The 72,089-nt window shown below is 39.4% G+C and overlaps 1 long non-coding RNA gene and 1 other non-coding gene across 4 annotated transcripts; both read left to right on the top strand.

Moving 5' to 3' along the window:
* Nucleotides 1-29,611: 29,611 nt before the first annotated feature.
* On the top strand, nucleotides 29,612-29,718 carry LOC145564806 (small nucleolar RNA R71). Its single transcript, XR_014094908.1, has one exon. It is a non-coding gene; the product is annotated as a small nucleolar RNA R71 (small nucleolar RNA).
* A 29,636-nt stretch (nucleotides 29,719-59,354) lies between these two features.
* LOC145584034 (uncharacterized) lies at nucleotides 59,355-62,438 on the top strand. 3 transcript variants are annotated; one of them, XR_014100329.1, is made up of 5 exons: nucleotides 59,355-59,734; nucleotides 59,835-61,130; nucleotides 61,369-61,506; nucleotides 61,991-62,157; nucleotides 62,259-62,438. It is a non-coding gene; the product is annotated as an uncharacterized LOC145584034 (long non-coding RNA). The 3 variants fall into 3 exon arrangements; XR_014100328.1 differs by having other exon boundaries at nucleotides 59,835-61,506; XR_014100335.1 differs by having other exon boundaries at nucleotides 59,355-59,709; nucleotides 59,835-61,506.
* Nucleotides 62,439-72,089: the final 9,651 nt, after the last annotated feature.

The following is a 72,089-nucleotide window of genomic DNA, read 5'->3' on the forward strand; positions in this document are numbered from 1 at the left end:
TTGTTAGTTTTTATTTTTAATATTTTCTCTTTTTATCTCGTTTTCTTGTTTATTTTAGTTTCGTATTTTATTTTATTTTACTTCGTTTTATTTTATTATTTTAGTCTTTGTCCCTATTCTCCCTCGTGTTTGTTTTTGGTTGTAGGTGTGTTCGGGTCGATAATCAAGTTTCAAGTTTGGATCAAGTTCGGAATCTCAAATTGAGCCAAACAACATTCTTACAAGCTGCTGCCCCTAACCTCATGTTGCTGCCACTCTAACCTACACCACACCCATCTCCTATCCTACACCACCCCAAACAACACACACAACATTATTCCCCTGCTCCCTGCCTTCTCAACACCACCACGCAACACCAACAGCAACAACAAACACAACACCAGCCACCTACCAGCACTAACCTTCACCCCGCAACAAACCCAACACCAACGGCAGCGACAACAACCATCAACAACACCAACATCGCAACACTCCCCTGCTTTCCCTCTCTTTTACGCAACCCCACATCGCACCACCACAATCACACCCACAAACCAAACTCCCAATCGCACCGAAATCACCCAACATCACCAAACCGCCACCAATTTCTACCACCAGCCTTCGCAACCCACTCAATTTCAGCCACCTCCAATCAACCTCCGCCAAAACCGCCAATCGCCTATCAATCACCCATAAACCGCCTCCAATCGCACCTCCCCTGCTCCCTCAGCAACCTTCAACCACCACGCGATTCTCACACCACCAGCCACAACAATAACAGCAACCCATATCATCGCGGCCGCGCACCCCCTGTCAGAAAGCGCACACGATTGGAGTCCAAATTCAGAGTCGAGGCAGAAGCTATGCGCGACCTCTGCGCGGTGTCTTCGCGGGCGCGCATTCGTGGGTCAATCACGAGCTTTTCACGTGATTTTTAATGAGAATTGGATGGCCGCGATTTGGAGATGCTAGATGATTGTGGTTGATGAGCGGTGGTGATTGAGTGGTAATCGCTGATGATGATGGAGAATGAACGAAGATGATGATGCGTGATGTTGGATGAAGGTTCAGAGCAGCGAAATGAAAGAGAAGATCGTGGGTCTGAGGGAATTTGGGGGAATTATGGGTTTTTAATTTCTTTTATTTTATTTTTATTTCCCTTTTTTTATTTCCCTTTTCTTTTCTCTTGTTTTATTTTATTTTCTTTATTTGTTTTCTTTTATTTATTTTATTCTATTTAGCCTTGTATATAAATACCCTTTTGGGGTTATTTTCTCTCAACTTTTCACTCAACAATTAATTTGAGATTAGATTAGATTAGTTTAGCATTTTTTTTCTCTCTCTTAGGGTTAGGAGTAGTTTAGAGAGAGAAAGATGGGATTTTTCATGGAGTTTTTGGGATTTTGAAGAAGCAAATTTGTGGATTTTTCCTCTCATAAATTCAATGAGTTTTCCTAACTTTCTCTCACCTTTATTGCTTTCATTTATTATTGTTTTTGCTTATTTATTTGTTTATTTGAGTAGATTAATTAGTTTAGTTGTTGATTCTTGCTTTTATTATTATTTTACCTTGTTTTCCATATTTTTGTTCATTATGTTAGTTTAGGTTTTGTTCTAGGGAAATGGATGAAGGTTATGTTAATTAATTTAATGATTGATTGTGGTTAGTATGAAATTGTTTCTTGATTATTGTGTATGGATGATGCTTTTATGGATTAGAATCTTTCTAGCTAATTGATTCTATGCTTTTAATTGTGTTTTCAATCAATTGTGCGAAAGTGAGTTGTTTGAGAACCCTAATTTCCTCCATATCTTTGCTAGGCTAGTTGCACGAGAGTGAATTAGTTTAGTAGGATTATTAACATGTTTAATTGCGCGAGAGTGAGTTAAATGTGTAAATCGTCCTAATTGAGGTCATTTTCATCTAATTGTTTGATGTTGTTGAATGCATTGATGTACTTGGATTCCACTTTCCCTAGTTTTAGTTATTTGCTCTTAGTAGTGTTTAATTGAACCTCTCTTACCTCACAAGCTTTCCTAGTAGTCTAATTAGCATAGATTGATACACTTAGTCCTTTTGGGTTCGACCCTTTACTTACCCCTATACTCGTATTAGGGTAGTTTAGGTATTATAAATTGTTAATTTGATTAGGGTTAGTAGACTAACGACACTATTCTAACCCTCGATCAGGCGTAGGGGTGTTACTCATAAGTCCAGAGGGAGCACATACTCCAATCTATGTCCAATTAGACTTTGAGGTAACTAATAATGCCGCGGAATGTGAAGCGTGCATTATTGGATTAGAACCAACCGCTAGCATAGGTGTGCAAAAATTAGAGGTATATGGAGATTCTAGTTTGATTATAAATCATATAATGAAAAAATGGAAAATAAAGAACTCCACAATGATATAATACCAAGCACACCTACAGCAACTCATCGAGCATTTTGAATATATTGATTATAAATATTTCCCAAGGGATGATAATCAATTTGCCGATGCGCTAGCAAAATTATCCACAATGATCAACATTCCAGATCACTTATATATGATGCCATTATGCGTTGATAGAATAGAAGAACCACCGTATTGCAACACAATAGAGGAAATAAATGACATAGATGGAGATAGTCCTTGGTATGATCATATCCTCCAATATATTACCCATGGCACATACCCTGAAAATACTTCACCGAAAGACCAAAGAGACTTAAGAACACTTGCGGCACAATACGGTCTAGTAAACAGTCAACTATGCAAAAAAGGACCTAATGGTCAAAGCTTATTATGTATAGACCAACCCGAATCCACACGTCTTATGGAAGATACTCACAAAGTTGTTTGTGTTCCTCACATGAATAGTAAAATTCTTGCAAAAATAATTTCACGACAAGGGTACTATTGGTCCACTATGGATTATGATTGCATACAATAAGTTAAAAAATGTCCAGAGTGCCAAATGTTCGCTAATTAACAACACCTTTCACCATCAGAACTATACAACCTCGTTTCCCATTAGCCTTTTTCAACTAGGGAATTGACATAATTGGTAAAATTTCTCCCACAGGAGTAGGAGGGCACGAGTACGTATTAGTAGCAATCGATTACTTTACCAAGTGGGTAGAGGCCGCTTCTTACGTGAATATAAATTCTAAACATGTCACAAAGTTTCTTGAACGAAACATATTTTGTAGATATGGAGTTCCACATGAACTAATTAGTGATCAGGGATCTCAATTCAAAGCTGAAGTCGAGACCCTCTTAACTCGTTATAAAGTAAAACATCATCACTCATCTCCATACAGACCTCAACTGAATGGAGTTGTAGAATCGACAAACAAAAACATAACATTCATCGTTATGAAAAAGGCAGAAAATTATAAAGACTGGCCGAATAAACTACACTTCGCATTATGGGGTTATAGAACGTCCATACGAACATCAATAGGGGTAACTCCATACTCTTTAGTTTTCGGAATGGACGCAGTTCAACCAATCGAACGGGAAATACCATCCATTCACATCGTACTCGAAAGTAAGCTACCGGAAACTGAATGGGTAAGAGCAAGGTATGAAGAGCTTCTATTCCTCGATGAACGACGGTTAAGAGCTTTGCATCATGTACAAGTCTACCAACGGCGCATTGGGCGTCATTTTAATAAAAGAGTAAAACCCAGAAATATCAAAGAAGGTGATTTTGTAATAAAGGCGGTTATGGGTCCACCAACCGATCTAAGGGGGAAATTCAAGCCTAATTGGATAGGTCCCTACCGTGTAAATGAAATCCTATAAGGAGGAGCAGTCAGATTAATGGATATTGGAGGAGATGAAATTTTCCAATTAATAAACATTCATTGACTTAAAAAATGTTACATATGAAAACCGGATAAACTCGTTCATTCATTAAATAAATCATTTTTAGCATTGAATTGAAAAATTCTAAGTTTTATGCACTTTACAAATAACACGGCAAAGCACATAACACTTGGGGGGGGGGGGTAATGTAAATTAAAAAGATCATTCTAAGTGTTCAGATTTTTTCGAGCATCACAAAAAAAGGTAATAATGCAAAAAATTTTAAATTTTTTTATAACGCTCGTAGCACAGGTGTCGCGCGCAACTGGAATTGTAACGCGCGGATGTCACGCGCAACAAATTTCGTTGCGCGGGACAGGCTCTTGCAACCTCGGATGTTGCGCACGCCACCTGACGATGAACTACGAACCCGGATTTTTATGCTTGAAAAAAGTTTTGACTTTTACTTGCGACAAAAAGAGGGTGTTTCTTAAAAATAACATATACTCGGAAAATGAAAATTAAACTTTGATTTGAATGTTAATCAAAGATTGATTAATTTTTTCATTTAATTTCTATTCAAGATATTAAAGAAAAAAAATACAATAAATAATAATAAAAAAAAGAACTACGCAAGACCTGATTTCGTATTACGAATACGTAGGCAATCTCTATAATTCAGTCATATCAAAATTAAAAAAATATATATTTAATAAAGCTCATTTTTATTTTATTCAAAATCCAAAAGAGAGAGAGACATTATTGAATTAGGTAGTAAAAAAAAAACAAAAAAAAACAAAGTAGTGATTACAGTTTATTTGAATTAAACTAATGAAAGAATTGTGTAACACTCCAAGGTTTTACTATGACCTCTATTGTCACAGATTATGGAGGAGTAGTTTCCATCGCAGTGTTTTCAGAAGCCTTGGAGCTCTCCCCTACACTTTTTTTTTTCACCCAAACATTGTTTTTCAATTTAGGGATTAGGGCCTTTGCAACCTGTTTTCCTTTCCCTTTGACGATTAGAGCTTTCTTGCAAGTGTTTGGTGAAGGTTAATTGATTTTCACACCTTGTTGCGCGGGTTTTAAGGGAGCATTCCTTTTTGTTTCCTTCGAACGACCCTTAGGGGATGAGAAGTCTAATTTTTTTCTCACTCCTTTGTTTTGGAAACTAGGAGGAGTAGTAATGGTTGAATGCATCAAAGGCTTAGTTGGATTGCGAGTTGTGGCAGCTTGAAGTTGAGATCGAGCCTACTTTAATTCGCTCTTATCCGCCACATTCATCAAAGCTTTGTAAAAGAAAGATAATACAACACTCGCTGTAGGACTTTGTACCACCCACCTAGGAGTACCACATTCATCTTGTATTGTCTCATTACCCTACAAGGAAAAATATAAGTGGTACTAGATAGGCCTAGAAGCCTAATATAAGGGCAATAAAAACTATTTCCCACCATACTACTTATGTTCCAGCAAGGAATCACAAAGCGTATGTTGGGAACCCCGTGACAGAAAAACGACGTGCATTCTTCTTCATTCTTATGCTTGTAAAGAATTCGACGTCCAGGGCATGTCCTTACTCCGTTAACTTAAAGATTTTGTGGTTGATCAACAATTCGCAAACACTCTATGAACCAAATCTAAAAAAAAAAAATTTGCGATTCACAAAAGTAGGTGGCGCATGCATAAAAAACAGTTGCGCGCGCCAACCGCGCGCATCACAGAAGATTGCGATGGTCGTACCACCGCAACTTCATCACTTGCGCTGGAATACGAAGAAAAAAAAACGTACGTGTAATAGGAGTGGACATCCCATGAAACTGTTTTCGTTAGGGTCTCCTCTAAGGCGATTCAAGCATAGAACGGTTTCCGCCAAAACCAAAGGAGCGGGTGAATGACATCCCTCTATTTGCTCTACTATGGACACCATGGAATAATCTCCGTACTCTTTGCCTGTCTAAAGTAAACAATTAACAACAAGACCATAACATAAAGCACGAATTTAAAAACGTTGTTTAGTCATGTTGTCACGAGGGGCGACAAAGTGTTTAATAAATTGGATCAAATTCACGCGTTCTTCTTTTCCAATGTTAGTCATATCATTGTCAAATAAACCAAAAAATCTTTGGAATATAGGTTTGGAATCCTACAAGATAGGCGCATAGGTCATAGGGAGAGTGTTTGTAGGGAAGCCTAGCAAAGCCTCAAACTCACTAGGAAGTGGGACAATCTCGTCCCCTTTAAACAAGAAAAGATGATGGTTAGAGTCCCAATGGTCGACGGCAACATGAAGAAAATTAAAATTGATAAGTAGTTGAATATAGTTCAATAAAGGGTCTAGGTGGTAAATTTTAAAAGCTAGTTTATCCTCGGTTGAGAGGGAGGTGACCCATTGCTTCAAGCATTGTTCAAAGGTATTCACCATTGTTCAAATAAAAAAAAAAGAGAGAGAGAATTTAGAGAGATTAATTCTTTTTAGGTTCTTATTACTAAGCGAATGAATGCGAGATACTCAAAAGCGTTCACAAAATTGCGTTTAAATAAACCCAAAAGGGGAAAAAATTTGGCAATTTTTACGTGAAGGAAAGTTCACCAGCAGGTGTCGCACGCAACTCTTAAGTTGCGCGTGACGTATCGCAACCAATTCACATGTGAGTAAGGATTATTACCGTATTTTGGACAACATAATGACGGAATCCCATGAGATCTTAAGACAAGTCACATGCTTACCTTTTTACTAACCTTTGTGTCATTTTTCTTAATATTTTCTTATTTTTTCATACTCTATTTTTTATTTTCCTTTACTTTATTTTTTTTTTTCCTTTTTTCCTTTCTTTTTTCTATTCCCTTGTTTCCTTTTTATTTTTTTTCGAGGGGGGTAAGTCGAGAACCTTTCCATCCCTCAGAATATTTTTGCATATTTTTTTTATAAAATGACATATATACAAAAAACGTGTCATTTGTACAACAAAAAAAGGATATACATTTGTTTCCTAATATAAAAAATGTGTGTACAAAGGAAGTCAGGATGGTCGGCGACTCCCAGACGGCTGCACATCCTACAAAATCCGAACGAAGATTAATACATAAAACGGGTGATAACTTCGTTAAAAGAAAATTAATTAAATAAACTTACCGCGACCATCCGATGATCACAGCATGACAAAGTAAGGAGAGCTCTCCGATAAGCATCTCGGAAAATGCGCCAAGTCCTCACCATGCCGTTCACGGTATCTCGCGGAACCTGTTCCAAAAGACAAGGACAATTAGCAAAAATGTATATGAAAATATATACATATGCATAAGGAACATACCCACTCAACCGTCTTAGGAACAAACGGTATCCCCTCCTCATCCTCCGCTGCTGGAAGGATCTCACGAATTACCGACCTAACGACATCGGTATACGTGATCTCCGGTGCAGGAGGCACCTAACCACCTAGCTCAACCCGCTGAAAAATAATTAAAAGGGTCAAAGTTCCGAAAAAATAAATATAAAAAAAAAGAGAGTTAAAGTACAAACCGGAACAAAAGCTTGGAAATAGTCAGCCTGGATGCAATAAAAGTCGGATACGATGCATCCGGCAGCACCAGCTGCTCCACTAGATAACCAAGGATCGCCTGAGCTCGATCCTCGGTAGACAACAAGTCCGGACGTAACATCTGGATTTGAGGATCCACGGGAACCATGGGCTCCTCGAATGCAGACTGCCAGAGAACACGCTTGCCTAAAAATCAAGCGTATGTCCTCTAAAGGACTGGAAGTTCCTAGTAAAGTGCCCGAAAACGGCAACAAATCATGCTGGACTGGACAGCCTCAGGGACTCCGACGATCAAACATTTAGGACAGAGATCGATCTACAAACACAACCACATAAAAAATCGTCAGAAAACAAATAAAATCAAATGATGCACATGTAGTTGGAATAATCACCGACGCATGAGTCGGCGAAAGGGTCCTCATGCGAAAGTCACTGCCAGAAGTGGCTCATCTCTTCTTAATCGTGACCAATCGATGGATGATAAAAAAACGAGCAGCCCCAAGCATCCTGGGGGCTAAGAAAGGCAGGTACGAGTATCCCCAAGCCTGAAACTGTAAAAGGATAAGCCGAAAGGAGAAAAGCAAAAATAATAATCGAAAGAAGCTTAAAGTACGTACCTCAAGGATACAATCGTGCCACGTAAGAGAGATCCGAGGCACCTTAGTTGCTGCCGCGGAATCCATCACCCGGGTTGCCATACCCAGAGCTGTAAGCATACGGGCATACGACACCTCCGCCCAACTCAGGTTACTTACTTGCCCCAAATCACTTAGGCAAATAAGTAACCTAATAGAAAAACGTTCCCCTCGATCACTCAAGATAGTGATGGAAAGAACGTGAGCAATGTATATCCGAGCTAGTTGCTCAGGTGTACACTGTCAATCAAGCTCGTTAGCAGACAACTCGTCGGCAAGAACCGAGTACGGACAGGACTGCGCGTGCACATGAAGGGCTGACCCAAGATAGTCCGTTACAAGGTCGCGCAGTCTCTCGTCTGACCCCTTAACGAACTCTATGGCTTTGGGCTCGCCTCCAAATATAAACCCGTAATCATAGAGAAATCGAAAGGGGTAACTATCATCTCTCCCCATGGAAAGTGGTAAGTGTTGGTGGAATCCCACCAAAACCTCAACAATCCACGGAGGAAAGCTGACGACGTAGACTGACTTGATAAGTTTCGAAGAGCCGTCAGCTGGGAGTCAATCCCTGAAAGCGCCACAACCTCCTTTGCCATCTCGAGCAAACTATCAAAACGGGCTCGCAGGTCACCAGAACCGTATAAACGCATGCTAGGCTCACTCTAAGGAAAATAAAAAAAAATATAATAATAAAAAAAAAGTTATGGTTTAAAAAGGAGAAGAAACAAGGGAAAAGAGAAAGAAACAAAGGCGCAAAGAACTCACGATGCCGCGCCACCCTCTAATTGAGACATGATGGTCTGGGTCCCACTTAAGGACCCTAGGGTCCCAGTTGGGAGGAGCCTCCCAAACCACATCCTCCTTGCGACGTCGATTGGCTTCGACACGCTCAAACTTCCTCTCGTGGACGGGTCACCCTCTTTCGAGGGCGAACCGCCTCGTCAGGACCCCCTAGAATCTCCTTATCATTGATGAATGGAGGCGAGTCCATGCTATGATGAATAAAGTTTCTTTATTAGTTTACTTTATTTCCTAAACTAAACTAATATACGTATTCTAGACTCATTTCGGCAGCATAAAAGCTGACGATAGGGCAAAACACGAAAATCGAACGCAACCCATACTTGGGGGCTACGATACCTGCAGTTAAACTTAGTAAATGGGAGCTTCTAACACCCACAAAGCCATCCTATACACGTTTCAACTAAGTATTTAAGGGATTGTATTTCAAAATCTCAAAGAATCAACTACTCTTAGACGAATAACAGTAATATAAACATGATTATCGTCTACCAAATAATTTTTAGGTTTAAACATGGCAAATATAAGCTAAGAGTATGTTTCGCGCCATTTTTCAACAATTCAAAATTTGCAAAAATTAATTATGAATGTAATATTTGTTCCATCACTATAATCTACTTTATAATCAGTAAGTGTAACCAAAATGAGCAAGAAACGACAATAAAATCGAGTAAAATTAAAAAAAATAATTCAAGAACGAACTTGGACAAAGTAATGTTCATATACGGTTGAATACAAAACCATTTTTCATGAAATTTGTTGCAAAACACTCCTTAATCATAGTATCATAATATGGAACAAACAATTTCAAGAATAATGGACCAAATCGAAAACCCCCAAATTCAAAATTTAGGGTTCAACGGTTCGAAAATTGTCCCAATTAAGCCTAAATCAAACAAAATATAACAAAAAAATTACATTAGATTATGGAAAATATGAATAAGGGATGAGATCTACTTCCTTTAGTTTCAAAAAACAAGAAAATCTGAGCTTTCTAGAGAGAGAAAGGGGCAAAAATGGCGAAGGAAGGAGAAAGAAAATGCGAAATGAAAATCGTGCTCAGCAATTTAATTTTGCAGACATAAATGTCGCGCGCAACTGAATCTCCTACGCGTGACATACCAGCGCAACTCTGAACGATGCGCGCGCCTGGCCAGCGCGACCCACTGAGTTGCGAGCGGATACTGCTCACTAAAATGATCGGAATTTTAATTTTGATCTGTTCGATCATTTTTCAACGGTTTTTGCTCGTTATCAAAATCTTTTAAATTGCTTTGCATATTCTAGTTTATTTTCTTCTTTGTTAGTTTTTTGCATCATTCTTGCATGCACACCGTGCTTTGTGACTTCCCTAAGCATACGTTTTGAACGTTTTTCGTAAGAGTGTCTTAAGACGTTTCGTGGTGGTGCTTTATGTAAAAGCACCCATGGACAAGTTTGTCATTTTAGTGTACTGACGTTACAAATGTCTGGCTTTTCTTCTTTTTTCACGTCCGAAACAAAAAGGAAGGCGTTGTCATGCAGCGTAAAAATGCAAAAGGCGTATCGTACGGCGCATAATTGTACGACGTAGGTGTTGCGTAAAATTTCACTTCAGCTCAGACTTTGCGAGATCCATCTCTCGGAACTAAAATGTGGAGGATTACTTTAGGCGTTAGCTCACGAGTCGACAGGCGCGCCGAACCATCAGGAAAAAACACTTCTTGATTGGAAGCAAATACGGTAGTTAGTGGGGTTACTAGCTTACCGGACAGTTAGGGTGTCCGTCCACCCCCAGTATAACGAAGCGACGAGATGATGTCGCGCCTATGTAGTCACGTTCCCCTAGTCCTGAGACACGTGTACTCATCTTGTGGAAAAAACTGCTGAGAGAGTTGCTCACTTTCTTTCCTCTCACTGGATTTGGATATATGCCTCCAACCCTGAGACATGTATTTCTATCTTATAGACATCGAGCTCGAATATCGGACCATTTCGGCTCGATTACCGAAACCCCTTTTTCATATTTTTACTTTGTTAAAGTTAAGCTAAAGTTTCAATGAAATATCGAGGGACTTTTGACCAACGATGACATGATTGAGAGGTAATCATCCCTTTTATTCTTTTAAAACCGATCTCTTCTCATGACTTGACATCACCCAGAACACCATTACTTGTAAAAGCGTTCTACAATTGCAAAGGGTCAATCTAGATTCTTTAGTGCGGTAAGACTAGGGAAAAAATTTTCTAGCCTTAATAGCTACTTGTTTCGAACACTTAGCGAACCAAGGATCGTTTTCGCATCCTTAAACATTTTTTAAAGATTCTCTTTTCTTTGAGAACTTTTCATAATGAATCTCGGATTTATTTCCTTGACTATTTTGATCATTGTTTATTCTAGACTCGATCAAAGTGGGGGCTAACTGTAGACATCTACTTTTGGCCTCCCGTCCCGACAGGAAGTGCAATGACGATAAATAAAACCATCTTCGTGTTAGATTGAAGTGGAGAATGCTTATGGATAACTGGTTAAGCCACAAACACAAAAACTAGCCTAAACTAAATAAACAAAGCTAAAACGAGATCTAATGAACTAAATTCGATCAATATTAATGATGTCGCAGGAAAAACCGCACCCATCTCAATAATGACGGATTTAGAAGCGCCTAGGTTAAATTTTAATGATGCCGTAGGAAAAACCGCGCCTATCTCAACAATGACGCGCTGGGCAGGCGTGCGCAACTAATTCAGTTGCGCGCGACACTTAGCGCAACCTTTAGAGATGCGCTCGCGGAAGATTAAAAATTTTATAAAAATATAAAATCGAATCTTAACATAATGTCGCGCGCAAGAAAATCTGTTGCGCTGCCCATAGCAGCGCAACCAAATCACTAACACTGGGATGCCGCGCGCAACTAATCTTGTTACGCGCGACACCTGCTACGACAGAATGTTCAAAACCCTAAACCTACTCATTCCTTATAAATAGAGGCTTAATGTGAGGCTTAAACACATAGAAAGTAACCTAAAAACTCTGGCGAAATACTTGTGAATTTGTGCTACCTAATCCCTCTTGTCCTAAACACTCGCCCCTTGATCTTTGGTTAGTACGGTGGAGATTCCCCAACAAGAAAGTGTCTATAAGTGTTCTAAACGGATATCTAGCAAATTGAAGTGGTAAATTCCCGAGCACTTAGATAAATCACATTTATTTTCTTGTTTAAAGGAACCATAATTAATTAATTAGTGTTGTTTGATCATCTTTAAAGGACTAATTAATTAGTGTTGGATTCTCAGGCTGGGGATTTGAACCTCCACTAGAACTATTGCGTCTGCCCCGTAAGCTAGGGTGAATTGACTTTACCCAGTAGACTCCTTCTGTGTTGTCTTGTTTGCCCAAAATACCTCTGGGGTAGGTCAACCTAGAGGCCTTTATGGTCCTCCAACTGTTTTTGTAAGGCTATTAGGATCAACTTGTTTAATTCCTCTGTCTGGCCGTTGCTCTGGAGGTGACAGACTGAGGAGCTTGCATACTTGGTACCCATCTTTTCTAAGTAATCCTTGATGGTGTTATAGTCGAACTGACACCCATCATCAAAGACTATGCACTGTGGCACCCCAAATCTTGTAATGATGTTCTTCCATATGAACGTCCTTACTTGGGAGGTTTTTATGGACTTGGTGGGCTCAACTTCTATCTACTTGGTGAAATAGTCTACTTCCACTATGAGATATTTCATGCTCGCTGAGCTAGCGTTGAAAGGTCCTAATATGTCTATTCCCCACGGAGCAAACGAGATCAGGCAGAGAATTGGGATCAGATCCTTTTGGCACTTTATAATTGGATCGTACTTTTGGCACTTCTCACCTTTTTTTTTACCTTTGCTAAAGCATATTGCGTCAGGGTTAGCCAGTATGCTCCTCTTCTTAGCATTTTAACACCCAGGGCCTTTCCGACAATGTGGTTGGCGTAGATTCCTGAGTGCGCTTCTTCCATAATTTTCTCTTGCTCCTATTCTTGAATACACCTCATCAGTGGCTTGGAGAAGCCCTTTTTTTGTTGAGCTCCCCATTCATCACCACGTACCAATTGGCATCTTTTTTACTTTTTTCTCTTGTGCCTCGTCACTAAGAAGCAAGCCATGTTCCTTATGGGCCAGTATGTCTGAGAACCATACTCATTACTTCCTAGTGTCGTTCACTTACTTACTTTCTACAATGCTTCTCTCTTCCAGGAGTTCCACCATGACCGTCCTTGTGAGGCTTTGGAGAGTGGAGCTGGCCAATTTTGACAATGCATCAGCTTGGAAATTTTCTGCTCTAGGTACCAAATCTATATGAAAATGCATTAATTAAGCTACCAGCTCTTTCACTTTGGTTGTCTACTTCAGCATTGTAGGCTCTCTATCCTCATACTCCTTTTTCATCTTTTAGGCTACCATGTGAGAGTCAGTCTACAAGTGCACCATTTTAGCTCCTGCTGCAATACTAATCCTCAGACCTGCCTGAGTTGCTTCACACTCTGCCTCGTTGTTTAATGCCTTGAACTTGAACTTAATGGCATACACGAATACATTGCCTTTTTGAGATGTTACGATTATTCCTACTCCGCTTCCTGTTTGAGCTAAAGATCCATCCATTTTAACCTTCCATACTCCGACCTCATCCTCCTTCTCTATATAAGAGGCTTCCACTATGAAGTTACCTAGGGCTTGAGCTTTGATGGTTGGCCTAGGTTAAACCTCGAATTCATATTCAGAGAAATCTATCTCCCACTTTAGGAGTCTGCCCGAAGCGTCCATTTTCTACAGGGCTTTTTCTAGTGGGTGATTTGTAAGGATTTGAATTGTGTGTTCATCAAAATAGGGTTTTAGCTTTCTTGTTGTCTTTACCACTACAAAAATATACTAGTTTTTATTATCTCTACCATTCAACTAGGAGGACTTAACCAATTGATTGCACTGAGGCGGATATGTATAGCAAGATCTTTTCACTCTATTCTAGGTTGATCATGGTTGGGATCTTGGTCAAGTGCTCAATAATCCCCTAAAAAGCTTCTTTTTCTACTTCACCCAACTTAAATTCTTTGTTTCCCTTTAACAACTGGTAGAATGCTTTTGCTTTGTCAGCTGACTTACTAATGAATCGATTCAGCGCTGCCATTCTCCTTATCATCCGCGTAATATCTTTGGTGTATTTGGGATTTGGGAGGCTTAGGGCCGCCTCTGCCTTCTATGGGTTAGAATCAATTCCCCTCTTACTGACCAAGAATCATATAAACTTCCCAAGGCTCACCCTGACAACGCATTTCTTAAGGTTGAGCTTCATATGATATTTGTTCAATGTGGCAAATGTCTCCGCTAAATCCATGATGTGCCCTGCCTGCGTGACGTACTTGACAATTGAGTCGTTAACGTATACCTCCATAATCTGCCTATTCTCATGCATAAACACCCTGTTCATTATTATCTGGAACGTAGCCTCTGCGTTCTTTAGCCCGAAGGGCATGGCTAGGTAATTGTACACCCCCTTTCATTATTGAATGCAATATTCTACATGTCTTGTTTCTATAGGCTGATCTAGTGATACCCCGAGAAGGCATCTATGATGATCAGTAGGGCATGACCGCTGGTTTAGTCTACCAACTAATCAATTTGCGGCAGCGGGTAGCAGTCATTTGGACATGTTTTGTTGAGATTTGTGAAATCAACGCACATCCTTCACTAGCCATTTGCCTTTTTTACCATGACCATGTTTGCTAACCACTTTGGGTAGTCACAGGGTTCAATAAATTTAGCTTCTAGTAGCTTTTCCACCTCTTCCTGGGTGGCCTGGTTTTTTCTCTGTGGAGAAACTTTGCTTTTTTGTTCGACCGGCATGTTGTCTTCTTTTAATATTCAGCCAATAAAACATAACCTCTAGGTCAATTCCTGGCATTTCATCCGCTAAAAATGCAAAGATGTCCTTATTTGCTCTTAGCAATTCTACGAGGTGTACCTCTACTCCAGGGTCAATGTCTTTTCCAATTTTCACTGTTCATGAGCTATCGCCCTCTATAAGCTCAACTGCTATGTGCTCCCTATGGGTAACGGCCTGACTAACTCTTCTTTAACGGGCTCAAAATTCGCCATTGCAAGCTTCTGCTTGTCTTTCTCTTTATGGTATTCTTCTCGCTTCCTTTTTCTTGATTTCCTCTCAGTCTGATCCTTAGACCCTTTCTCTAGGCGTGGTTGTTGCCTAGTCCTGGCTGGCTGCTTTAAGGTTGTGATATAGCATTGCTGGGCTATTTTTTTAGTTTCCTCTAAGTTTTGCAGACCTTCCGTCGTTGGTCGTATATGCCATAGGAAGGTGATAAGTGAAGACCATTCCAGCTATCTTATGGATGAGTGGCCTCCCCACGATCACATTGTAGGGTGACGGTGAGTCTATCACTAAAAATTTAGCTTGGACATCACGCTGTCTTGACCCTTCTCCAACACGGACTGACAGCTCTATTAAGTGCTAAAGGACCAATCTGGATCCATTGAACCCAGTGACTTCGTAGCTTACTCTTTTCAGGTCTCTCTTATCTAGCTTTAGTTCTATGAATGCGCTGATGTATATTATGTTGGCTGAGTTCCCACTGTCGATTAGGACTCTATCCACGTCCATGTTTGCAATTCTCATTGTGACTACAAGGAGGTCATCATGAGGATAGATTATGCCTTTTTGGTCATGTTCTTCGAATATGGCTCGCGGCTATAGGGGAAGTGGTGGCCATCTGCGCCTTTCATTATAACCTATTTGAAGGATCATTGCACGTAAGTCGGCTCTTGCCCTATTTACGGTTCCTTGATGCACCAGCCCATCATTGATTATATGCACCCTGCCCTCTAGCCTGCTGTATCGATCTCTACCCTCAGCTGGGCCTCAATGATCTCCTCTGCGGTCATAACCAGACTTATCCTCCTCCCTTTTGCTATAGGAGTCAGGATGTTGCTTGAATTGGTCCAGGTACCCTCTCTGAACAAAGTCCTCAATGTTATCATTTAAATGTGACACTCATCGGTGTTGTTCCCATGGTCCTTATAAAAGTCCCACCACTTGTTGGGGTTGCGATTTTTGTTCGCCATCTTAGGTGGCCTCTTCCATTTACCATCAGCTTTGTTCACGCTGAAGATTTGGGATCTCGAATGAGTGAACAGATTACATTGATCAAACCTTCCAACCTTGGCTCTATGCTTCTAGTCTTATCTTCTTACTCCACTCTCCTGTCGACAGCCCTACGACCTTGCACAACTCTGTTGGGATTATCCACCCTGGCTACGTTTTCTGCCCGGGTGGCCTCATCCCACTTAATTGGGTCACTTGGTGCTTTCTTGCTCAGCATGGCTCTATTAGTTTCGTTCGCTTTTATGAATTCATGCGCTTTGCCTAGCGCTTTGGCCAGTGTTTTGAAGCTCTTTTGCCCCATGTACGCTCTGAATGGTGAGCCGGTAGCAAGCCGCTTTCCATTTCTAGGAACGCTACCTCTTGACTTATATTAGGGATGGTGGTTGCTTCTTTGTTTGACCTATCTCGCAGGGGCTCATCCTTTTCTTGAACAAACAACATCAGCTCAGTGGTAACTTTTTTACGATCCACCAGCGTGACAAAATGTTCCATGAACATTCTCTTCAACTGATTATAGGAATACTTTGGGATGGCTCAATACCATTCAACAGCCAGCCCTTCTAAGGTCGGTGGGAACGCTTTATACCAGATTTAGTTTGTCATAGTGTATAATACCATGTGATTCTAAGGCATGATTCTTAAGTGTGGTGGTAGCGTTGTACTTACAACTAGGAATCTTGATCTTCTCCATCGGCTCTTGTTAAGGGTTGAGACTAGGTCGTTGGACTAATCTTCCTTAGGCCAAACTAAATTTGTAACCACTCAACACACCCTTATAACTAGCATAGGAGTAAGTTAAGGGTCGAACCACTAAGAATGGGAGGTGAATGCTAATGCTAAGGCTAAGCTATTTCGAAGGAGTAAAGTAAGGGGTGTATATTCTAAATCAATCAAACAATTGAAATGAAATCAAATATATCAAAAACTAGGGTTTAGGATCCACATATAATTGCAATGAATACAACTAATTGGGATTGGAATTGACTAAGTCAAGTGTTGCGAGGGAAAATCAATTAAGAAATCAAGAGAGTACGGTAGGCTAATCTCCTAGAGATCAAACTAGCGCCAACTACGAGAGACTCTAGATAGGAACTTCACAAATCAACTGAATCGACAAATGCAAGCCACAAATCAATTGTCTGTATCAATGTGAACTTACAATGCAATGTAGTGCGAGTAACTAGGTTGACCACTCCTAAATTAAACACACACATGAAAATAATCCATCAACCAATTTAATCAAAACATTAACTGAATCAATATCCCCCAATTAGCATAAATCTATTACTCATATATGCTTCACCATTCCCCTAGCAAGAAAAATACTCACAATTCATGGAAATCAATCTCAAAACTAAGCTAAACAACAAATTCATCATCATATTATTAATAAAGCTAAAATCAACAAAAAAATCAATCCACTTGAAGAATAAACAAAGTAATTGAAATCAAAAGCTAAAGATTTCATTAAAGTAAAATAAATCCTTACAAACGTGCTTCAAATCAATGGAGAAAATACTTAGAATCATCAATCTTCAATCATCAATCAAGAACTTTTCTCTACAAACTAGAGTTTCTCTCTCTACAAAATCTAACCTAATTCTATTCTAATTCTAAAAGAAGTCTCCTTTCTAAGAATAAAGGGAAAATCTAAATATATTAAAACTAGCAAAGAGAAATTAGTTAGACCCGTACAGGCGCGACCAAAAACAAGGGGGAGCGCGACTGCAAAAAACTGGGTACGAAACAGAGACCCAAAGAGGCGCGCCCGTGCCCGAGAGAGGCGCGCTCGCGCCACCAGGCTGCGCGGCCGCGCCATGGTCGCTCGCGCCCACACCTGGGAGTAGGGCAACGCCCTTCAGCATCATTTTGATGCTCATCGTGCGCTCCACTCGACGCTCTTGATAAACACGGGACATGGCAGATCCAAAACCCCATGATTGTGGGTTCAACACAAGAATTCGTGCCCCCAAGGCTTGAATGCACGACCTAAGGTCTAAAAGAACTTGCGCTTCTCCATGCTTGAGCTTCAAATGGAGAACATTAGGCATCCTTATCAATGCTAAACTTGGGAAGGGGTCTCTGGAATCTTTGGAGAACGTCCTTAACCTGAAAAATAGAAGAAAACAAGAAAATAAAAGAAAAAATAACAAAATAAACCATGAAATGATTAAAAATAGAAATTCAACTAAGAAAATGCAAACTAAAGAAATAAAGAGTAAAACTAAGGAAAAGCTAAAGAAAAGAGCTATAAAATATCATGAAATCCACCTTAAAGAGAACCAAATGAGTGCCATAAATTACAATCATCAAATTCCCCCAAGCTAAACTTTTGTTTGTACTCGAGCAAAACAAAGCAAGAAAGAATAAGGATGAAAGACTTATTCAAAAAAGAAAAAGAAAGACATGAGACAGGAATATACATGAATACTCACTAACGTAGGAATCATGGTTGTTTTTAGCTACAACAAGCCCTTTAAACCCCAAAGTCACCTATGAGGACGGGTGAGGTCTCGTTAAGGTTTCCTAAGAGTTAACCTATAACTCTCCACCAACATACATGAGGCAAACCACAAAAAGTAAAAGAAAAAGAAAGAAAAGAAAAATTAAAACCTATACTAATTGGACTTTACAAAATAACTACACTTCAAATGAATAAATATTTTTCTTCAGAAAATAGGAGTATGCATGTTCCAAGATATCCGAGGTTGATTGAAATATAGAATATGCTAAGCGTAGAGAACTAGTTATCACAATCCACCTTCATCCCATTCGATCTTACCACGTTCTCCCTATAGTCTCAAATCTCCCTCTAATGAGCATTTCAATAGCTCTTGAAGGAGCAGGAAAATAATACTTTTTGGCTACTTGATGTCTTGACTTTGCATCCCCTCTATTTTAGCTTTAACTCATAATGTCGTCCCTCGATATGTGACTCAACCTCTATAACGAAAGGTCTTTCCTAATGGTTGTAACGTAAGTAAAAAAGGGTGAGGGTAGGCTAAAATTTAAAAATTTGGTGCTATCCTTAATAGTGAAGCAAAGAAGGCGCCTTTCTTAGAATCACAATCAAGTAGTCAACAAACAAAAACAAACTAACACCCCCAAGCTTATTCAAAGCAATAACCACAATCATATATACAAAAAGCGTAAACGCTTCTCCCCCAAGCTTAAATAAAGCATTGTCCTCAATGCTTAGAAAGGGGGAATAATTCACATCAAAATATTTTTCAATTTTCTAATTTTTACTTGTTTTTTACTTTTTTTTTAGTTTTCATATTTTCAAAGAAATTGTCCTTGCCTTTTAACTATGGACAACTTTTTCAACTTTGCATTTGAATGTCCTTGCCTTTTTTGAATTTGGACGGCTTTTTCATTTATTCACTTGCCATTATTCACAAGATATACACAACATAAGCTTGCTTTAAAAAAGAATCAATATCCAAACTCATTTACCACAATCTCCAAAAACATGATCATTTGCTTCACAAAAACCAAAAATGGAACAAAAATAAACAAAAGGATCAAAGTTCTAAAGATATGGCCTGAAAAGAAGGGAAAAGGCTCAAATGGTTAGCACGTAGGCAAATGTGAAACCAATAACTAGAAATAAAGAAGATTTCCTAGAAAAGAAAAATTACCACCCCAAAAAGATTCCTTTGTCTTACCTAGATGGTTCAGTCTTCTGTTTGAGAATTATGAGTCAATATTCAAGATCAGGTCCGTAATAGTCAAGGATCCATGCCGCTCATGCAAATAAATGTTGAAGGCTTGAAAAATGATGAACCTTACATGGATGTAGCAAAAACTCACTATAGGTGTGAAATCGACTATAGGAAGCAACTAGAAACATGCCACAAACAAGTAAAATCCGGTTTCATGATCCCCTAGTTCTTTGACATGCTACCTTATCATACACCTATCCTGGAGTCAGCCAAGGATACTCTCAAACCGTACATACCATTACCACTTAGGAAGATGTTATTTCAAAAGAAAAACTCGATTTTATGTAGTCCAATTCAAAAGAAAGACAAAAAGTGAAAAATAAAGGCTCAAAACATGACATAAACAAAAATCAAGAAGAAAGAAAAATAAAAGAAAAGAAAAGAGAAAAGGAAAACTATAGATAAAGGAAGATTAGGAAAGGAAAGAAAGGAACAAAGAAGCAAGCGTAACACATAATTTCCAATCAACAAACAAGTGACCAATTGACAACATTGCCAATGATCCCAAACACTCTAGGTGTTACAAGCATCCATCCTCGAACCATTCAACTTCTCCTAAAACTAATCCTAAACTATGCATCAAAGAAAATAAAAGGAATAAAAGATAGAAAATAAGAAGGATCTCACCGGGCTTCCAATTAATGCTAAAATAGTAAGGTAAAGAACCAACCACCTCATGAAGCTCCAAGAAACAAAGCATCACCATGAAAGCCATGTGAGAACAAAAATAGAAAATAGAACTATAGACAAAGAAAACGGTTAGTAAATTCAAAACAGAATAAAATAAAGGAAAGTGAAAAGGAAAGAAACTAATAAGCAAAAATAAGCTAAACTAAACTATCAAGAAAGGAGGAGAAGTAAACTAATAAGAAATATACTACAAACCAAATATTCTAAAGGAAACTACTTATTAATCTCGTAATTAACACTAAGCTACAAAATTTGGATTCAATGGGATTTGGATTCAAGGGTTTTGGTTTTGTGGGAGCAACAACATGCATCATCATCAAGGAAAAATTATCACAACAACAATATCAAGAATGAGAGAAATAGGCATGAAAAGCAAACACCATCAAAGAGAGATCAAGATAGAGACCATCATACAAAGAGGCAAAAGGAAAAAAAAAAGGTAAGCTTCAACAACAAATTGGCCACCGAGACAAACCCCTAAGAAAAGTAAAGTTCCCCCAAGCTAATAATAAATACATCTCAACATCCCATCAATACAAAGAAATCAGACATAAGATAAGGGATGGAGGCAAACAACACAAAAATGAGGGAACTAGCTACCACTACCACTCGGCCTGGAGCCATCTTGGCCATCCCCATCATAGGAAAACCCGGATGGGGGACCATAAGGATCCCATCCCCCGATGTAACCGAGTGGCCAACCATAGTTCCGCCTAAAGTTATCTTGCTGCAAAAGGGCAAGGGGAGTAAATTGCTCGGGCAACGCAAGCGGTAGTGGGTGCTCAAGCTGTACATAAGGGTAGTTAGGATCACCCCTATAGTCGCTCCTACCGGGAACTCGGTAATCATAGTTACCGTGCTCATTTGGGAATGAGCGAGTCTCAGTGTTGGACCCCGGGGGTCCTTGACAATATGGTTGTAGGACCATGTTGGGGTGGAAAGTAAGGGTAGTTAACCAGGGGAGTTATGTCTCCCTGGTTAACACCCGCATCATATAATTGTTATTGTTGGAGAAACATACCTTGTTGCATCTCTGAAATTCCCCTCATTTGAGTGTAGAGGGCCTCAAAATCTTGATTGTACATGCCCTCCAAACGGATTTGCATACCCTTCATTTTACCACTAAGGGCATTTAATTCGGAGCTAGCATATTTGTGTTGTTGTTCTTGATGATGTTTTTGTTGTTGTTGTACTGTTGTTGTTGTTGTTGTTGTGGAATTTAATGTTGATGATGTTGTTGCAGCGGCTTTTCTTCTTATTCTTCTTCACCCATCTCTTCATCATCATCATAGTAGGGAGGGCGGTGACTCAAGGGGACATGCCAAATATTCACCACATTTTCGCGGTGGAGAGAAGTCAAGGAGGGGTTAGGGAGATAGCACCAATGTGTGTTATCCCTAAGCCAATCAAACACCTCGTCATCATCGTTCTTTGCCAAAAACTGAATTATCTTTAATTGCTTGATGTCGAGGTAGAGAGAATCAACATCTCCCACCGGAGTACAAGACGGCAAATAGTGACCAAGCTCAAGGATGGTCACTAGCCTTGTGACCATGCTACCACATGGAATCTCGCCGGATTCCCTATCTTGCAAACCTTGGAAATACTTCACAAATGTGTACCCCAAATGTAAGCGACCTCGGTACTCCTCACGAGTAGCCACTCTAAGGATCCTAAGCTCCAACAAACTCATTTTGCCCAGCTCTTGCTTCAGGAATACCGAATACCTCAAAAGCCGATGCAGAGCTCAGAGACATGGTTGGAACACCTTACTAATCTTAGCATACCGGGTCACAAAGTAACCAGACCCTGAAATGACATCCCACCATGATTTTTGATCATACTCATTGTTGAAAAAGAGCTCGGGATCACAAATATCCGAATTCGGATTGAAGTCAAGAGCCGCATTGAACTCTTCAAGAGATTGATCAAAATGGATGTTGAAGAGTTGAAATCGAACTCAGTAGTATCCTCCCTCAACTACAACAAGATCCACTGTAGCCAAAAACTCCAAAGTAGGTTGAACACAAGTACAGAAGCTACGGCTCACGAATGATCCCATACGGAGGTTGTTGAGCAATTCTCTTAGATCTTCATCAATTCCCAACTTGATCATATCCGGTTGGAAGTAATGTCGGGAAGGTTTAAGGAAATGATTATTTTTTAGTTTTGTGAACCTTGCTTTTTGTATTGGGTCGGTGATTCGTAATTTAGGAATAGAGGTAGGTTGGCGAGGTTGTGAGGTAGAAGGGGGTAGGAGTGGGCTCTTCAATGGTTACGTTGGTCTTTTGTTTCTTAAGAAGGTATTTTGTGTGTTTAGACATGGTGATCTCCTGAATATATTAGCTCAAAAATCCGATCACAATAGGAGTAGTTACTGCCAAAATAAAAAAATCTCAAATTTATACAATAACCACCAATTCAAATCAACAATTGATTCCCAATCAATCACCAATCATAATGAAACCAATAACCAATGCTCAATAAACCAATATCATACTACCAAACTACCAAAAATCCGACTTCACCAATTCTCAACAAACATGCTGAAATTAGCTATAAAAACATCAAACAACACAATGTAAGGCAATAATAATCAACAAACAACATAAATAATCATCTAAAATTCAATATCAATCATCAAAATCACCAAAAATCGTACTACTACCATTCACGACCATGAACAATCTAATATCTGCAACTATATGATATAATAAAGCAATTAAGAGTAAAATAAGATGATTACACCATACAAGGAGCAAGATTGAACAAGTTTTGGCCACCAATTCCCTCAATAACGAAAAAGCCCCAATTTGCTTCAACAATGGATGAGAGAGATTGGAGATTAAAATGGATGGAAGTAGTGTATTCTTTGTAGAAAATGAAGAAAATGTAAGAAGAATTGATGATTTTTGGTGAAAATTTGGTTGATTATGTGATGAAATTTGATGAGAGGGGGTAAGGGTTTGTGCGGTTGTGTGAGCGGGTACATGTTGCATTCGAGTGGATAGGAAAGAAGGAGAAATAAGGAAAAGAAAGGGGAAAGAAGAAGATAAAGCACGGGTGTTGCAGGGGTGCGCGCCCGCGCGGGCAAATTGCGCGCCCATGCCCGTGTCGCGCGCGGCTGCGCCTTCCCCTAGAGCGCCCGCGCCAGGCAAAGCACCAATCTTCTTGCTTCTTTGGTGCGTTCATCTGTGGGATTTTCGTTCAATATCATCCCGGGGCTATTGAACCCAACGAAATATGGCAGTTTCTAAACATGTTGATTGTGGGTTCAACATCTCTAAAATAATGATAGCACCAGAAGGAAAAGAGGCAGCAGTCGAGCAACTAAAAAAATCCCGCGAGATTGAACAAGTTTTGGCCACCAATTCCCTCAATAACGAAAAAGCCCTAATTTGCTTCAACAATAGATGAGAGAGATTGGAGATTAAAATGGATGGAAGTAGTGTATTCTTTGTAGAAAATGTAAGAAGATATGATGATTTTTGGTGAAAATTTGGTTGATTATGTGATGAAATTTGATGAGAGGGGGTAAGGGTTTATGCGGTTGTGTGAGCGGGCACAGGTTGCGTTCGAGTGTGATAGGGAAGAAGGAGAAATAAGGAAAAGAAAGGGGAAAGAAGAAGATAAAGCACGGGTGTTGCAGGGGTGCGCGCCCGCGCGACCAAACAGCGCGCCCATGCCCGTGTCGCGCACGGCCGCGCCTTCCCCTGGAGCGCCCGCACCAGACAAAGCACCAATCTTCTTGTTTCTTTGGTGCGTTCATCTGTGGGATTTTCGTTCAATATCATCCCGGGGCTATTGAACCCAACGAAATATGGCAGTTTCTAAACATGTTGATTGTGGATTCAACATCTCTAAAATAATGATAGCACCAGAATGAACTCACCAAGTTCAAACTTTCTTCAAATTTTAGTACAATTTCCCTATCTTACCTCACTAACATTTCATACCCTTTTGCTTCTAAATTCGATAAAATCAAACTTATTTACATCAAAAACCGCAAAACTCCTTTCCATTGCATGTGCTCGTTTGAATCAATCCATTTCCATGAGTTCATTTTATAAATCCAAAAGAAAAACAAGTTAAAGAAAAGAAACTAAAAGAAAGAAAATTAAGAAAAATGGAAATCAAAAGAAAAAGTTAGAAATCTCTAGGTTACGTCCTAGGAAGCGCTTGCTTATGGTCCTAAGCTCGACCTTTCCTCCCACTAGTAGAAAAATACAAAAAGGCAACCCCCAATTGGCACCGGTTCAGTCCAAACCGGTGCCAAAAACCGGCGCCAAAAACCGGCCTACAATTGGGTAGGGATTTAGACCAAGAACAATGACACCGGTTCAGCTCAAACCGGTGCCAAAAATAAAAAGGCCACCGGTTTGAACCAGTTCCACTGAACCGGTGCTCCCAAAAAAAATGGCCTTTCCTTAATATATACCCTAATATAAGCTAATCTACCTCCTTCTCTCTCCTCCTTCTCTCTCCTCGGCGCTTCTCCTTCTCTCTCCTCTGATCTCGATCGGCGCCGGTGTTCCTCTCCTCCCCTCCTTCTCTCTCCGACCTCTCTTCTTTGTCCTCTCTCCCCTCTCTATCCTCTTCTGTCTCGATCTCCGACCTCTCTTCTATCTTCTTCCCACCACCACCGACGCCACCAAGTCCACTTATTTTCAGGTCAAATTTGAGGTTAGTGCATGTTTCTGGGTTTAATTATTCGGGGTAAGGGTTTCTGGGTTTAATTATTTATGTTATATGCGTCAATTTTTTTGGGTTTGATTGTCGTAATATTGTTCGAAATTGATTGGTGTAATTATATTTCAATGCCTTAATTTTTTGGGCTTGATTGTTGTAAATTTGCACTTAATTGATTTTCCGAAATTTCTGGGTTTAATAGATTTTTGAAAGTTTTGGGGTTAATTGATTTTCTGGGTTTGCTGGGTTTGATTTTGGGTTAATTGATTTTGTCATTATAATTAATTGTTTGTGCGGTTTTCTTGGTTGATTTTCTCTTTCTCTTTCATGCATGAGTTTTCTAGGTGTTAATTCATGCATGAGTTTTAAATAATTTCTGGGTTTTAATTGATGCAGGTGTTAATTCATGCAACAAGGATTCAAGACTTTTTTTTTGGAATATTGTTTTAATGTTATATTTTTTTTTTTATTGTTTTACAATTTAAATTTCTGAGTTGAATTTCATTATAATTTTTAATTTTTTTTTTGTATTGTACAATAACAATTTACTTGAATATAATGTGATGTTGAAAATAACAATTTCGATCAAGACTCCGTATTTTACCATTTATTTTTGTTTGGTTCGTATTTTTGATGTTTGTTTGTATATTATTTATATTATTATTGCAAGAAAAAAAAAACGAAAAAGGCGCCGGTCAACCGGTGCCTAGAAGAGCTTCCACTAAAAAATAATATTTCGCGGAATTGTTTAAGGCACCGGTTTTGAACCAGTGCCAAAAAGGGGGGTAATTGACACCCCCCACATAGGCACGGGTTCAAACCGGTGCCTTAAGCCGGGTTTGAACCGGTGCCCTTTGCTATTTTTCTACTAGTGTACAAATCATGGACGGTTAAAGAATACCACCTTGTCCAAGGTAGCGCATAGAACAACTTCTCCATCATTTTTGAGCAACCTCTCATTGTTGCTTGACAAGATTTCACTTACTTGTATTTCAAAAACAACCTTTTCATTTTTCAACTTCAATCTCATTCTCTTCTTCCTTGAAGCTCTTGCTTTCTTCTTGGCCTTGTTTATTTTTGTTAACGGTTTAACCCCATCTACATCCATGGAATCACCCACCTCCTCTTAAGGACAAAGCTCAAACAAATGCGGAATGTCAATTACCTCTTTGTCCATAGCCTTTGAAAATTTATTTTTCTCTTCACTAACTTTCATGCAATCAAAACTCACAAGCACATCATCAAAAATCTCATGAACATTGTTAGTTGAAAAATTAATCACACACATATTATTAATGGAGCAAGGGCAATTAACACATATTGTTCCTTTCATTAGGGACAAAGACTCATGCATCGGTTTTGGCTTAAAACTTTCCTCATTGTTACCAACTCTCAAAGTAATACGACCTCCCTTATCATATATCAAAGCTCCCGAAATTGCTAAAAAGGGTCTCCCTAAAATGATAGGAATATGATCATCTTCCTCAATCTCTAACACAATGAAATCAACGGGGATAGTATAATCTCCTATATTGAGGAGTACATCCTCAACTCTACCCTTGGGGAACTTAATAGAACGGTTGGCCAATTGAAGGGTCATGTTTGTTAGAAGGAGCTCACCTATCTTAAGTCTCTTGAAGATGGAATAAGGCTTGATGCTAACACTAACACCAAGATCACAACGGGCATTTTGGAACAATTTTCCTTTAATATTGCAAGGGATGAAGAAATTTATGGGATCTTTCATCTTTGGGGGCAAGTCATTATGGATAAAGGCACTACAACACTCTCCCAAACTCACCGGTTCCACCATATTGCAATCTCTCTTACCGCTCAAAATTTTCCTTAAGAAACTTAGAATAGTTAGGCATTTGTTCCAAGACTTCAGTGAAAGGAATAGAAAGATGAATTTTCTTAAGCATCTCGATAAATTTTCCAAATTGTTCATCCAACTTGTGCCTATTGAACTTTTGGGGGTAAGGAAGTTTGGGTTTGTAAACTTCTTTTTCTTTCTCTTTCATCTTCTCAACTTGTTCCTTAGCAAGCTCCTCAACCAAAGGGCTCTTATTTCTCTCATTCTCAATTAGACTCTCTTTCTCATCACTCTTCTTAGACACTTCACTCTCAAGGACCTTACCACTCCTAGTGGTGATAGGAAAAACCGGTTAATTAGGATCAATTCCTTGTGAAGGTAAAGAAGAAAGGGCGTCATGCTCTTTTGAGGTGTTGGCTAGTTTAATGACTTGGGTCTCAAGCATATTTCCATGATTTAACAAGTCGTAAAACATTTTTCTACTAGACGATATGTAATCGTTCAATTTCTTCACTTGATCTACCATGACATTCTCTTGCCTACTCATAGAATGAGATAGTTGATCGTAGGAATTATCACCTTGCCCTTGGGTGTTTGGAGTAAATTCGGGTGAGGGACCTTTTTGAGCATTGTTTTGAAAAGTTCCCCCATTTTGGTTACTCCAAGTACTCATACCATGATTTTGGCCGAATTTTTTATTATAGTTACCTTAACCTTGGTTATGATTCCCATATACTTTTCGTGACTTTCACTAGTAGAATAAATGTGATGGGAAGCCATAATAGGCAAGCGGTTTACAAAATCCGCTTCCCATTTAATTAATAAAAAAAAAAAGAGGGAAGTGAAATCGCAAGCGGTTTTGGCGCAAACCGCTTGCCTTTTAACTAATGGCCAGCGGTTTGGCCTTGAACCGCTTACCATTAGTTAAATTGGCAAGCGGTTCAAGGCCGAACCGCTTGACATTTAAAAAAAGAAAAACCGGGATTACAACCCTCACTTCTCAGTTCGCTCTCTCTCCTCTCATTCACTCCAAACCCTAATCCCTCACTTCTCAGTTCGCTCTCTCTCCTCTCATTGACTCCAAACCCTAATCGCGAACTGAGCCTCACTTCTCTCTCCTCTCACACCTCCATTGTCACGCCATCTTCTCATCTCTCCTTTCTCCATCTCCTTCTCTTTCTCTCTCATCTCTTTCTTTCCTTTCTCAGTGAAATCCGGTGGTAGTCCGGTGGGTTCTCGGCCCAATTTGAGCATGGATTTTCGACCCAATTCGAGCATGGATTTTCAAACCATTCGTGTGGGTTAAACGGTGGTAGTCCGGTGGTGGTGCGTGTGGGTTTTTATGGTCAAATTCGTCAATAAAAACTCTAGATCTAGAGTTTTTATGGTCGAATTTGACCCATTAAACCCAAATTTAAAGCCAATTTCGATTTTTTTGTTGGTATTCAAGGTATTTCCTTTTTTATCTTTTTTTTTTTAATTTTATTGTGATGGGTGGTTGAATTGGTTTGTTTAGGTCGATTTGTTGTTGGTGGGGGTCGTGGTGGACGGTGGACGGTGGTGTTGGCAGGTGTTCTCGTGTTGGTGGGGGTTGTTGTGGGTGGACGGGTGATGGTGGGTTGTGGTGCTGGCCGCTTTTCTGGTGTTGGTGGGGGTCGTGGTGGATGGTGGTGTTGGCAAGTGTTCTCGTGTTGGTGGGGGTTGTTGTGGGTGGACGGGTGATGGTGGGTTGTGGTGCTGGCCGCTTTTCTGGTGTTGGTGGGGGTCGTGGTGCTGGTGGTGGTGGCTGGTGGTGTAGGGTGGTGGGTAGTGGTGTTGTGGCTGGCGGCTGGTGGTGTGGGGTGGTTAATTTATTGTTGAAAATAAGAAATTGTAATTTTTTTTTGTTAATTTTTTTTTTTGCTGTTTAAAATCAGAAATTGTAATATTACAACAATTAATTAATAAAAATATTAATGTTTATATATATATTTTGATTATGTATCAATTTAAGTGAAAAAAACCAAAAAAAAAAAAAAAAAAAAATTTTAATTTTTAATACCCCAAATGGGCAGCGGTTTGGCGCCAAAACCGCTGCCCTTTCACTACAATTGGCAAGCGGTTCTGAACCGCTTGCCATTTTAAAGACTAATTGGCAAGCCCCCTAAAGGCATGCAGTTCAGAACCGCTTCCCATTAGGGGGTTTGAACCGCTTGCCATTACTTATTTTCTACTAGTGTTTGATCATTATAACCATGGTTGTTATAGTTACCAATGAAACCTTGGTTTCCTTGGTTCTTATAACTATTCCCTTTATTATAGTTATGAAAGTTTCTTTGGTGATTATAATTCCTATTCCCATCATAGTCATCGTATCCATCACAAAAAGCATTTGGGCAAATAGAAGCATCATGTTCACTTTTTCAACATAAATCACATACCAATCATTCTCTAATCATGCAACAAGAAGCAAAAAGAGGGTTAAAGTAAGAAGGTGTACCTTTCCCTGGAAATTGGGAGAAGAGAGTTTGAGCTTGTGAAGAAACATTCTCATGATTAGCCTTGATAGAAACAACCTCTTTCCCAAAGTTCGAAAGTAGTGTGGACAAATTGTTGATGGCGTAGAGTTGATTAATTGAGTTATTTTTGCTTGTCGACTCTCTCAACTTCTTTAAAATCCATGTAGATCTTCATTACATCATCTATCACATCTACAACCTCTTCCACCGTCTTGTTCATGATTGGGCCTCCGGCTCCGGCATCAAGACTTGACCTTCCTTGAGGATTCAAACCACCATTAAAGATTTGAATGATTTGGTAAGTGGGGATTCCATGGTGAGGACACTCTCTTTGATGATCCTTGTACATATCCAATGCTTCATAGAGGCTTTCACCAGTCCTTTGCTTGAAATTTTGAATCAAAGCTCTAATCTCGGTCGTTTTCTTTCGAGGGAAGAAACAGGAAAGAAATTCCTTAGTGACTTCATACCAAGTTCTCAATGAATTAGGCCTCACTTCCTTATCTAGCCACTCTTGAGCTCTTCCGATTAAAGAGAAAGGGAATAGTTTGAGCCGTATGAATTCATGCGCTACACCACTCACCTTAATCGTGTTGCAATATTTCTCGAACTCCTTAATATGGTTTAGGGGACTTTAATTTGTTGCACCACTATATTGCCGCCTTTAAATCAAAGTTATCATTGCCGGCTTGATTTCAAAATCACTATCCGGTATCAATAATAGAGCAATCCTGTTCTCATACTTGTATGCACCCGAAGTACCCAACTCCTTCAACGTAACCCCCAGGAATTCTCCCATGTTAACTTGTACACACAAACTCAAAAGAAATTATTAGTAGCACGGCTACAAATGTAGCCTAAAGAGAAAAATTTTAGTGAAATAGACTTAACAACAATAGCAAACAACTATGCCATTCTCCATTTTAGTCAAGGGTTGAGACTAGGTTGTTGGACTAATATTCCCTATCTAGGCCAAACTAAATTTGTAATCACTCAACACACCCTATTTACTAGTATAGGAGTAAGTCGAGGGTCGAACCACTAGGAATGGGAAGTGAATGCTAATGCTTAGGCTAAGTTATTTCGAAGTAGTGAAGTAAGGTGTGTATATTCTAAATCAATCAACTAATCGAAATAAAATCAAATATATCAAACACTAGGGTTTAGGATCCACATATACTTGCAATGCCTACAACTAATTGGGATTGGTATTGACTAAGTGGAGTGTTGCGAGGGAAAATCAATTAAGAAATCAAGAGAGTATTATAGGCTAATCTCCTAGAGGTCAAACTAGCGCCAACTACGAGAGACTCTGGCTAGGAAGTTCACAAACCAACTCAATCGACAATTGTAAGCCACAAATCAATTGTATGTATCAATGTGAACATAAAATGCAATCTAGTGCGAGTAACAAGGTTGATCACTCCTAAATTAAACACACATATGCACATAATCAATCAACCAATTTAATCACAACATTAACTCCATCAATTTCCCCCAATTAGCATAAATACATTAATCATATATGCTTCACCATTCCCCTAGCAAGAAAACTACTCAGAATTCATAAAAATCAATATCAAAACTAAGCTAAACAACAAATTCATCATCATCATATTAATCAAGCTAAAATCAATCCTGACAAACTTGCTTCTAATAAAAAGCTAAAGCTAAAGATTGGATTAAAGTAAAGAAATCCTTACAAACTTACTTCAAATCAATGGAGAAAATACTTAGAATCATCAATCTTCAATCATCAATCAAGAACTTTTCTCTACAAACTATTGTTTTTCTTTTTACAAAATCTAACTTAATTCTATTCTAATTGTAAAAGAACTCTCCTTTTTATGAATAGAGGAAAAATCTAAATGTAGTAAAACTAACAAAGAGAAATTAGTTAGATCGTCTAAAATAGACCCGTACATGCGCGGCCAAAAACAAGGGAGAGCGCGGTCGCGCAAAACTAGGTACGAAACATAGAGTTAGAGAGGCGCGCCTACGCAATGGTCGCGCGCGCCCGCGCCTGGGAGTAAGGCAGCCCCCTTTACCATCGATATTCCTCGTGCGCTCTAATCGATGCTCTTGATAAACAAGGTACAAGGCAGACCCAAAACTTCATAATTGTTGGTTCAACACAAGAATTCGTGCCCCCACGGCTTAAATACACGGCCTAAGGTCTAAAAAAACTTATACTTCTCCATGCTTGAGCTTCAAATGGAGAACATTAGGCATCCTAATCATTTCCAAACTTGGAAAGGGGTCTCGAGAATCTTTGGATAACAAACTTAACCTAAAATGAAAGAAAACAAGCAAATAAAAGAGAAAAAAACAAAATAAACCAAGAAATGCATAATAATAGAAATTCAACTAAGAAAATGAAAACTAAAGAAATAAGGAATAAAACTTAGTAAAAGATAAAGAAAAGAACTATAAAATAGCATGAAATCCACCCTAAAGAGAACCAAATAAGTGCCATAAATGATACTCATCAAGCTCTTCCAGAATCTCAATGGGAAATCATCTGGAATCACCTAAATTTGCGCTCGCTTCTTCCTATCCAGACTTTTTCCTTGCTCTAAGGTCAGTGACCTACTGCAAAAGACTCGAGTCTTCGGGCTGCCTTTATCCTAGGCTTCCTCCTGCACACGCCATTCTCGATTCAGATTTTGAGCTTCTAGTTCCATTACCTTCTTCCTTAGTTGGACCAGCTCTTTCTGCTATGGGGTGAAAGTTATTGGTCTTGCCTTCTTTGCGGCTGACTCCGTAGTGGTAGCTACTTGTGGAGAGCCCGTCCCTTTACCAAAATAAGTAAGAACTGCTATGATGGCTAACAACTGCTCTTTACTGCACTTAGAAAGGTTTTGTAGGATGGCTGGCATGTTGACGAGCTGTAGTTTTTGGGTCATTTGTGTTGAGATGATGGGTTCATTGTTTGTGCCTATCATTGGAATTCCGAACTTAAAAGAAGAACTAAATCATACCGGATCTACTAGTTTCGCTGCCGCTTTGATCGCAACTGACGTCAACCTAGTAGAATTGGTTTTCTAAGAGATACCGGATTTGAGTTTTTCAGTCGATCTTTTAGGATCGAAAGTTACTGAAGTTGTTGTTAAGTGGTATTTGATTGGTGTCAATAGCCTTTGAGACTGGTGTTTGTACAACTTCTTCTCCGACCATGGCGATTTGTCAACTAGTCCCTTGTTCTAAATGATCCTACCACTCCTTCTAGCGCTAATTGTTTCAGGTGTTGATCCAAGGGTTCTGCTGGGGAACTGGGTCTAGTTGATGAACTGCGCAAGGTAACACACGTGAGCTGTCCTCGGGGGTAGCTCGAGGTACCCACCCTCCGATGCCTAGGTTAAAATGTGTTTTTAGAGAGAAAGTGTACATAGAGAAATAGATAATGTAATATACTGCGTGTCTAACTTCTTTTCAGTTGTACTTTATCCCATATTTATAGGCATATAGTCTCCTTTAGGTGGAGTCCCACTAGCTTAACCTGCGAGCTGATTAATGTCGAGCTGGTGAGCCCCTCTGGGAGCTCCTCGAGTGATAACTGTGTGCCTCAAGAGTGAATCCGGGAGCCCGGTGATAGCTCAACAGGAGGTATCCCGTAAAATAATATATCATTAAAAAGATACTTTCAAGGGCTATCCCACTATGATGCACAAAAATCATATCTTACTATGTTTGAGCGTCCTTCAATTGGAATATAATTAGAACTTTCAAAAACAGGAGTTTTATTAAATTTAAAACTCTTTAATCTTATCTTTTCAAAAGGGATAATTAATATCTTTTAGAAACTTACAGAAGTTTCCAATTAATCCTAATTGGTTTAGAAATGGGATAAAGCCTTTGGACCCTCCGCATGATCATTGGGTAATAGGTAAGGTGGACTTAGGTTCGGGATAGGCTAAATTTAATATTTTGGCCATAATTTATTCGTTATAACTCGGATTTGGGCTTAAATATATCGCTGGAAAGATATTTTCAAGCCCCATCCTATTATTCAATCATCGCACCGAGATTATGTACCAAATTAATGTGGTCAAAACATTTTTATTGAAGGACACGAAATGAATAATTAAGGGATAAAAAATGGATTAATTTTTTGTTTAAAGGCAGGGAAAGAGAATAATAAGTTATGGTTTGGGGAAATAGACTAGGAATTGGGTTGGTTTATGAAATGTATTGGGATTGAATATGGATTTAAGCACTTTAAGATTAAATACACAACCCGACCAATAATGGCGGTCAAAGATTGTTCATCATCGGGTTTCGTTTTGGGGAGACATTTTTAGGTGTCTACAATTAGCATTAACAATGACATTGGTGGAGCCATGAATTTCAAATTGGGGGGACAATCTACAGCTCGAATTTGGTGCTAAGGTTTAAGATAGTCTATGGCATAACCATTAGCTAATTGACACATCACCTGTCCTCTTATCTAAATCTTGTTGGAGAAAATGGTACTCAAACATAAGACAGCATTCTTCTAAAGTAGAGCCCATGTATAGGACAATATAATCATGTTTAATCAATAATAACTTTAACAACTCATTTGGTAGGTGATAATAAATGATGGTAATATGAATGAATTTAAGTGTAATATGGCAAGAAAGTAACATCAAAAAGTTCATGGTAATGCAATCTCATCTCAAGCTTGTGATTTTTCATAGATTTTTATTTACCACCCCAAATGGACTAACGCATGATAATGAAAATTTAAGAAGAAAATGAGATAAGAAAACTTAGCATTACCACACGACTTTCCTTACAAATTTATTCTCATTACCACTATTTATTACCGCCTATTTGAGTTATTAAATCCAACCAAACAATGAAGTCGAGTTCAATTTCATCAGGAACTCAAAGAGCCACCCATTGGCATACACCCTCAAGGGAAGGTGCCTTGCTAATGCGTCCAAACACTTAACCATGGTACCCTTTGACACCAAAATCTTGACCATAGTGAACATAGTTCTTGACCTTAGGTTGCAAACTTTTTTTTTGTTTATCATCGTGACTAAGTGCTACGTAGTTTATTTAATTTAGTGCTAACCCCACATGTGTTTGTTCATTTTGTTCTAACCTATTACCGAGGGATTTTATTTCAAAAGTAATTAGTACGGACTTAAATTTTAATAAAACCCTGAAATTTCACAAAACCAGGCCTAAAACTATGCACAGTGTCACGGCAGCTCTGCCGCACCACAGTGTGTATTGCCGTGAGACGGTGCTTTGTACCGTCTGACAGTGCACTGTACCGTGTCATTACAGTCAACACCGTGACACGGTGCCGAGAAAAAGTGTTATGTCTGTCTATTTTTGGTTTTTGTGCGTATTTATGTGGTTCGTATGTCAGGTTTGATTTCATGTCTAGCTATATGGTCATAACTCGCGTCCATAACCTCACTTAATCAGTCACAAGTCATGTCGAGTTCACACACTTTTCCTTGAGTCGTGCACCATTTTGTTTATAACCGTACTTCATGATGGTTTTGAGTCGTTTTTTCGTTTTTTTAGGAGTAAGTTAGATGGTATCCTCCCATACATACTTTTGTTTTTCTAAAATAAAATTTCAAAAAAATTTATTGCCATTTCTTTTTCGGATGGGTCAAGGTTTAGTCTAGCAGTTAAAGGAGTGTTTGTTTCAATGTCACAGCACATGGTCAAGAAGCAAGGGTATATTGTTAGAGTTTGAGTCACTACCAAAACAACCTCTTATGCCTACGAGGCGTTCAAGAAAACCACCACAATCATCTCCACAAAGTTCATCTCCAGTTTACTTTTAACCAATGTCTTCTATGGAGGATATTGAGAATATTAACAACTCCATCGAGACTTTATCTACTATGATGCAAGCACTCACTACCAAAGTAACCAGAATAGAGAAAAACAATGTCACTATGACTGCAATGGAAAAAATCAAAGAGAAAATAAGTAAGATCTCTAAAGAATTCACCTATGTGGAGCAACCTGCCACCTCTTTATCCATAAGGGACAGGCTTCCTAAGATGTTTTCCACTGCTGACATTCCCAAGTTCAAGCCTACTGATAACCCAATGTTCCACTTGAAGGCCTTTTCTGCAACCATGGCTCTCAAGGGATTAGATGTAGCACTCTTCACTACTGTGTTTCCTCTTTCCTTAGAGCATGCCTGCCAACGGTGGTTGTACTCTTTATAATCCATGTATATTGCGACTAGGGAGGATGTTACTTAAACCTTCATGAGCCATTACAAATGTAACATCCAGGATAAGACTTCTGAACGTGAACTCCCCATTCTCAAACAGAAAGAGAATGAAGGCTTCACTACCTATCTGAGCAAGTGGAGAGAAACAGCTGCACTCCTTGTGGATCCTCCCAAAGAAAAGAAGATGGTTTGCCTCTTTATTTCAAATCTGAGTCACAAGTACAAGTAACATTTGACGTTTTCCTTTGAACAACTTTGAAGTTGTGTACGATATTGGGATCAATATTGAAGATGATTTGATGAAGACTGCTGGTAGCAACAATAACAACAACACTTGGAAAAAAAAGAAGAATGACAGTCCTTCTTCTTTGTCTTCTAAGCCCAACACTACTACGAATAATGTTAACCTCAATGATGTGTTGGCTCTTAGTGCTCCTACTTAGAGATTACAAAGGCAAAAGAGGGTTTACACGCCTTTGGGAATGAGCTATAACATTACTTTCGATCGTCTGCACAGTCAAGGATTGATCATGCCTATTGGACCCTTTATAGAACCTCGACTAGAGAACAAAACTGTTATCTATGACCTCAATGCTTATTTCAAGTTTCATCAAGGCAAGGGTCATACTATTAACAAATGTTGGAGGTTAAAGGATGCGATGCAAGACCTGATTGATGATAATCAGCTTCCTATCCCTCAAAGGGGCATGAAGCCTAATATTCAAACAGGTCCTCTTTCTAATGCTTTGGCTATCACGGGAGATGAAGTCTCCTTTGATGCGTCACTACTCATTCAATATGTGAATGAACCTCTACCAGAAGTTGTTTTTGTTTCAAGCTATGAAAAAGTGAATGGAATTCGGAATATTAACGATGAAGATGTCTATCTCAAAGATATAGCCCTTTCATCTCTTGGTACTAGAGAAGATGTTTGGGGGGACCTTGAGGTCAAGGTTCTCACCAGGAATGGAAGGTTGCAACAACCTAGTCCACCTCCACTGCAAGCACAACCAACAGTTGATCAAGGAACTACAAAAGACTAAGGTGGAAATGAATGTATAGAAGCTTTTTGCTACCTCTCACGAGCATCGAAAGGTTGTGATGAACGCTCTGGTGAAGATAGGAGTTGATAGTGACATGACTCCTCAAGGGTTAGTCAGCTTTCTCACTACTGAATAGCCAAGTACCAATAATTTGATTAACATAACAAGGCCTTACATCTTTTTATGGTGTGTAGGCAGATGAATGTTTCCATGAGCCTAGTTGTTAACTGCTCATCAATCATTGTATGCCCACTACGCACTGCAAAAAAGTTGGGCAAAAAAAATGAAGAATTGATCCCCTTTACTCAAGGGATTCGTGCTTAAGATAATACTTACCGTTAAGATGTGGGTACTATCATGTTAAACATAACTACTGGAGCTATTGAACGTCGCACTAAGTTTCAGGTGGTGGACATTAAGGCTTATTTTAATCTGTTGTTAGGTTGTCCTTGGCTTCATGAGCTAAAGGCGATCCCGTCATCGCTTCACTAAAATGTCAAATCCATAATTGGAGGGATTTCAATCACCATTGATGCCTTTCCCATGTGTATTCAAGTTATTAACACTCCTATTGTCTATGTCAAACATGATGAGGAAGATGAAGATCTTTGGGGGTTTTCTCTAGACGATGTTCTTATGATTGAACTAGAGGAGAAGTGTTACCTCGATTCTTATCCCTATTCAAATACCAACATCAATGCAATCATGAAGAAGCAAGGGAACTTCCCAGGAATGACTCTTGGAATTTAGAAAAAGATGGCTAAAATCTGGGATCACCCTGGTGCACCTTAGAAAGACACCTTTGGCTTGGGATTCAAACCAACAAAGGAAGATATGAAACAAGATCTCTTGAAGATTAAAGCTCGCAACAATGCTCGAACCATGAAGACAAAAATGGCCATGGATCCTTATACCTTTACTCTCGATGGTCAGTACGTCAAAGAGGGGGAAAATTTCCCATACTATGAATTCCTCGAGCCTTTCGTCCACAATGGGAAGCGAGAGCTAGGTTTTGAGATGTTCATGGATTGTAATTTAATCGACAAAGGCGATGAGTTCTCAACAGCTAAGAAACCAATTTTTCCAAGCTCTAATGATATGAATATTAATCTTCTTTTTGGGCAACAAAAGAATAAACCCAATCCTATCGACAATGACAATTATGAGCTCATTAAAGTTGTCATATCAAGTAAATATTTTGACCCCTCTGAGTTAATTGTCCCAGCTGATGGTGTTCTAAAGGGATGGCACAAGAAGGTGAAGATCACTATGCCTACTGGAGAAAAGTTTGAAGTGACCACTGGTGAAGGTCCTATGTTTGATAAATTTGAACCGTCTAGGTCCGAGTCCGAGTTTGAGTGTGTTGATGAGTCTATAAGATCTATGGCCGACCACCTTTCTGCTATTGAGTCATGTTATGTAGTTCCTCCTAGTGTTGAACCTCTTGTCAAGTCTCCTTTCTCTATCCCAAATAATTCCTGCGAGGTCGCAGTTGACCTTGCCCTCTTTGATGTAATGACCAATGAATTCAATGAAATGAGTACCTTTGCTTACGATGCATGTAATTCCCCTTACCCTGATAAATATTGCTTTGCAAATGGTAAAAATGACAAAGAAATAATAAAATCAACGGAAACAATAAATATTTCAAATGATACGACTATCAAAAAGTTAAAATTGGATTAACACCAAGTCAAGACGAACGCAAAGAGCTAATTAACTTGCTTAGTGAATTTGTTGATTTATTTTCTTGGTCATACCAAGATACGCCAGGGATTGACAGGGATATCACTCAGCATACAATACCACTCATTCCAAGTATGAAGCCTATAAAAAAAAGCTATGCCGTATGATACCTGATGTGGCTCTTAAAATCAAGGAAGAGATTAGAAAGCAACTGGTTACAGGTTTCATCTAAATTTCCAAGTATCCAGAGTGGATAGCTAATGTGGTTCCTGTTTTGAATGTTTTTGGTCTCTCGAGAGAGTTACAGCTCGAGGACTGATCCAACCGCGCATGTACCGTCAAAATAACGGAGACTCCGGGTGCTCTGAGCTCCGCCTCCGAAGTCAAGTTAGTACTGAAATATGAGTAGGAGAAAGTGCGGAAAATAAAGTGAGATCTTCTCGGACTCAGAGAGTAGGTGTTTTTCTGATGTGAGAGAATGTAAGGTATGCTGTAATAATTGTAGATGCCCCAAAAATGGGGGAAATCTCCCTATCAATAGGGTCATCGGAAAATGTGCCCTTGATTAGGTCACTTTGACCTAATTATTCTAGGCTGCGCCAAATTATGGCTTACTCGGGATTTGGGCCATTAAAGGCCGCCTTTTTCTCTCGAGTTCTAGGAAGGACACGTGTTGAATAGAGATTGGTCCAATTCGGACCAACCATGGTATTACATGTGTCAAGATATGATTGGTCCACGCGACATGGGTAAAATTACTCAAAACATTTGCCCCTCACAGATATGACGTAGCGCGCGACGTGGCATCTATGACACATGTCATTAACCAATTTGCAATATATTATTTATTTCTATTTAATTTTTTTTTTTATTCTTTTTTTTTTTTACTTTGAAAACTTTAACATTTCACGTTCCGGGGAAATTACGGAATTGCCCTCAATTTTACCCCTCTATAAATACTAACTTTACCCCCCTAGTTTTAGACGTTTCCAAAACATTCTAGAAAGATAAAGTCAAAAAGTTAGAGAGATAGAGTATGCCTTCCGTCTGTATGTGTGAATGGAAACTCTGCTATTTTCCTGCCTGCCTCAACCGGTTATCAACCGTTTGTACCCCAAGCAAGCAAGATCAACTTCAGCAGCAATCTCAGTTGGTCATCACCATTTGCCCCCTTTCATAGACAAACTGTTGACTCGAATGAACAATACAAGAGGGGGGGTGAATTGTATTAAGGAGGAACTGGGTTTATTTTTGCGGAATTCTAAAAGAAACTTAAACAAAAACTTTAAAGTGCAAGAGAGATTTTACGTGGAAAACTTCTTAGCCCTAATCAAGAAGAAAAACCACGACCACAAGGGATTTTAAACTCAATTCTTAATAATAATAGGGCAAACAACCTATTACAAATTAAGACTCTAAACTCAAGTTCTTCTACGAACTTAAGTTCCCCCTCAACTGATCCCTTAATCAGTTGAGCTCTCAAATCTCTCTCTTTCTCCTTGCTTCACTCAAAGCAATCTACACACTCTAGAGTTTACCCAAACTCTTCCCCAATTCAACTCGAATTAAAACTCTAAGATGCTAAGTACAAAGACACTCAAGGACTTAAGTGGATTTTTGACTCTTTTGGAAAAGCTAAGAATTGTAATGCTCAAGTGTGCTCTTCAAAATGGAAAACTAATTCTATTTATACTAGAGGAGATCAGTTGAAAAACTCCCACGTCTGCCTTGACTCCCACTTCACCACAACTCCCATGAAACTAGGAAATGCAGTTCGTAGAGGCTTGGGCAACAAGCTGAAGTATACTTGAGGAAGTAGTTTACTGTTTCCTTAATTTTCTCAACCTCCTTGACCAAGTAAAAGATCCGTTTAAAAAGAGTTTTCAAAGGAGATTTTACCGAGTCAGATTTTTCAAAATATTTGGATAGAATTTAAACAAGAAAATCTTTTAGAAAAATAGAATAGTTTTAAAAGATAATTTTCCGAAAATAAAATAGAATCTTTTTTAAACAAGGAAAATAAAATCTGAAATTAAATCCAATTAAAATCCTATCAATAATCAAAGTACTTAACAAATATACAAGAAGCCTAAAATAAGTAATAAAGATACAATAGACTTCTTGGAACTCAGTGAAGCTTCGACTCTGGAGCTTCAGTTCCTCACTCAAGGAACTAGGTTTCTGATTGTCTTCTATGCTCGTCCATAGCTCAATCTTAAGACTTGTTCCATGCTCCATTCTGACTCTAGAACTTCGTTGCTAATAAGAACCTGTCAAACACATCAAAGCTAATAGAAAAAGGTTAAAGCCCTTATGGGTTTGCTTAGGTTCCTTGAGTCATCATCAAAACTTAAGATCAACAATATTCCCCCTTTTTGATGAATGACAAACCTACGCAAACTCATGAGTAAAATTGAAAGACAATCAGAAAAAGAAAACACTACTTATAAAAAATAACAAGGAACTGAATGAAAAGTATACCTTCTAGTTTTAGATAGATGGAGAGCTTGTCAACAATTGAGTTTGCCTTCTTTTCCCCCTTTTGTCGTTCATCAAAATTAATGCACACAAATATATATATCTAAACACAGCACCATGATAATGGTTTGTGTCCAAAGCATAGAACAAAGCACATATAGGCAGAAATAGTATGCAAATAGTCAGAAAGCAAGCATGCAACATCCATATAAACAAACTGATGTTCCTCTAGAACATCGGAACAACAGAAAATACCCTGTTGTAAGTGTTTACAGACCAAAAGAAGCAAAAAGAAACAAAGTTTTCAATCCAGACCAAGTTCAAGAATCAAAGAGTTTGATAGCTAAAACATAAGAGAAACAGAATTAGGCTTCAGGGGCAGAGGATAGATGCTCTTCTCCTGCATCTTCTTCTGAAACTTCTTCAATGACCAGATCCTCCAGCTTCTTCAAAAGATCTGACTGCCCTTGAGATATAGTGGAGGTGCTCTGCTGCACTGCTGTTGTGAGCGCAGTAGAAACCTTTGCCAAGTCTGACACCATCTTTTCTAGAGCCTCAATTCTCTGAACTAGAGCAGGTTGTGCATCCACCAGCTTTTGCACTGTATCCTTGAGATTCTTTAATTCCAAAGCAGCACTGACAGAGTTAAATCCTGTAAACCCTAGACCTTCTCCTGCTGGAACAGACTGACTTCCTCCAGTTTCTTGCACAAAGGTGCCCTGTTCCCCCTGAACCAAAGTTCTCCCTTCTCCCTTTTCATCACATAAATCTACTACAGCAGTAGATTCAGCCTTGTCTTTTCCTTTTGGCCTAAAAGCCAACCTTGTACTCTTCCTCTTTCCAGTACTAGGAGCACTGTTTGCAGGTATTATGAGTACTTCCTTAGTCTTCTGTTCTCCCTCACCCTCACTGTCCTCCTCCTCCAGCCATCTATCTAACTCCTCTTCCTCCAATTTCTTCACAGTTCCTTCATCCTGCTTGGTTTTTGGAAGAGATTTGGAGAGGAATTGGGTTACTCCATTTACAACAGTTAGGTTTCTGGCCTCAAGGGTTCTTGGTTGCACATAATGGTTTGTTTTTAGTTTGAGGCGTTCATAATTTGTCATGGAGACACCACAGCTTTCTAGGAGAGTGATCAACAAGTTAGCATATCCAACCTTCAAATGGTTGGCGATGCAGTGAGAGAGGTGCTGGATCATTAGGGAAGGGAAGTTTATTTGTAGTTTGTTTTCAAGGCAGTACATGAGCACAGCATCAAGGTGATTAGCCTCGTTCCTGTGCTGAGTTCTTGGTATTATGGCCATATGGACAAAGATAAACAACAATTTTTGGATAGAAGAGAACAGGTTATGGTTGGTTTTTACTTTGGAAGCTTTTCCCCCAATTGACTCAACAATCTTTTCAATAGAAACATCATCAACACTTAATTCAGTTTCTCCTTTAAAATACTCATCAAACCCCTCATTAGGAGTTCCAAACACAACAGCCAAATCATCAGCATCAAAACTAATTTTCTTATTTTTAACTCGGCTCGTACACACACCATTCACATTCTTAAAATTTGCACAAAATTCTTTTAACGGAGCATGAGCAATCACATTGTCATAACATTCACTAAACAACTTAACCCAATTTTGAGCCTCAAGAATATCAAGAAGTTCAGTATACTTACTTATCTCACACCACTTGAGATTAATGCAAAGACCAGCGATGAATCGATCAGAGCTTGCTTCAAGCCTCTTGACAGCAGGTGACTTTGATTTTTCCCCCTGAATCGGTTCACCAAGTTCCTCGTAGTCCAATTCCTTTTCAACCTCTATCTTTCTCTTCTTCGAATCACTGCGATCCATGGGTTTGTTTTGTGGGTTTTCAGTGATAGCTTGAGTTGAGGTTTCAGTCTCAACTTCCATGGGTGATGTTTTTTGAGGTGAATTTTGGATTTTTGGTGAGATTTCCATGGGAACTGGAGAAGAATCACTGAAGACAAGTGTGTATTTTACAGAGTAGGGTGGTGAGGAACAGTGGTTAGGGTTTGGTTTCATTTTATAGTGGGGTGAATTCTGAGAGGTGAATTAGGTCGGTGGAATAGTGTAGAAGGTGAATTGAATGGGGTATGTGTCGTTTGAAGAAGGATAAAGAAATTACTTTTCACTTGGTCAGATTAAAACGGAAGATTCAATTAATGTGATTTGACATGAAGAGTCTTGATTAAATAGAGAAGTTTTTGATCAGAAACTTGAATAGAATTCGAAAAGGCTAGGATATTTAATTGAAGATAGATTTGAATTTAAGAGGATAAACTTGAGAGATTAATTCAAAAAATAAAAGGATAAGATTTTTTCAGAGTATAAAAATTAATTAACTGACTAGCTAATTAATTCAAGAAGTGATAGAACAAAATCTTATGAAAATATTAGGAGGAACTTGGAACAAATCAACATAGCTTGTTAGTAATATAGATAAGCAAGTGCAATTTGATTTCTTCACATACAGCCACAATCCCATATGTATTGCCATTCATTCTAATGCTCAGGACTATGTTTTCACATATACACATTGTGTAAGATACATATAATGTATGCACAATTGACTTATACCTTGGGGAAACTTGAGGTCTTCTAACTCAATTGTATCATACCAAGTTCCATGCGCATCTTTTCGAATTTGTCCCTGCTCAAAGGCTTAGTAAGAATGTCAGCTATCTGATTTTCAGTTTCACAAAAATCTAACTTAATTAAGCCTTTTTCCACATTATCCTTAAGAAAATGATGCCTTATGTGAATATGTTTCACACGAGAATGATGAACTGGATCTTTTGAAATGCATATGGCACTAGTATTATCACAATAGATAGGAATGCAATTAAACTTCATACCATAGTCTCTTAGTTGTTGTTTTATCCATAGTACTTGAGAACAACAGGCAGCAGCTGCCACATATTCAGCTTCAGCAGTTGACAAGGCCACTGTATTCTGTTTCTTGGATCCCCAAGAAACTAGGCATGGTCCGAGAAACTGAACCATTCCTGAAGTACTTTTCCTATTCACTAGATCTCCTGCATAGTCAGCATCTGCAAAACCTTTTAAATCAAAAGTATCACTTCTAGGATAGAAGAGACAAAGATGGTCAGTTCCTTTGAGATATCGTAGGATCCTTTTTACTGCTGTAAGATGTGACTCCTTAGGATTAGATTGGAATCTTGCACATAACCCAACACTAAATGCAATATCAGGTCTGCTAGCAGTTAAGTATAAAAGGGATCCAATCATACCTCTGTATTTGGTTTGATCTACACTAGTTTCTTGTAGATCTTCATCTAATCTTGTGCCTGTTCCCATTGGTGTATGGTAGGTCTTTGCTTGGTCAAGATTATATTTCTTCAGTAGTTCCTTGACATACTTTTGTTGGTGAATTGCAATACCTCTTTCTGTTTGTTTGATTTGTAATCCAAGAAAGAAGTTGAGTTCCCCCATCATGCTCATCTCAAATTCACCACTCATTAGCTCAGCAAAGTACTTGCACAAGTTTTCTTTAGTTGCTCCAAAAATAATATCATCAACATATATTTGAACAACTAGAAAATCAGTTCCTTCAGATTTTAAAAACAAAGTTTTATCTACTTTACCTCTTTTAAATTCATTTTGAAGAAGGAATTTAGAGAGCCTTTCATACCAAGCTCTAGGTGCTTGTTTCAGCCCATAAAGAGCTTTATCAAGCTTAAAGACATGATTAGGAAATTGGGGATTTTCAAAACCTGGAGGTTGTTCCACGAACACCTCCTCTTCAAGAAAACCATTTAGGAAAGCACATTTAACATCCATTTGATACAGTTTGAAACCCATGAAAGAAGCAAAAGCAATTAATATTCTAATAGCTTCTAATCTAGCAACAGGAGCAAAAGTTTCTTCGAAATCAATACCTTCTTGCTGATTGTAGCCCTTTACAACAAGTCTGGCCTTGTTTCTAACAATTGTTCCATATTCATCCAGCTTGTTCCTGAATACCCACTTGAGCCCTATAACCTTTTTGTGTTCTGGTTTCTCTTCAAGATGTCAGACCTTGTTCCTTTCAAACTCATTGAGTTCATCTTGCATGGCAATTATCCAGTCAGCATCCTTTAGAGCTTCATCATGATTTCTTGGCTCAATTATGGATAAGAAGGCTTGAAAGGCACAGAAGTTCCTCATCTGAGATCTGGTCTGAGTTCCTCTACCAATATCACCTATAATAAGATCTATTGGATGAGAGCCTTGATATTTGAATGACTTTGGATGAAACTCTCTAGCAGGAACTCCAATTTGAGGCACTTCTTCTTCGGTTTCTTTTGAATTTTCCTCGTTGCCTGATTCTCCCCGATCTTGTTCCTCCGGGATTTCTTGATCAGGAACTTCAGCATTTTCTTGATGTTTTTGCTCTGGTTCCTTACTTACATCCTTGGTTTGCTTGGAGGTTTCTTCATCTTCTTCCCTGTCTCTAATCATACCAATTTCATAATCAATATTGTCTTGTTCCTGCACATTCATAAACATATTAGATTCATCAAATATCACATGAATGCTTTCCTCTACACACAATGTATTTTTATTGTAAACTCTGTAGGCCTTGCTATTTGATGCATAGCCAAGGAACACAGCTTCATCACTTCTTTCATCAAATTTTCCTATGTTCCTTTTCCCATTATTATGGACAAAACACCTGCATCCAAAAGCTCGAAAGTGAGAAATATTGGGTTTTCTCCCCTTAAACAGTTCATAAGGAGTCTTATTGATGATTAGTCTCATCATAACTCTATTAATAATATAACAAGCAGTATTAATAGCTTCAGCCCAGAAGTTCCTTGGAAGACCACTTGCTATGAGCATAGTTCTTGCCATGTCTTCTAGAGTCCTGTTCTTCCTTTCAACAACTCCGTTCTGTTGAGGAGTTCTCGGAGCTGAAAAGTTATGATCCATGCCATTTTCTTTGCAAAAGTCATCAAATCTTGAATTCTCAAACTCTGTTCCATGATCTGATCGAATGTGGATAATCTGATTTCCACTTGACTTTTGAACTCTTTTGGCAAAGGACACAAATTCATCAAAAGTTTCATCTTTGCTAGACAAAAAGATCACCCAGGTAAATCTAGAAAAATCATCAATAATAACTAAAACATATTTCTTTCCACTTCTACTTTGAACTCGCATGGGACCACACAAATCCATATGGATTAGTTCCAATGGCTTTGTAGTGCTGACCATGTTTTTGCTTTTAAAAGAAGACCTGACTTGCTTGCCTCTCACACATGCATCACAGATATGTTGTATGAGGAACTTGACTGGGGGAAGCCCTGTAACCAAGTTCCTTGTTCTAAGTTTATCCATGAGTGAAAAGCTAGCATGTCCAAAGCGTTTATGCCATAATAAAGGATCATCATTAATGACACTCAAGCAGGTAAGGTTGTTCCTTGGAACAGAATTTAGATCCACAATGTATGTGTTCCCTTTTCTAGTTCCTTCAAGGACAACCCTTCCTGTTTTGTCATTTATGATGTTGCATGAATCATAGGTAAAACTTACAGAGTTTCCTTTATCACAAAATTGTGATATGCTCAGCAGATTGTGCATCAAACCCTCGACCAAAAGTACATTTTCTATTGAATGAGAACTGGACCTTCCTACTTTTCCTTTAGCAATTACTTCACCCTTTTTGTTGTCTCCAAAGGTCACAGTTCCTCCTGGATAGGCCTCTAGTGAGAGAAATTTTGATTTATCTCCTGTCATATGCTTTCAACAACCACTGTCGAGGTACCATGTGTTGTTCCCCCTCACTAGGACCTGCAAAAGAACTTATTGGTTAGATTCAGGAACCCGGGTTTCCTTGGGTTCCTTGGACGTTGAAGCAATATCAGATTTCTTTACCAAAACTTGCCTAACATTCTTGCTAACAGACTGTTCCTTCTTGTTGCAAGTAGCAACAAGATGACCAGTCTTACCACAGAAGGTACATACTTTATAACTAGGCAGGTCTACATATTTTTTCTTGCCCTTATGCTTAGACCGTATGAATCCTAGACCTTCAGTTCTTTTGGTTTGAGCATTCTCAATCCACTTTGGAATTCCAAACTGACTAATGTTTCTTTCTTTTCGAAGCTCAAGTTCCTTCTCCAGTTTTGCCTTTTCGATTCTTAACTTATCAAAATTATATTTTAATTTTTCAAAATCCTCATTAAATTTTGGCAAGGATTCAGAGGAGGAACTCGGAGACACTTCAGCATTAGCAAGTTTGTATTGAGTCAATTCTACATTAACCATGATATTTTCCAACTTGAGTTTCTCATTCATTTCTTTTAAGAGAAGATTCTTGTCAAAGAGTTCGAAAAATCTACTCTGAACATCAGTTCGTTGATTTTCAATCCACGCACTGTGTTCCTTGCAGACTTTGAGAGCTCTTTGACATTCACCTAGACGTATACTAGTGTGAGTCCAGTCGTCTTCCAATTCAAACACTAAATCAATGAGAGCATCTTTAGTATAAGTCTTAATTATATTAGGATCAAGGAATACCTCTTTAGCAAGCTCATCATTGTACGCCTTGTCATCACGTTTGGCCATCAAACACAGATGAGCTGTTTCTTCTTCAGGTTGTTCCTCTTCATCCTCACTTTCAGAATCTCCCCATGCAGCTATCATAGCCTTCCTAATGTCTGTTTTGTTGAAAGAAGTTTTGTTGTAGTTGCTCTTAACTTGTTCCTTTGCCTTCCCTTTACCTTTCTCTGCTTCCCAAAGTGGACACTCTCGAATGAAGTGTTCCAGTGATCCACATTTGTGACAACCAGAGTCAGCCTTTGAAGTAGAGGATTTCTTGGTGAAGTTCCTTGACCTGTTGTTTCTGTTGAACATTCTTTTGAACCTTCTCACTAGCATAGCGGCCTCTTCCTCATCTACTTCAGATTCTTCTTTATCTCCAGCTTTGAGAGCCAAGCCTTTTCCTCGGTTTCCTTCACTGTTGCTTGTTCCCAGGTGCAACTCATGAGTCATGAGGGAACCAGCAAGTTGCTTAATGTTGAACTTTGTGAAGTACTTTGTTTCTTGTAAGGCTGTTACCTTGGCTCTCCATCTCTCATCTTGAGGGAGGCTTCTTAGAACTTTTCTGACCTGCTCATCAATAGGGATTTGCTTTCCAAGAGAAACAAGCTCATTAATAATGTTAGTAAATCTAGTTAACATTTCCTGAATTGATTCTTTTGGTTGCATTTCAAACCGTTCATATTTTGACATAAGCAGGTCAATTTTAGAGCGTTTCACTTCGTTAGTTCCTTCATGAGTTACTTGAAGTAAATCTCAAATTTCTTTAGCATTTTTACAACCCATAACACGATTGTGTTTATGGGGTCCAAGACCACAATGAAGTAATTTAACAGCAAGTGCATTAATTTCCATTTTTTCAAAATCTTCCTTATCAAACTCAGACATAGGTTTAGGTACTACCTCATTTTCACTGTTGGTTTTGGTAATTTCAAAATCACCAACTTCGATAACTCTCCAAACTTGGTAGTTGTCAGCTTTGATAAAGATTTCCATCCTGTTCTTCCAATAGGTGTAGAATTTCCCATTAAACATAGGAGGACGCTGCGTAGAGTAGCCTTCTTCCAGTTTCTCGTGATTGTTCATCTTGATTCCAGGAACTTAACTCGTCAGGGTTTCCTGATTTCTTCGAGGAACCGGCTCTGATACCAATTGTTGACTCGAATGAACAATACAAGAGGGGGGGTGAATTGTATTGAGGAGGAACTGGGTTTATTTTTGCGGAATTCTAAAAGAAACTTAAACAAAAACTTTAAAGTGCAAGAGAGATTTTACGTGAAAAACTTCTTGGCCCTAATCAAGAAGAAAAACCACGACCACAAGGGATTTTAAACTCAATTCTTAATAATAATAGGACAAACAACCTATTACAAATTAAGACTCTAAACTCAAGTTCCTCTACGAACTTAAGTTCCCCCTCAACTGATCCCTTAATCAGTTGAGCTCTCAAATCTCTCTCTTTCTCCTTGCTTCACTCAAAGCAATCTACACACTCTAGAGTTTACCCAAACTCTTCCCCAATACAACTCGAATTAAAACTCTAAGATGCTAAGTACAAAGACACTCAAGGACTTAAGTGGATTTTTGACTCTTTTGGAAAAGCTAAGAATTGTAATGCTCAAGTGTGCTCTTCAAAATGGAAAACTAATTCTATTTATACTAGAGGAGATCAGTTGAAAAACTCCCACGTCTGCCTTGACTCCCACTTCACCACAACTCCCATGAAACTAGGAAATGCAGTTCGTAGAAGCTTGGGCAACAAGCTGAAGCATACTTGAGGAAGTAGTTTACTGTTTCCTTAATTTTCTCAACCTCCTTGACCAAGTAAAAGATCCGTTTAAAAAGAGTTTTCAAAGGAGATTTTACCGAGTCAGATTTTTCAAAATATTTGGATAGAATTTAAACAAGAAAATCTTTTAGAAAAATAGAATAGTTTTAAAAGATAATTTTCCGAAAATAAAATAGAATCTTTTTTAAACAAGGAAAATAAAATCTGAAATTAAATCCACTTAAAATTCTATCAATAATCAAAGTACTTAACAAATATACAAGAAGCCTAAAATAAGTAATAAAGATACAATAGACTTCTTGGAACTCAGTGAAGCTTCGACTCTGGAGCTTCAGTTCCTCACTCAAGGAACTAGGATTCTGATTGTCTTCTATGCTCGTCCATAGCTCAATCTTAAGACTTGTTCCATGCTCCATTCTGACTCTAGAACTTCGTTGCCAATAAGAACCTGTCAAACACATCAAAGCTAATAGACAAAGGTTAAAGCCCTTATGGGTTTGCTTAGGTTCCTTGAGTCATCATCAAAACTTAAGATCAACACAAACGTGAGGTACCGCCTCTACCCTTTCAACTCATTTTCATTTGTTTTAATTCATTCAATAAATGGACTCATCACCAACACATACGGCATGACCTAGGTCAGTAGTCAGCCGGTCACCTAGGACGGCTGAGTCTAGGACTGGGAGTGCCGGCTCTGGGTGCATAGAGCAATTTTGTACTCCTAAACTGACCATCTATGTGTTCGTGTAGGACACGATGGCGAGAACCAAATAGACAACCACCAGACGGCGTCGGAGAGACGGTACTTTGGAAGTGTCATCCAATGTAATAACCCCGGTTGAGGGGTCTGAGAGTAGTGAAGGCTCAGGGGAATATTCCCCGTTTGGGATTCTTAGAACTCTCAGCGACACAATCTTATATGCAGTTAGAGACGGTGAGGGGGGCGTCTCTTAAATGGGCATTGACGAAGCTGACCCTACACATAGAGATGGGGAAGAGTCTACCTCGGGGTCAGCATGTGATGAGGGAGAGGGCGAGGATTCCGCTATAGGGTTTGGCTCTGAGGATGATAGTGACACTCCCCTCTCCTTGCTTGAGGATAGTGAGGTTGAGGAGAAAAAGAAGTGGAGAGAGAAATATGATCCCTTTATTAACATCTCCGCTAAAGACAGGCGGGTGATGTCACACGATATTGAGAGCTTAGTAACGAAACGACCCCTGGGAAAGGGATATACTATCCGGATGCCGCCTGATCTAGACACAATCTCATGGAAGGATGACCAGGAGAATGCCGATGCTTTATTTTGGATGCTATGAGGCGGCATTCCTGGCAGGCCTCCGTTTCCCGCTTCATCATGTAGTAAGGGCCATACTTAGGGCTTATAGCCTAGGAGTCTGGCATCTCTACCCTAACTCATAGGCCAACATTCTTGGATATGTTGCCGCCTGTGCGATGCAAAATTTGAACCCCAGCTAGGAGGCTTTTACTCACATGCATTATCTAAGTCGCAACCCAAGCGGCTTGAGGGCGTGGTACACTCTGACCACCCTCCCTCAATATCAGATGACTTTGGTTAAGGCGTCAAAATATGACGGTTGGAAGACCCAATTTTATTTGTTGTCTGCCCCAACCAACCTAGAGAACCGGGAGCTGCGCCGGTATAATAAAAAACCTGACCTTCTAGGTCGCAAATGTTCCCTCCCCCGGATACCAAGAGATGACTACAATGCAATCATGGAAACCAAGTTTTTTTAGCTCCATCCAAAGACTCTCTTAACCGGGGACGTAATAAAGGTCCTCAATAATTGGATTCCCATATGTGCATGGTTCAAGGATGAGGCGTTCTTGTCCGCCTATGGCCTTAGCACCATGTTTCTAAAACGTACGTCTAACCTACATCTTGTTTAATGCCGCTGGTACTTCTACAATTCAATCACGATTCTGTATTTAATGTGTTAGTTATTTTTGCAAAAGAAGCTTTGAACATGGTGGGTGAGGGGAAGACCCCAAGCGATCATCTGCACAAATAAGAAGAGACCTGGCGGAGGATAAGGCCGCCAAGTTGAGGGCGAAGGTAAACACTTTTTTTTCTTAGCCTAAATTTTTATCAGGCGTCACTGGTTGCTCATTTAGTAATTTCTTAAATTGCAGGGTGGAGTACTTCCCAGGTCCTTCACTAAAAATCTTTTCAAATGGAGCCTAAGGAGACCGCCTCCACTCCAATCAAGCCTGTTAAGTCTGCAAAAGCAACTTCATGTAAGATGGGCCCTGAGGGGTCTTCTAGGAAGTACCACCTCCACACAGGGGGAAGAACACCACCGTGGGAGGCTTTGGAATTGGCTTTGATTTGGTCCCATCCGGCCTTTCTGCGCCTGTGGGTTGATTAATCCCACAAGCTTTTGAAGGTTAATACAATCCCTTTGAATCCCCGCATGAGCTAGGCTGGTCGTTGTGAGTGAAATCTCACTCTCAAAAAACTTCCTCGTCAAACAACCGACATCAAACTGGTGTCGCCTATATAGCTCACTCACCTTTCACATATGGTGCAGATCAATCCCCCCGATGGCCGAGCGTTCAGGTGAATGCCCGGCCATGCTGGCGGCCGTGCACAAGAAGGAGAAGGACGCTATTCCCGGCATTGAGACGTTCAATGTCGAACGAATCCTTGCACTCCTGTCTGAGGTATACCTAATTCCCTTTTTTTGAATTTAAGTAAAAAATATCCCGCATGATTGACGTTGTTTGTATCTACAGACCATGCTCAGGGTTGAGGGACTTAAGCGGCCATATTCCTGGAAGAGGGAGGAGGTAAAAAGAGTCATTAGATCAGCTAGGGATTCCCAAGAGGTTGCTAATTTTCATTGTTCAATTAATGAACTTGAAACTAAAGCCAAATTGATGCAACAGGCGGATGAGATTAGGGATCTTAAGCAGGCCTTGGAGGAGGAAAAGGAGAAGGCCAACACGGTTGAGACAACCCTCAAGAAGGCGGAGGAAGACCTCAAGACCTTGCAGTGTGCCTTAGCTCCTAGGAGAATACCAATCTCAAGGCGGAGGTTGAGAGGCTGAAAAAAGATGCGGAGTAAGTCCAAAAGAATTTCACGGCAACGATCGTGGCGGAGCAAGAGAGCCTGATTTTTTAGAGTGAAGAACACTCCGATACTCGAATGAAGATCGCCTGGGCTGATAATCACCCCAACAAAGACTATGGCATGTAGGCTCTGGCTTTCCAATATGCTTAACACGTAGTTTATTTAAGAGAAAAAGAGAGTCAAAGCCCGAGTCCTTCGCCGCCTAGGCGAACAGAGAGCTTGAGAAGCCTGCTAGTGACCACCCTGAAGAAGGGGAAGCCATTGAGCTTCAATATGATGAGGAGATTCCCAGGGAGAGTTAGGCGGCTTAAAACCAAGCAGCTCAGAACTAGGATGTCCAGCATCAGGAGGACCAGGCGGCCCAACCTCAGCCTTGATGTTTCAGCGCTAGTATGCCAAATTTTAGATCTTTCCGGCCTGCGTGCCGAGTATTTGTCTGTTTTACCGACTATGGAGTCGGGTAACAATTTAACTTCTCTTCTCCCGGATGTTGATCTGGTTAACAATATTTATCTGGTGTTTAGCCGATTTTGAATTAAATATGCCGACTAAGTCGACTTGATGAAATTATATATTTTTTATTCAATTTTTGCATGTGAATTCTGCAATTTTTATTTCGAAATTTTTGCCTAACTTTTTAAAGCATGCGGCAATTCAGATAGTATACCGGCTACTCTTGCCCTTGGCGGCTGTTTGATTGGTTTTAGTACTTGTATGATTGATTGACTTTGGAATGTTTGATACTTTAAATAGTATGGAATGTTCCTAAGTCAACCAATCACGATAGTGATTTCCCCAAACCAAGTACACAGCCGTTTTACCCAACAGGGTATTCTTAAATAATATCTTTGTGAGTCAGGCGGGAAAATGTCGCCTAACAATCAATGGAACAAGGGACATATAGTTCGCTTGTCAGATGGATCCCAGATAACTTAAAGGCCGTCTAGGATACCTGCAATCCATTGCACCTTAATCGCCTACTCCATTGGGGTAGCCGGTACAATTTCATTGAATAGTCTAACAGAGAACTTCAATAATTTACCGGCTGATGTCACTTGACATTCGGTTTTAAACTTAATCATTCTATTAGACTATTTAGTCAGACAACTATAAGTTGACCAATTTGGTCATTCAATTTTTGTCGTCTCCATATGCTGGTAGAGCAAACGATAGAATGCCCTCTACGACGATAACACCCGAAGGGGCGTCGCCGGAAGCCATACTGAAATAGGAGCAGACGAATTTATAAAAATAATATAGCATCCGGTCGTTGGCCTCGATTTTAATCTTAGTTTTAGCCACTAAGTCTTTTGACTTAATTTAATTTCACTTATTTTATGGCTTGCCTCTACATTGCACAGACGAAGGTCCAACTTAAATATCAGGATATCCACTAAGTTTTAACCTAGCTTATTCCTTTTACGGTGCGTTTGTATTTTCCATAGACGGTAACTTTAGTTGTGCATGTATATATACAAAGTAATTAAATCAATATTGAAAACAAAAAGCAACTTTTTCATTGATTGGCTTTTTATTTACAAAAATTTACAAGTCTCAGAAGTATTACTTTTTCAAGTTATCTACATTCCAAGTTCTAGGCAGCCGCCTGCCGTTTCGAGTTTCCAGCCGGTAGGTGGCGTTTCTTACTTCTTCATAAATCCGGTAGGGACCTTCTAAATTAGGAGTTAGCTTTCCCTACTCATTTTCCCTACCAGTTGCCTCAATTTTTCATAACACAAAGTCCCTAACTTTCAAGGGTCGTTTGTGAACTCTCTTATTGTAGGCACGAGTCATTCTCAGATAGTAGATCTCATGACAAAAGACAACATTGTCCCTGCGCTCCGGGAGTGAGTCCAATGCTAGCCGCATGGCCTCCCAGTTTGTCTCTTCATCGTATAGCATGACTCGTAGAGTCGGCTCGTAATGCTCGATGGGAAAGAAGGCTTCAGCACCGTACACCCTAAGAAATAGGGTTTCATCGGTTGCCCCTTTTTCAATTGTCCGGATGGCCCATAGGACATGAATTAGCTCTTCGGCCCATAAACCACCGGATCTTTCAATCTTCTTTTTAATATCGTCTTAGATGAGTTTGTTGATAGCTTCAACTTGGCCGTTTGCTTGGGGTCGGCCAACTGATGCAAAATAGTGTGAGATCCCTTGATCTCCCAACAAAGTTTTGAGCTAAGGCGTCTCAAATTGAGGTCCATTATCAGATACTATAGACATAGGTACCCCGAACCAGGTGATAATGTTTTTCTAGATAAAGGAGATGACATCTTTTGTCTTGATGCCTTTGACCGCCTCTGCTTCAACCTACTTGGTGAAATAGTCCACAACCACAAGAATATAGCGCTCTCTGCATGGTGCAGGCGTATACAGACCTAGAATGTCCATGCCCCATTTAGCAAACGGGACTGGGTTGTGGATTGCCGTCAGGTTAGTAGCCTGGCGATAGATAACCTTGCTAAATATTTCACACTTGTCACATTTTTTAACAAATTCCATGGCATATGACTCAAGAGTTGGCCAGAAATAATGCCGCTTGGCTCTAACGGCTAAGGATCTGCCGCATGAATGAGAGGCGCAGTATCCCGCATGCAACTCTTCGAGAACTTCTCTTGCCTTTTCCGGGGTAACACACTTCAGAAAGGGCTTTAAAAAGCCCGCCTTAAAGAGCTCTCCATCTCTCATTTCAAAGTTTGTTGCACGCTTTTTCAACACGGCTGCCTTTTGGGGTGAATCAGGAAGCGTGCTGTCTGAGAGATACGCCCAGATGCCATCAATCCAAGTAGAACTTTGGTCCAGAATTTTAATAGGCTCGTCATCATATATACTTTTCTTTTCCATTATTTCCCAAATGAATTACTGAGGCGTATCACAGGAGGCGGGGGATGCTAATTTTAATAGAGCATTCGCCTGGTTGTTTTGGAACCGGGGCACTTGATTTAGATGAAATTGTTCAAGTGCCCCCGCTTCAGCCTTAACCGCCTAAGATAATTGATCATAGCCGAATGGGTGGCTTCATACTCACCATGGTATTAGCTAACGACCAACTAAGAGTCTGAGCAGGCGTCAATTTTTGTTGCCCCTGCCGCCTTACACATGCGGATACCGGCTAATAGGGTTTTTATATTCTGCTACATCGTTTGACGTTTGGAACTTGAACCGTAGTGCATACTCATATCTTTCCCCTTCAAGGTATTCATAGATTATGCCTGCACCAAAACCGTTCATAGTAAAGCTCCCGTCTACATGCACCTTCCAAACCTGATCAAGGTTATCTGAAGCAACCGACATTGTTATTTGGACAATGAATTCGGCAAACGCCTGATCCTTCACTGCCTTTCTTGGTTCATAGGTGATTTCAAGACTTTGCATTTCAATAGCCAACTTGAATATTATGCCGGATGAGTCCATAGTTGTCATTGGCCGCTTGAGGCGCTGATCTGTGTAGATCACCACCGAATGTGCCAAGAAGTGTGGTTTCAACTTCTTAACATCCATGTAAAGCGCAAGACAAAATTTTTTAACCATGGGGTACCGAAGTTCGACATTCCTGAGCACATGGCTAATGAAATTGATTAGGAGCCGATTGGCGTCTCTCTCAGCAAGGAGAACAGCACATGGAAAAGGGTTAACAAGCCTTGGCAAGGAGTGTAAATGCTCTTTTAATTTTTGAAAGGCCTCCCCACCATCATCTCCCCATTCAAATCTAGTCTTCTTCCTGATTGCCTGGAAGAAGTAAAGGCATTTGTCACCTGACCGGCTAAGGAATCTCCCAAGCGCACCCAGACAACCAGTAAGCCTCTGTGCTTCCTTGACAGTGCAGGGTGACTTCATGTCAATCAGCGCCTATATCTTCTTGGGGTTAGCCTCTATCCCCCTTTGATCAATCAAAAATCGGAGAAACTTCCCAGACTCAACACCAAAAACACACTTTTTACGATTTAACATGACCTTATGCCGCCTAAGTGAGGTGCAGGTTTCTCGGAGATCAGCAAGGTGATCCGTCTTTAGCTTGGATTTGACTCTCATGTCATCAATATACGCCTTTAAATTCCTCCCAATCTGATTAATGAAGACTATATTAATCATCCATAAGTATTAAATTATGATCATTACCATTATTTTTGGGTTATTGGTAACAATGAAGAACTCTAATAATCCTTTATTGGTATTAAATTATGATCATTACCATTGTTTTTGGGTTTCAGTGAGTCCGACCCACCGCGGAAGGAAACCCGACCCCAAAACCAAACTCACAATAATTATAACCATAAACATAATTAACATAAACACAAGACTAAGTAATTAATTGTTACCTTTGTAGCGTGCTTCGCTCACCAAAACAAGCTCTTACTTGAAAGCCTTCAAGTCCCGCTCACACGCTGACCTCCTTCGAAGTCCACCTGCAACGCGACCAGCGAACTCGGTCCATTGCCTTGGAGTTAACAAGGCTCGACCTCAAAACCCGAGTAATTAGTGTTCAAAGGTTTTCACAATGTGATGCCTTTTTCAACACTTACTCAAGTGAAGAATTCCTAAGTACCTAGGATGGTATTTATAGGCAAAGGCTCTCAAAATTCCGATCATCTTTTTATGTGGGAGATTTTGATTTTATTCATTTTATTTTAAATCTAAAATAAAATAAATAAGCAAGCTACTAATAAATCAACAAGTGTTAAGATCACATGAGGGGTTAGGTGAGGACCATTTTGAGGAGGGGCGGACCAAACTTGCTCCCCACTCTTCTCCTAAAAACTGTCTAACTCACCCCTCACACCCCCTCTAGCTTTGCGCCACTTGGCACCCACAATTGGGCACCAAGACTCACAAGCGTGGGCTGCTATGTTTCTGCCATACACTCAGCCAGCAGGCCTCGTACTTGCGTGCAGGCTGCTTGGCCGAGGCCCAGCTGCACGCAAGGCCAGCAACACGCAGCCATGCTGCTACAGGCTGGCGCGCCTAGCTTGCTAGCCCTTGCGTCTGGATGCTGTAGCTTGGCTTGCTAGCCAATGCACGCACATGGCTGCGCTCCCACCCATGCTAGCATGGGTGCTCTAGCATGCACTAGCCAACCAAAGCTCGTCTTAGTGAGCATGCTAATCATCATGCTAAGCCATATGCCCCTAGCATTCGGTTTGCTCGGGGTGTTATGATGTTAGGGGCATTTCGATAATTGTTGATTTATTAGTTTGTCTCATCTCGTCATTTTACTATTTTCGATACGACTTTCGACGCTCGGTTTTGACGCTCTAACCTTGAATTTCCGACGTCTAAATATTAATTACTCGGGCGACTCATTAATTCCTTCTGAATTAATTCGTCGCTTTGGTTCGCTAGTTGCTAGGGTGTGTGGCCCAAGGGTTCAGTTAAGATTAAACTGTAATATTAATTATTCACTAATATTACTTATCGGGAGCGGCCTCCCGCCAGGTATTCCGATCACTTGACCTCACTGAATAATTAGCTTTCTAATAATTTTGAACCCTCTATCGGAATAATACACTTGTTCGAAGGACACAATTCCTTTCAATCTCCCACTTATCCTTCTAGACAAGTGTGCATTTAGTGTATAGCCTTTTTCCTATGACACTTAATGTCTCTTCATGAACTATAAGGTAAGATTTATTCGTCATCCTTGTTATGTCCAAAAGTGTTTTTCGATTCCCGAGTTTGACTGTTAATAAACAGATGATTTCTACAATTCATCCGAGCACGGCCATGCATTTTACAATCTTGCTCTTTGAGAGGGCTTGTAAACAACAAAGACATCTTCCCTATTTTTAATAAGGGGGACATTCCCAGTCTTATAATGTAGCTTCTTTTTCTGAGAGGACCTAGCTGCCCGAGTATTGTTGTTATAATCCCCTATTATGGCAGACGTTTGACAACATCAAAGCGGACTAGTACTCAAATAAGAGAACTCACAATACTCATGGTTGAGTAACTAGGTTCCGATAGCCATAATGAGAAGTATACTTATGACGTTTTTTTAAATCTCCTAAAGTATTCTCATAGGTCGATCCAATATGGTTCCAAACCTATACCTGTGCAAATGATTTATGACAATCATGTTCTTGTAGCACAATAAACGGTGCTATAAATCAAACTACACACTAATCTCAAGTGGTCATTAAAATTCCATTGTTAAATGACCTAGATTTGAGATAATTTTCAATTATAATATTCAACGTTCACTTAATATGTGTTTCCTTATCAAGATTGCTCTTGATACCCTATTTTGAATATTCTCATAAACGAATGGACTCATTATTTAATCCTAAACCATAATTAAACAGAAAATAGAGTGATAAAATTGAACGTAATTTCAAATTAATCCAAAACCTGAATGGTTTTTCTTCATGCCTTACAGTAAAATGTTTAAAAATTAACTAAAACACTAAACAAGGAAATCAAATCCATTCTCCAATGTGCCTGATTCCCATTACCTCAACGTGCTTGTTATACTTCACTTGAGGCAAAGGTTTAGTAAGTGGATCGACTACATTGTCATCCGTTCCAACTTCACAAATTCTTATTTCACTTTCTGATTTCCATTCTCGAATCATGTGAAACCGCCGCTTGACATGTTTGACCTTCAGATGTTCCCTTGGCTCTCTAGCTGAGCAATAGCTCCATTGTTGTCACCGTAGAGGGCTATTGGACACTTGATGAAGGGTACAACATCAAGTTCACCAACGAACTTACGAAACCAAACAACCTGCTTAGCCGCTTCAACATTTGGCAATTATTCGGCTTCATTTGTAGAATCTGTAGTTGTGCTCTGCTTGACACTCTTACAACTAAACGCTTCTCTATTCAGACAGAACACATATCGACATTGCAATTTGAAATCGTCTATGTCTATCTAGGAGCTTGCGTCGGTATAACCTTTAACAACTAATTCCTCCGAACCACCATACACAAGAAATTTATCCTTGTTCCAATAGTAGAAAAAAGGTCATTGGCACCGATCAATGACCACCGGTTTTTAAAAATCGGTGGGAAAAATAAGGGGAAAATTGGGCGGAATTTTGAGGGAAGATTATTACCGCCGATTCAAACCGAATCGGTGGGGAAAAGATTAATCCCACCGGTTTTGAACCGGTGGCAAAAGTTAAAAAAAAAATCCAAAAAACGCCCCTCTATTTTATGTCTCTTTCCGCGTTCTCTTTCTCTTTCCTAACCCTCGACCTTCAATCTCTCTTTTCTTTCTCCACTCTCCTCAACTAGATCTCCCTCTTCTCTCTCTCTTTCCTCTCTCCAACGTGCCGCCGTCCATTCCACCTCGACGGCGCACTCTCCTCTCAGCTCTCTGTCTATATATCCATCCCACCTTGCATTCACTCTCGTCTTAGCTCTCTATTTCTCTCTTTCATTTACCCTCGCACAACCACCAACGCCGCCGCCTATTCGAACCATGCAAGCATCGATTGGCCACAACCACCGTTGTCGCCGTCGTCAATTTGAACCAACTACTACTACAACAACAAACTTGAATCAATTATCGATTCAAAAATCAGAAATTTGATGATAGGGTTTCTGGGTTCTTCAGGTTTGCATTTGGTCCAATTATTCAGGTTAAATTCCTTGATTTTTTTGGGTTTAACTTATGTATTATTGTTCGAAAAATTACTCCATTTTTACTCACGATCCACTCTTCAAATCCTATTATTTTAGGGTTAGGATCCAAATGGACCCAGTTGCTTCGGTTGTCGATAATTTAAAATCATTTGCAAAATTCAGCCAAGATCTTATCACCGGCATCACTCGCCGCCGGCAAAATTAGTCCCATCAAAATCCGATACGTTTTTTTGTTTCTCACTTCTGTTTTAATTTCTTTATATTATTATTTTGTTTGGGCTTGTTAATTTCTCAAATTTGATGCTGCAATGTTGTAAAATGTTGAATTTTATCTTGTTTCCAGCTTATTATATGATAATTTACAATTTTTATTTTTATTTTTTTTTGTAATTATTGATTTTATAGTGTCAAATTTGATCTTAATTGCTTGACTTGCTTTAGTTTCTGCCAATTTTACGCAGAAATTATCATTTTAGCCAGTACAATTTGATATTAATTTGAAGTTTTGTGGAATATATGTTATGTTTTATTTGGTAGAATAATTGCATTGTTATTGAATTTAGTAAAGAAATATTCTTGATTGTGTATGAAGTATGAAATCATCTGTTTCTGAATGATAATTAAGATAAATGAGGAGTTGTTCCATTGTTCTGTATGAATTTAGTTGGTTAAGGTGGGTTCGAGTTAGGGTTAGGGTGGGTTAAAGTGGTGGATCAGGTGGGTTTAGGGTGGGTTAAGGACAAAGTTATAATTTATAAAGACCATTAATTGTAAATGAAAACTCCAATGAATTTGTGTTCTATCTAGATGAAGCTAACATCAACTTATTTATACTAATGCCAAATTTATAGGATTCAGGTATATTCTGCTCTTGTAGTAATATGACTGCACAATTCTTTTTTGTTGGGTTAATGAAAGTGTTAAACTTTTAATGACATTTTGGTGTATGAAATAGGTACTTTATGATATATCTCATATAACAAGGTTGTTAGACAAGTGTGTATGATCTTAGATCTGTTTTTAATTACAATCTGATCAACATCTGATTATGCCATTCCAAATTAATACGGTTGATTCTTTTATGGTATTGGACATGATGATTTGAGTAATTAACCAATTACTGGTACAAATATGATTTGTAAGAATGAAATAGGAACCCTTAACTAAGAATTGTCCAATGGAAGCTTCCAAAATCTAAAAGAAGGTTTTTGTTTGTTTTTTTTTTTTTGTTTGTTTTTTTTTTTTTTTTTTTTTTTTTTTTTTTTGTTTACTTACATTTTGCATTTCACTTCTTGAATCCATGTTGCTAGGTCTGTAAAAAAAAAAAACATTTCATAAGTATATACTTGGTATCCTCTTTCTTTCCAAAGACACCGGAAGGCTAGCAATATTGTATGTTAAATTCCTATCCTATCTTATCTATGGCAATTTGCATATGAAATTATGAATTTAAAGCTGTAATTGAAGTTGCAGTATGATGTTGTTTAAACTCCATGGTGCTAGATAATATAGTATTTTGTGCGCCAAAAAATACCATATATCTTTTTGAAAAAGGGATATTGGCCTTTTATTCTCATATATGAGTTCATTTGTTCCTTTCTTTTAATTTGTATACTTTCTTCATTTGCAGGAAACAAGTGAAATGTCTTGGGAAGTATTTAAGCATTAGTCTAATCTGGAGCTGCTTTAAGTGGTTTTTCAGCGGTATTGGTGACTCATGCGGGTTTGATAATTTTCCCACTCTTGGCTTAACACTATTCCAGAATATGTAAGCTTCTTATATCATCTGTTTCTTTCATATTTATTTCCTGCTTGTAACTATACAATTTTTTTTTATGATTATTGAAGTTCTTGTTGTATAATAATTTCTAGCTCTACTACCATATTAGATTAGGCCTTGTAATAATTAAGGTAAATGCAGAATAATGAAAATGAGGTTAAACTAGGGCTTGTAAAGACACAGTAAACTCAGTTTAGGATTTTTTATTCCTTGAAATATTAGCCACTTGAATATATGGACAAGAATGGATGAAGTCGTGGAGGGATGTGATATGCATGAAGATGAATGATAAATGTTGTTTTATTATTAGTAGTTTATATTGACTTCATTTTCCGTATGTTATAAATTTGGTGCTCTGACTATACCCCTAAGAAGTCTGCAGATAATTGCATAAGATTATGCAAAAGACTATAACCATCGTATTGGCTATGTAGGTTGTATAATGGAATTCTACATTCAATTTTAAATGTAGGTTGTATAATGGAATTCGACTAGGAATGAGGGACTAGTGAAGCTAACCTGGCAATGTTGCAGCTTCTGCTATGCTGCCAAGGCTGCTGCTATAGCTGCCTTGCCATCAAGAAGTTCGGTGTGATTGATTTGTGAACCCAAAAGATCATGATAAACCAGTTGAAAAGGGTATGATTTTTACTCCATACTCTGGATCCTAAATGACTACATAACATGACCTTATTGCGACTGTGATTTACTAATTCATGTTCTTATGCTTCTTTCATCAGATAATTGCTGAGATGACTTATGGAGGCGTGTACAGAAGTGTCGAATGTACTGGAAATATTCAAGCCATGATTTCTGCTTTTGAATTTGTTCATTATGTATGTTCTAAACAATCAAATTTTTGACTCCGTGAATCCCTCCCTTCTCTATTAAATAAGCCTGAACTATCCCTTACTCCTTAAGATGTGTATTGATTGATTTTATGCGGATTTGATTGTTGGGGTTTGGTGAGTCTTACTCACTGCGAAAAAAAACCCGAGCCAAGGATCACGCTCGCAATAATTAATATCACTAATGCATAAAATAATCATAAACGGCAAAATAGGAAATATACCTTTGTCGCGTGCTTCGCCCGACCGATTGGGCTCTTACTTGAAAGCTAGCCCTGAAAACACGAAGGCCTCCAACGGAGATCCACCCGCAAAACGACTACCAAATTTAAGGTCCGTTGCCTCGGGGTTAGCAAGGCCCGACCAAAACCAGAGCATTATGTGAGTTCAAGGGTTTTTGCAATGGCAATGCCCTATTAAACTCCTACTCAAGCATCATTCCCAAAATCCCAACTTGGGTATTTATAGGGAATGATGAGAGTATGAAATTCTCTCCCATCATTGTGGGACTATGAGAATTCCATATTTTATTTTAAAGTTAAAACAAAATAAATAAGCAAACTACAACAAGTGTCATCAATAAATGTGAAGGGAAGTGAGGACCACTTGGAGAGGGGGGGGACCAAACTTGCTCCCCACTCTCTTCCTCTTCTTGTGCCACATGTCCCTCACACTTAAAGCTCCTCACATGCTTCCCTATTGCTCACGGACCTAGCTAGCCCCTCACTAAAGTGCGGGCTGCTGCTGCTAGCTCTCTCGGTCAGCACGCCCACGCTCATGCCTGCGGGCTGTTGCAGCCGAGGGCTGTTGCTAGCGCCCTACGCACAAAGTGCGGGCTGCTGGCAGCAGCTTGCTAGCAAGCCTCGCACTTGATGCGGGCTGCTAGCTTGGCTAACCCCCTAGCACTCGGGGTTCCGATGCTAGGGATATTTTGGTCATTGTTGATTTATTACGATATTGCCGTCTCATCTTGTTTGACTCGACTTCCGATGCTCGGTTTTGACGCTCTAAGCTTGAATTTCCGACGTCTAAATATTTATTACTCGGCGACTCATTAATTTCTTCTAAATTATTTCGTCGTGTCGGTTTGTTCATTGCTTGGGTGTGACCCGAAGGGTTCAGTCAAGATTAAGCTATAATATTAAGTATGCATTAATATTACTGATTAGAAGCGCCCTCCACCCAGGCATTCCGATCACTCAAACTTAATGAATATATTAGCTTTCTAATAATTCTGAACCCACTATCAAAATAGTACACTTGTTTGAAGGACACCATTCCTTTCATTGATCGACTTCAGGGCTGAGATGTTCTTTTTGGTATTTGACGACTGATTTTATGCTTTGCCTGAATTTGAATGACTGAATTTGGTGCAAATTGTTGTTAGAGTTAAATGAAATGATTCTTCTTGATTATCCTTAGTGACAACATCTTTTGGTGCAAGTGACTGATAAATGTTTGAGTCTGTTGTGTGGATTTGGTGCCTTGTTTTGTTTGTAATGGTTTTGTGAGTATAATAGTATCTAATGTCATTTTGTTTATAATTTTAGATGTAAATTCATATGATTATAGGGGCTGTAACACACTTGCTTGTGAATAAGAGTTGTTGTGGTGTGTGCCTGTGGTGTGATTGTGCATTGGTGTACAGGCTGCCTTGTGGCTTAAATTGAAATTACGGGCTACTGTGTGTGAGGAGCAGAGCAGGGGCAATGAGGGAGTTGTGTGGGGTAAATTGGATTTGAGAATTTTGTTTGCTTGCAGAATAACTCTTACGAGTTGTTATCGTTTTGACAACACTACTCCTAGAAAATTAATCTTAAGTTTGGGTGGAGTCCTTCGAACAAGTGTACTATTCCGTTAGAGGGTTCAGAATTATTAGAAAGCTAATATATTCAGCAAGGTCAAGTGATCGGAATGCCTGGGTGGAGGCCGCTTTCGATCAGTAATATTAATGCATAATTAATATTACACCTTAATCTTGACTGAACCCTTCGGGTCACACCCAAGCAACTAACGAACCGAAGCGACGAATTAATCCGGGAGGAATTAATAAGTCGACCGAGTAATTAATATTTAGAAGTCGGGAATTCGAGCTTAGAGCGTCGAAACCGAACGTCAAAAGTCGAGTCAAAAAATAGTAAAGACGAGTCGTGAAAATAATAATAAATCAACAAAGACCAAAATACCCCTAGTATCATAATGCCACGAGCAAACCGAGTGCTAAAGGCATATGACCTAGCATGGTGGCTAGCATGCGCACCAAGCCGAGCCTAGGCTGGCTGGTGCGTGATAGCGCACCAATCCTAGCATTGCAAGGCTAGGCGCGCTAGCCGCAGCAGCATGGTTGGGCCAATGCCTGCTGCCTAGCAAGGCTAGCCCAAGGCGCAAGGCCAGCAGGAGCTCTTAGTAGTAGCCCGCATCCTTGGTGCGTGGCTCGTTGGCTGAGAGCGCTAGCAGCCCGCACAAGCATGCTGGGCTTGCTGGCTGGCAGCGCTAGCAGCCCGCACGCTTGTGCTGGGCCTACTGGGCGAGGCATCCACGGACAAGGCAGCCCACCTTGGGTGCCTTGATTCCCAAGGGTGGGTTCCATGTGGCGCATGGTGAGAGGTGTGTGAAGTGTTGTGTTGGCCGGTTTCGGGAAAAGGATTGGGGAGCAAGTTTGGTCCCCTTCTCCTCCAAACGGTCCTCACCTAACCTCTCACATGAGCTTGCCACTTGTTGATTTATTACAAGTTTGATTATTAATTTTATTTTAGCTTTAAAATAAAATGGGAAAATCAAATTCTCCCACATTGATGGGAGAGCTTTTCACTCTCTAGCTTTTCCCTATAAATACCCAACTTGGGGCATTGGGAACAACACTTGAGTAAGAGTTGAAAAAGGCATCACCATTGTGAAAACCTTTGAACTAATTAATTACTCGGGTTTTGGTCGGGCCTTACTAACCCCATGGCATTGGACCGTTTTTGGTGGTCGAGTAGTGGGTGGACTATCGTTGGAGGCCTTAGTAATTTCGAGGCTTGCTTTCAAAGTAAGAGCCCCTTCCGGTCGGGCGAAGCACGCTCCAAAGGTAATCGTTTTATCTTAATCTTGTTATTAATTTAATTATGTTTATGGTTTTATTTATTGCGAGTACGGTCTTGTTTTGGGTTTGTTTCTACGGTGAGTCGGACTCACCGAACCCCAACAGTGGTATCAGAGTCTCGCTCGTTTACTTTTAAAATCATAATATTTTTCATGGTGTTTTTATGGCTTAATTTTTCTGGGTTATTTTAGATTTTAACACCTGCTAAAAACCCGAAAATGGTTTTTAACACCTCCAAAAAAAAAAAAAATTGATTTTAACACCACCCAAATTTCAAAAAATTGGGCATTACCGCCACGTAACTTATTCCGTTTACAAATCCGTTAAGTAGGGCCATATAGACACGTGTCGCTTTGTTATTGGCCAAAAAAAAAAAAATTTAAAAAAAAAAAAAAATTTTAAAAAAAAAAAATTTTAAAAAAAAAACCTAAAAGTACCCTAGCCACCCCAGCCCCACCCACCGCGCCACCACCGGCGTCCCCAAACCCACCCCCTGCCGGCGTCCGGCGTCCCAGAGAATCGCCCGGCGCCGGCGACCCCACCCCCACCACCCTTTCCTCCACCTACGCACCCCACCCCTTCCCTTTCCCCATTTTCATTTCTCGACCCACCACCCCGAAACCACCCTAAACGCCCCCTCCCCCGGAAAACGCCCCTCCTCCCCTTCCTCCTCCCCCGGAAACGCCGTCCTTCTCATTTCCCCCTCCCTTAATCGATTCCCTACCACCCCAAACGAAACCCTAAAACCCGTTTAGGGTGGTTTCGGGGTCGTGGGTTGGGAATGAAAATGGGGAAAGGGAAGGGGTGGGGTGCGTAGGTGGAGGAAAGGGTGGTGGGGGTGGGGTCACCGGCGCCAGGCGATTCACTGGGACGCCGACGCCGGAAGGGGGTGGGTTTGGGGACGCCGGTGGTGGCGCGATGGGTGGGGCTGGGGTAGTTTTAGGTTTTTAATTTTTTAAAATTTTTTTTTTAGTTTTTTTTAAACAAATAAAATAGTGTCACGTGTCACTGTGGACCACATTAAACGGAATTTTTTAACGGAAACCGTTAAGTGGTGGTAATACCAATTTTTTGAAAATTTGTATGGTGTTAATACCCATTTTTTTTTTGAGGTGTTAAAAACCATTTTCGTGTTTTTAGCAGGTGTTTTTATCTATTTTAACCTCGTATTAGAGCTGTCTTCAGCTCCCGAACCCAGATTTTGACCTAAAAATAGTGAATTTTGGGAGGAAAAGGCGTTCTAGAAATGGCTTTATCCTTTTAGGGATTGGTTTTTAGCCAAAAAACGACCAGAAATGCACTTTTCGAGGGATTTTTCGTTATGACGAAAAATTTTAAGTCTTTCTAACCTTGAAAATTCATTGCATATTTATGGTGGTTATGTATTTGGTTCTTTTCTTAATTTATATGCAATTTTAAACCTCTTTAGGCATAATTTCTTGGTGGTACTTTATGATTGAAAGCTTGGTTTTATTTTTCACATAATTGCAAATTAATTGCATTATGTGTGAAATTGCTGGTGTTTGAGGCTTCTAAGTACTAAAGATTCAATCTTTAATTATGTTAAGTGATTGAAACTTTGAGTTACTAAATTCCATATTTTTTGGTTAAACTTTGTTGATTTAATCATTTTAGTTGATTGGAATCATAAAGTTTAAAACTTTTGACAGAAATTTGTTTATCTTCATATTTTAAGTATTCACAAGTATTAAATTTGGAGTTTTATTGAACTTATGTTCATTTTTCCAACTCCCTTTTATTTTGTCAAAATCTCATGATTAATTTAAATTGATTAAATTAATAATGAGAACTGCCCTAATTTATTTTGTTACACCAAGTTTAAACCAATTTTATTAAGAATGGTTCTTGGAAATAATTTTGGTTAATTGCACATGGATGAAATTATTTAAGTTGGAGTTGTTATTAATTTCATTTTTCCTCAAAATAAATTCTAAAATTAAGGACACATGGATGAATTCATTTCATTTTTTTCTTAGGCATGAGCACACAAGTCGAGGCTTAAGAGCCTCGAGCTTGCTCTCGACCAGCTAGGCTGCTCACGCAGCCCACATGAGGTTGTCGAGGCTGCTAGGCGCCTCGTGCGTGTGTGCGAGGGAAGGCTGACACTACTGCTCGCTGCCAGCATCGTGGCGCACCAGCGAGCAACAAGTTGCAGCATGGTGTTGTGCGCGCTGTGCGTGTTGCTACGCTGGGCTGTTCGTGGCTGGTGCGAGCACAAACAGCCCGTGTGCATGCTTGGTGTTGCGGGGAGTGCGATTGGATGTGCTACGTGTTTGTGGCACGATGCGCACAATCCCATCATTGGCACATTAACCCCGGGTTTTAAGGCAATGCTCTTTTGAAGCTAATTTAGGCATTGCTTAATATGTAAATAAGGGTAATATGCGTAGATGTTGCTTGCATAGCAATGTAGTGCAATGAGTTCGTACAACATGGCCATCAAGGGCCACATTATTGACGCGTGAAAGTTCGCTGATGTGGGCGGTGTAACGCTTAGCGACATCTGGCCCACTCCCACGTTCATTGACTATCAAACTGTTGTGCGGGGTGTGAGCTCTGCAAGTCTTAGTGCTAGGCACTTAGACATTTTGGACTACGTAAGTTTTTGTTTAAATTGTCGTTTTAATTATTTTAATTATTTTGTTTATTTAATTAAAATTTTGGAGGCTAGCCCTCGGTTTTTTGAGCGACATTTGCAAAATTTAATTTTGACAAATATTTGGGTTTACCGACTTAATTAATTAGATTAATTAAGTTGCATAAGGAATTTAGTGGGAGCTTCATTTATTATTTTCATAACTGGTTAAAACAACTTTGACTAGTTTTAATTAGGTGTGTTAATTGGGTTAACCACCTAGATTAGTTACTAGTTCTCGCATGTTTATGCATTGTTACTTGTTTATCGTTGTAAAATGCATGGGCCATTCACAGATAGTGAATGGATGAATGGAATGTATATTCTCTCACAGGTTTTATGAAATGACAACTAGTGGGGACCGATTAGGATAGAAAATACGGACTATGATCCGTGATGTATTTTTGTAAATCTAAAAACGGTATGCGAACCATTGAGTATTTTTGTACCTTAATATTTAGATAAGTCCTAATCGTAGATACTAGTAGTTGCATTTATTTTTGTTAAGTCTTGGAAGACGAAGCCATGAAGTTGCAAATGAAGACCTTTTGAAGATTTGAAGATCTCAAGGGGTTATGCTAGTTGCCAAATGAATCTCTATTTATGTTTTTCGATATATATACATTTATGTATATGAATTATATGTTAGATGCATGTTGAGGATTTCGAATGTTGTGATGATTAATTAAGTTCACTTAAATCAACCAACATAGAAACCCTAGGTCCCTAAATATTGGGTAAAACTTGCCTTTCCAAAACAACACTTACCAACCGAACGAGGGTAGTGGTGAGCTATGCCAAAGCGAGGCATCACTACTTCTCCAAGGAACGTAAGGCATATCGGGTATGCAAGTTGGTTTTGGTTGTACTCAACGACATGAGTGATGGAGTCCTAACATGTCGTGGCAAAGTGGATAAATTGTTGAGAGAGCATTAGATGCGACGATTTATTCAACAAGAGTGGTTGATAGCCATTAGCAAAGCGTTGCTTACCTTAGGAGATTGAGTGTTAAGACAAGCCAAAGCATGCTTAACCACTCTTTGTTTCTTTTGATCTTGGAATCAACTTATTCTCACCCAAAATGGGGACAACTTTTAAATGTGTGAATAAGACGTTTTAAATAAGTTTGATTAAAATGCATGAGTTCAATCTTATTTAAGTATTATGAATGGTTCTTTATTTCAAATTATTTCAACTGTAGAATCATGTCTTCCACTAATGACAATAACCTTATGCTCCCAGAATGGCCTGAAAAGTTGCCAATTTCTCTGAACTTGGTAAACTTTAAGGAATGGGAAGATGAACTCCGAAAGACCCTCAGAAATTGCTACTTAGAGCAAATTCTGGACACTCAAATCCCGAGTTTCTACTCAAAGAGGATTATGAGTGATGAGGCACATGAGGAATTGAGTGTGGATTGCAAACGAGTTTCCAGACTCATGGCAAACTCCATCCCGATTCAATGGAAGGGGAAGTTCTCCAACTATTTTCCGGAAATGATGCTTAAAGCTCTTAAGGATGTAGTCAATTTGATGGTCACCAAGAGTACCAGAGTCAACTATGATGGACTTGTGGAAGATGTGACTAGGTCACTCTCGAACATGAGGATCAAGCCACCGCAAGATAGGTGTCTCACGAAAGAGAGACAAGAAGTATGGGCTAAGGTCTATAGTGCATGACTTAGTCCCGGGATGCCACTTCAAGCTCATGTGCTCAACATGACAAGGTTATTCACCCATCTGGAGCTAATTGGAAAACTAGTGGACGATGAGCAAGCGACTCACATGCTACTAAACTCACTCCACTTGGGGTATGTTGCATTAAAGATGTGACTCACGGCCAAACGGAACAAACTGTCTTTGATGGAAGTTGTCCAAGAACTCCAAAAAACCTATTCTTGCAAGAAGGCTAAGGTTGCTCTAAGATCAAAGAAGAAGGAGTTCAAGAACAAAGCTAAGATACGCTGCTTCTATTGTAGTAAACCCGGACACAACAAAAGAGAATGTAGCATGTATCTGGAAGATGAGGTGAAAAGAAAAGTAACCTCAACATCAGGTATCATCTTTACACTTGATAATAAGCAATTTTTGAGGTATTAGATACCGGAAAATTAGCTCACTATATGCTCCTATTTAAGGAACAAAGTGAGCAGTGCTTTTCAAGTGGATATGAGTACACAAGTGAAAGATTAAGATAATCTTTCCAAAGAAGGCTTGTAATCTCATATTTTTGTCTATATTTAAAACTTTTTTAGTTTTATCTACCATATTTTGATCTTTTGGCGTTAGACGTCATTTTGAATTTGATCACAAGACTTTTCTTGTTTATATTTATGGAATGAAACGTTTGTGTGGTTAGATTAAATTGTTTATAATGATACTAAAAGAGCTAAGACCATGGAGTCAAATCAGACTTACTTGTGGCATTGTCGTCTTGGCCACATTAACATCAAATGCATCAAGAGACTTCTACAGGAAGGTTTTTTTGACTCTTTCGATTTGGAATCGTTTGAGAATTGCGTGGGATGTTTATTAGGCAAGTTAATTAAACAACCATTCTCCAAGTTGGGAGAGAGGGCAACAGACTTATTAGGTCTAATACACATTGATTTATGTGGACCAATGAGCTCCGCCACAAATAATGGACACCGATATTTTATCACCTTCACATATGACTATAGTAGATATGGTTATGTATACCTAATGTCACATAAATGTGAATCGTTTGAAAAGCTCAAAGAATTTCAGAGTGAAGTTAAAAATCAACATGGCAAGAAAATCAAAGCCCTTCGATCGGATCGAGGTGGTGAATACTTGAGCCAAGAATTCGATGACCATCTGAAAGAAAAGGGTATACTTTCAGAATTGACACCTCCAGGAACTCCACAATGGAACAGAGTATCCGAAAGGAGAAATCGGACCTTGTTAGACATGGTACAATCAACAATGGGTCTTAGTGATCTTCCTATCTCTTTCTGGGGACACGCACTTCAAACAGCGGCACTAACACTTAACCATGCACCATCAAAAGCTGTAGAAAAGACTCCATATGAATTATGGACGAAGAAAATTCCTAGGTTGTCTTTTCTAAAGATATGGGGATGCGAAGCATATATCAAGAAATTGATTTCTGACAAACTTCATCCCAAATCTGACAAGGTTTACTTTGTAGGCTACCCAAAAGAAACCAAAGGGTATTACGTATACAACAAATCGGAGAACAAAGTGTTTGTTGCTCGCGATGGTGTCTTTTGGAGAAGGAACACCTTTCCAAAATGACAAGTGGGAGGAAAATCGAACTCGACAAAGTTCGTGAGGATGAGAAACAAATTTAGAATGACAGTCAAAGAGCTCAAACAACATCTGTTGACACGGGTCAAAATGATCAAAATGTGCAAAGTCAAAACGACAATGCAAATGCTTAATCCATTACCCTACGTAGGTCTAAGAGGCCGAGATCTCAACCTGATAGATATCTTGGTTTAGTATTAACCTAGAATCCGGACATCCTAATTATGGATGGAGATGAACCGGCAACTTACAAGCAAGCGATGGCAAGCACCGACTCTACTAAATGGCAAGAGGCCATGAGATCTAAAATGGATTCCATGTTTGAAAATCAAGTCTGGGACTTGGTTTACTTACCCGAAGGTTATACACCTATCGGTGTAAGTGGATTTTCAAGTTGAAAACCGACAAAGATGGAAATGTATTCATTTACAAAGCTAGATTGGTGGCAAAAGGTTACAGACAAGTTCATGGTATTGATTTTGATGAAACCTTTTCACCAGTCGCAATGCTGAAATCCGTTCGGATCCTCCTAGCGATTGCTGGATATTAGAATTATGAAATATGGCAGATGGACGTCAAAACCGCCTTCTTTAATGGTATTTTGGAAGAAACTGTGTATATGACACAGCTTGAAGGTTTTGTCGACCAAAACAATGTTGGGAAGGTTTGTATGCTTAAGAAGTCCATTTAT

The sequence above is a fragment of the Chenopodium album genome, chromosome 1, assembly GCF_948465745.1.
Source record: "Chenopodium album chromosome 1, dcCheAlbu1.1, whole genome shotgun sequence".
Taxonomy (NCBI): domain Eukaryota; kingdom Viridiplantae; phylum Streptophyta; class Magnoliopsida; order Caryophyllales; family Amaranthaceae; genus Chenopodium; species Chenopodium album.